This window comes from Papaver somniferum, chromosome 7 (assembly GCF_003573695.1).
Source record: "Papaver somniferum cultivar HN1 chromosome 7, ASM357369v1, whole genome shotgun sequence".
Lineage (NCBI taxonomy): Eukaryota > Viridiplantae > Streptophyta > Magnoliopsida > Ranunculales > Papaveraceae > Papaver > Papaver somniferum.
In genome coordinates, this window is record NC_039364.1 from 234,833,763 (window position 1) to 234,905,851 (window position 72,089).

The following is a 72,089-nucleotide window of genomic DNA, read 5'->3' on the forward strand; positions in this document are numbered from 1 at the left end:
GAATTTAGTGAAAACGTTCAACAAGTGGTGATTCTTCTATCGCTTCCTTTTCACTAACTTCTTCCATTTTGGCTTTCTAATTTGAAGAATTTTGATTTTTTTTTTCTTTCTTTCCTCCTCTCCTACGCACTCTCTCACTCTAACACTCCATCTCTCAACTAAAACTGATCATGAAGTGCAAGAGCGTAAATACTGGATCATATGCCGGACCAGTTGTACAGTGTGGGGTCGCTTGTCCCCGGGGTTCTCGTTACATACTGCTCGATTCAATATTTGGGAGAGAATACAACTCCCATCAAAGGGACAATTCAATATTTAGAAATTTAAGATCAATGAAAGAAAAAGGTAACAAAAAAATGCCAAAGACCTTCCAACTACTCTCGTTTCCAGCTTCAATATTAAGGAACTTCAGATCAAAGTAAAAAAAAAAAAAAAAAAAAGTAAAAGAACAAAGAACAGAGCTTCAAGTGCTGTCCTTCCCATTTTATACAACCATTATCGAACCAGACGTGTAGATGGATGGATGGTTAGAACCATTCTCGTAACCAGACGAAAAGGCTTCATTTTCGTTATGCTATTCTCAATAGTGTTAGAAAGTTTAACTAGGATATAGGATGGATGGATGGTTAGGAGAAAAAGTAGTTCCAATGTCAGGTAGAAAACAATACAGTTATGCTATTTTAGAACCAGATGAGGACGACGAGGGTGTTCAGAAGGTATCTTGTCCTCCCAAACAATTCCATTCACATTAAAAGAAACAAATTGGAAGAAGATTGAAAATCAAAAACGATTATGAAGAGAAGCATTGATGTTAAATCAGATTTAAGGTTTCATTTCTAACAACCGGAAACAAAGGGTTTCTGGCAGGACGAGAATTCATTCTGATTTGCGGCGTTTGGATCAGGATGTTATCTTCTTCATCATCATCAGGTATGAATATTCCTGTGGACAATAATTCTTCATCATTATCAGCGACAAAAGTAGCCAACAATTCTGATGTTTTATCACAAATTCTATTATGTCTACCTGTAAAATCTCTATTGATCTTCAAATCTGTATCCAAAAAATGGTTATTTTTAATATCTGACCCATATTTCGCTAAGAATCATTCTTGTCGGAAGACCAGCTTTAAAATCACTGGGTTGTTCATACAGAAATTAAGAAGTCCTTCAGTTCCTCCTGATGAACCAGAATTTGAATTTCCTTTTATCTTCCTTAACAATGATGATGCTATTACCGGTGGCGGAGGAGTCCCCCTAAAAACCCTAGATTTTGTGGAAGTGCCTCCGCGAAATTCGGAAGGTCCTATTCATGAAAGTAACTTAAGAATAGAACATTCTTGTAATGGTCTATTATGTTGCACTAGGATAACATCTCAGACGTCCAAGGAGCCGCGTATCGTAATCCGCCACATTTACATTTACAATCCAACCACAAAACGATACAAAGCTCTTCCTCGGTCCCCCTTTAGAGATGTCGTCAAATATTATTGGAATGCAGTTAAAAGTGTATCTTTAGCTTTTGATCCAATCAAGTCTCCAGATCACTATCAGGTTATCTGCATCTGGATAGATATAGGGAAATTTTATGAACATGATGTTTATTATATCGAAATATACTCCTCTAAAACAAACTCATGGAGGTTATCTGCGGAGAGTCCTTTTTCAGCACGTCGTCTCAGTTCCTCTAGGGCGCCAGGTGCGTTATGGAACTGTTTCCTTGGGCCAGGTGTGTTTTGGAATGGTTGTTTGCATTGGATCTCGCAATTCTCGATCATGGAAGATGAAGCGTCACTGTATTTTGATATCGAACAAGATTTAGTAAAGCCGCTGCCGTTACCAGCTGTATGTAATGATAATATGTGGTATATTAAATATCTTGGAGAGTGTAGAAATCATTTGTATCTTGTAGGGGCTCTTGGATCATGTCCTGATAATTACAGCATCTTCGAAATGGAGAAAGATTACAGTGGGTGGAATCTTATATACAAGGTCGACCTAGAAAGAATTATAAATGCATACCACCTAGAGTCGGTGACGAATTATAACAATACCATCGATTATTGTGTGTTGGTAATGTTTCTTGGGGAAGCCGAAGAGAAATCATCAAAAAAATTGATGTTGTTGATAAATGCTACTCAACTTATATCCTATGATCTGAAAGAGATGAGCTATAGGGAGATCTATTATTTCGATCCAAAAACTCTCACCATGACTGCAAACTCAGGCTCACGGGGTCATGTTCATCAGTACATAGAGTCGCTTGCCTGTGTTTGAATATTTTCATGGCCTCTCTCACTTGTTACACTTAACTAAAGTTAATCTTCAACTTAATAATGTCATGTTCACCCCTTGTTTTGTGTCATGCAATCAGTTCTGAAAATATATCCATTTATGTTGTTTACTATCCTTATTGGCTTGCATTACTGCTTTACTATGCACGGGACTCCCAGATAAAAAAATTTAAGTTGATTTTTTTCCAAGTCAAGTAATAATGCATAGACTTGGCAAAATGAATAATGGACACAGGTAATAGCAAGTAATTTTTTTATGGTGCTTACTACTTCAAAGTTCAAATGCCTCTTTTGATAACATATTTTGTATAACACTGTTATTATTTGGTTAACTTTTATTCTCACAATTTATTATTGTCTCTATAATTTCTTTGTTCGTACAATTTCATAACTGTGTCGTTAGTTGTTACATTAGTTTAAAAAATGTTCGACTTCCATCATATATCTGTAGCATACGTTAGAAATGATATCAGTTAAATCTTGAGTATTTTCTTCTAGTTGTCCAACTTTTGGTTCAAAATCATCAACAACCTAAAAACCCCAGGCCATTTCTGACACCACGTCGGGAGTTGCAGTAACCTCCTTTCTCATTGGCCGGTGAACGAAACCCTTTTTTCCGATTGGGTGAAAAGCAACTTATACCCCTAAATTTCATGTCCGTTAATTTTTAAAAGAATTGGCTCGATCTGACGCTCCAAATCAAATGACAACTTAGCAGATTCTTTAAAAATCCCCAAAAAAAAAAAAGGAAATCTTTAAGAAAAAAAAAATCCTGGATTTCCATATTTAAAAAAAATAATGCAGTATCCAAAGAATTAAGAATAAGATCTAACGACTTCTAAAAATATAATGAAGTGTCAAAGAACCGAGAATAAAAATCTGACGACTTCTAAAAATTCTATTCATACTATGGTAACTTTGCATGTCTATTCAATGGAAACAAATTAATGCTGAGTTCGTGAGTATCTAGAAAACCAAGAATAAAATCTAAAAACTCCCAAAAATTCTCTTCAAACTATGATATTATTGCATGTCTATCAAATGGATATGGAAACAAATTCTATCGTTGGCAGTTAATGATATGTTTACATACAAATTGCACTTCTATTGAATGGAAACAAAAGAGGAAATTGCGTGGAGTTTTAGGGTAGAGAGGTGTATATAAGCTACGCAGAGTTCACGGATATTCACGCTCAAACACAGTATTGAGCAGTCATTCTTTCTTCTTTTTTAGCTAATTGATTTTAGGCTACTTATACAACCAGTTGTTGATTTTGAATAAATTGATTCCGGGTATTAATCGTTTGTGGTTTCGTTGTTTTTAATTTTTTATATTCTTTTTTAGGGTTAGACTATCTATATTAGGATATACTAATACATCCGGTTGTGATTTCGATTAAATTGATACCGGGTGAATAAGCAACGATTTTAATGCTTATTCAAATCTGCAGGGACATTTTACACACCATTCATCGATCTTGAACCAGGCAAGACAACTAACAAAGTTGTGAAATTTTATCATCCCACAGCTCGTAATTAGCTTCATTGAACGAGTATATTCTCCCCGACTTCGGTATTTGAATGTTCTTGTGCGTAAGTACAAACTCGCCGTACATTGGGTCCAATGTGAACGCGAAAACTCGATTCCCGATTGAGAGCACAAAGACCACCATGGTTGAATACATGCAGTAACCGGCTGCCAAAAGAGTGCTGCCAGGTTGACACGCACTCACCACACATCTCTGCTCCTTTTTTCCCAGCTTCAGATCAGACTGATCAGCGTCATCATCGTCATCGTCGTCATAATCAACAAGGCACGGCTCTTGATCATCAGGACTGTAAATTCCGAATATGGATCCAGTAGTTAAACCGGTGTCAATGATGGAGGAACCATCGATTGGGTCAAATACAACAGTGTAGTTACCGGAATAAGTTTCTTCGATCGCAATCGGGACATCTTCTTCCTCAGAGGCTATAATACCCGTACGTCCAGTGGATCTCAGAACACCTGGTTGGCAATGAAGTCAAGCTTTCGCTGGTCATCACCTTGGATGTTGATAAATCCCTGAGAACCGGTGAGGTTGGAGAGTGTAGCTCTCTGAAGCAGGGAAGTGATTTGTTTGCAAGCAAGGGAAATGCTGGAGAGGACAATGGCAAGCTCGGAATCGATGTTTCCTTGTCATTCTTGATACAACAACCAGGTAGTCAGGGTTTCAATCTCGAATGCATTACTAGTAGTTCCCTTTCTGTCCACCTGCTGCTTGTCGTTGACCTATCCCTGATTCACCGATGCTGCTACACAGCCACACTGGTATCTTCTAGTCCTTTTGTTGACGTAATGGAAAGACTTAGTAATGCCGCTGCTAGAAAAGAAACCGTCCTGCGGCTGCCGAAGAATCTGTGAAGATGATGCTGTTGGAGTTGCTCCAGTGCTCATTATCATCATCATTATCTTTCTGTTGGTTTATTTCAAAGAATTTTAAGGCTGGTGGTGAAGATAGATAATGGTAGGTCCTCTTCTTATCCTCTGTTGTCTTTAACTTTACTGAATGAATGGACACAGTTGATCCCGCTTATGATTAGTAAAATCAATGCACAAATATACCGGTTTGTGATTTGCCTATAAGATTAACACAAATGCAGGATATTTCTGGATTTATCTCTGGAAATGTGTGGATCTGTTGGGTAACGGATCATAGTATATTATTAATTTTGATACCAATTACAAAACAAAACATGTCATACATGCGAAAATGGGAGAACAGAAAAAAAAAAAAAAGAAAAAAAGAAATCTCGAAAATGAATTTTCTAATGAACATATCATTTTCTTGAATTCGTCACTAAAACTGATAAATTATGATGCCGTCAGCGATGATTCTATCATGTCTATGATCATTCAGCAGCCAAGTACTTCTCCAATTTATCCACCTCGTCCACGCTTCCAATGTACAGAGGAACACGCTGATGAATCTGCAAGAAACATGTAGGCGTAATTCGGTGAAAACGAAATAAAAAGTAATTCATGAACACATGGAGGTAGAATTACATGTCTCAGTAGTATGGATGCACTCACCTCTGTTGGTTGGATATCAAGAACTCTCTGGTGGCCGTCAGAACCTTTACCTCCAGCTTGTTCAGCCAAGTAGCTCATAGGAGCACACTTGTACAAGAGCCTGAGCTTCCCATTCTTGCTCATACTATCTCTTGGGTAACCGTATATCCCTCCGTAAAGCAATGTCCTATGGAAATCACCTACAAGACTACCAATGTAACGTGCTGAATATGGCTTTGGATCCGGGATTTTGAGATCATCAATGTACTTCTTCAGCTTGTCGTCCCACATTTGGTAGTTGCCTTCGTTGAAATAGTAGATCTTTCTTGATTTGGGGATCTGCACTTTCTCTTGAGTCAACACAAACTCACCATACATGGAATCCAACGTGAAGGAGTAGACACCTTTCCCGACGGACAACACAAAAATCACGGAGATCGAGTACATGCAGTATCCTGCGGCCAACAGGTTGGTCCCTGGTTGGCATACGCTCACTATGCACTTTTGCTTCTCTTGGTCCAACTGCATTGTTTGGATATACAGAACTTTTGGTTAGCTATGAAAACTAGGAATGTCAGATTTCTAAAAGAACGTGTTTGCATATACGTACAGCGGATACATCATCTCCAAAATCAGCAAGACATTCGTCGTTAGGATGGTAGATACCAAAGATGGATCCAGTTGATACAGCAGCGTCGATGTTGGATGAGCCGTCTAGGGGATCAAATACGACAATGTAGTTCCCAGAGTAACTCTCTTCCACTGCAACAGGTACATCTTCTTCCTCTGAAGCTATAATCCCTGTTCTTCCACTTGATCTCAAGCAGCTTGAGAACACCTAAACCACATTCATGCATCTATGTAATAAATTATACATGCTACATGGCAATAAAAATGCTATGCCAATTAAGGAATTGGATTTCTAATGGTGTGGTAAAATTACTTGAGTGTTACCAAAACTAATTTATACAAAATTTCACAATGGATTCATTCAGTTTAGTAGATACCTCATTGGAGATAACTTCGAGCTTCTTCTGGTCTTCGCCTTGAATGTTAACGGCACCTTGACCTCCAATCTTGGCTGAAGTAGTGCATGACATTTAGCTTCCCAATCTGGAGACACAACAAACCTATCTAATCATGAAATAATAGGAGGATTTTGAAGATTAGACCATGTAAATATGCCTCCAGCCATTGGCAGATCTATAAAATTTTGTGTATCTAAAAAAATTCCTGAACTTTCTTCTATTAATTAATCTGCCTCCATCTCTATTTCTCTCTGAGTGAGTGAAAATTGCATTTTAGTCTCCATCTATGCACCAAGGCTTATGCATAATAGTTCTAATATCAGAAATTTGTTGCCGAAATTGAGCAAAATCTTAAGGATCAGAAGCACCATAAACAGATGTGCAAAGCCAAACAAAACCATCTTTGACATTTCAGAATCTAATAGTTAGAGAAAAAACACCCAATAAAGATTTCTCCATGATTAAATCCCCACCATTGCATAGAACAATTATGCCTCCATATCTTTCATTCGAAGGAAGAAAAGCATATTCACATTTGTTACTACCCCATAATGAATGCACTAACGAATCAGTGACACACTCCATTTTCGATTCTTGGATAGCACATAGAGAAACTTTCTTCTTCCTGATAGCATTTCTGACTGATTGAATCTTTGGATCATCGTGAAGACCTCTAACGTACCAAGTCATACTCTTAATATCCATTACATACCTTAGTAGTCCCCACTGCAGTTGAAGATTTGGAAATTCCTTCAGCTTCAATATTCAAATCTTCATCTGAATCAAATCACCTCCCCCCCCCCCCCCCCCCCCCCCCCATCCATCGAGATCTTCGTTAGCTTCTTATGATTGTTTTAACCGCAACAGAAGATCTTTATAAATCGATCTTGAAATTCGGTTATCATAATTAATCCTCAGTTGCTTATTGAAAGAGACATGAAAGTCTACCATATTATGAATTTCAAAATCCTGAGAAGCATTGGGGATTGAATTATCAACAGCTCTGGCTTCCCCCCATCCAGCCCATATATTGATCCGGTACTAAGTGGTATTGGTCTTGGGCAGGGCGAATTCGTATTTGAATTCACATGAAGATATCCTACCATCCAAAATGTTTAGAAAGACCAACAGTAATCCAATCTTATTCCAACAAATATGCGAATTAAGTAAAAAAAAAAAAAACTAAAAGAACAAAGAACAGAGCTTCAAGTGCTGTCCTTCCCATTTTATACAACCGTTATCGAACCAGACGTGTAGATGTAATATACCAGAATCCAAAAAAAAAAAGAGAGAGAGAGAGAGGAAGATGTAAACTGAATACAAACTCATTGAATCTAAAATTCTATGTATTTTTTTCAAAAAGGGAATTACTGATTCTCATATCAGAGACTGTCCCCTCCCTATATGGTTTGCTACAAATCAAATCAAACCATTATATCATTGTGGAATATGGATACTGCAAACAGCAGAAAAAGAAAAGAAAAAGACTATATTTCTCCACAAAATCTGTGTACCTGGGAGATATCACGGTTTAATATCTCTGCCTTGGTGTGAAAACAAAAACATGCACACTATCTCTACTTTGAGGCATCAAATTGTCCAAACTTGTGTTTTTCTTCGTGCAACTGCTTGATCACATCATCAAGCTCTGGAAATGCCGATACAAGAAGCATCTCAAGAAGGTTGTAAACTAACTGCTTTAAACAAACAGAAGACTGCACCAAAAACAGCCATAAAAAAAGACATAAGGAACTGTAAAATGATCTTAAAAGAATGAAAACAAGACTTAAGACACAGATTTGAGGTCTTTTTATAATGTTGTATATATAAGGGGTCCATGCCTCCATCTTAGAAATCAAATTTTCTGTGCTTATATGACAGTTACCTGAGAAAAGAAATATAGATCCTTCACAAAATTTTCGTACTCCTTGCGGCCAAAAAGACTTACTACAGTTGCTGGTGCTTTATCTGCAAAATGACGACAGATTGGAATAGGATTAATTGAAAAAAGAGAGGACAAAAGATGCTCGAAGACTGGAAATGAGTGTTATCATACTGAAACTCCAAAGAAATGACAATAACATAACCAAATATATGATTGTGTACAATTTGTTAAAAATGTAAACTTGATTTAGATTAATCAAAAATATTCTATAAGACTTAATTAGTAAGAAAATGTAAAAAAAAATGTGACAATGGAGGAATCTGGAACAAGTATTAGATTAGAGAAATCTAGAGTCAAAGTCAGCAACTAGATGTAAAAGAAATGTAAAAAAACGAGTGTTTTTTAGTGTAGGCCATACACTAGAGAGGTAGGGAAGGATCTAGACCTTATAGAAGTCGGTCAATCAATACCTATAAATAGGCATCAGTTGTACCCATTTAAGTTGTAAGTGGGACAAAACACCAAGTGAGGTATAGGTGTAAGATTGAGGGTCGACACTACAAGAAAACATGGCTTAAGCGACCAAAATCCCAGCGAGAGCCCATAATTTTAGTCACTTTAAGGGTTTAAGCATCCAAAATTGCAACTGCCATAAAGTTTGGCGGCTACAAACCTATGTCATCTAATATCTAGCCACGACTGAATGTGTTTGCTCGCTACATCACTCTTTCAAGTCATCTATAGCAGCTTGAAAAGTGCTCAGGTAGCTATTCACTTTGAGGCACCGACTCCTAGCAACTAAAAAATGAATCGGTTGGTACAACCTCTCTCTGAGCAACCAAGTTTAAGCGGCCACCACATGTTCAAAAGAGAAGTCAGTTTTCGAAGTAGGCATTTGAAACCGATAATGATCTCATTTTAGTTTCTTATTGGTTATATTAGTGTCATACGGATCATGGTTGTTATCTTAGTTTACTATTAGGGGTGCACAATGGCATGTCGGTATGGTTTTTAGGCAAAACCACTGACCAAACCGTATACACTCGGTTTTCGATTTCAAAACTACCACTGAACTGTTGATGGATCGATTGCGTTTGAAACCAATCCCAGTCCGCTCGGTCATTTTCTGGCTACTACTGTATTAACGGGTCCAAATAAGAAAAAACAAACAAACAAAAGAAACCAAAAAACTATCCTACAACATGAAATAGATCTCCGAGCTTTACCGAAACCTTGAAAATTTAAAATTATATCGATAATTCCTTCGGTCAAAAAATCTGTGGAACTTGGTCAATTATGCCGATTAACGCATCAGTTCTCATCTCGGTGAAAAATAAAAATCAACTTGGCCAAGGTGAAATTTTTGGTCTCGGATAAATTAAGTGAACTAAATGGATATCTGAGTTGACTTAATAGTCAACCATATAAACGCATGGAATCCAAGAAAAATCGAGTAACTATTGAATAAATTTGATTAATAACGGGTGAAATTCGTTTGAAATTAATAGGCAATAATACAACTATACCCATGGAATCCAAGGAAAATCGTGTGGAGCGAGCGATGTTGGATAAGGTTAATATATAACAGGTGAAATTGACTAAAGAATATGGACATTCGGCTAAAATTATCAATAACATGAGAAGCTGATGTAATACAAGAGAAAGTGGGTGAGGTCGACCGACATAAAGTAAAACTGACAGATAAAAAAAAAATTAAGTGTACTAAATGAAAATTCGATTTGATTTAATAGTTAACCATATAAACCCATTGACTCCAGGAGCAATCGAGTGATGTCGAGTGATATTAAATAAAATTGATTGATAACATGTGAAATTGACTATAGTCAATCGGCGCATACGGTTAAAATGATGAATAATTAGAAGAAAACCGATATATCTGATTGAAAATGAATGCGGCAACTAAATTTGGTAAGATTGACCGGTAACAAATAAAATTAAATGAAGTGGATGGAAATTTGATTTGAATGAATCGGTAACCTTATAATTAAACCAATGGGAATCTAAGAGAAATTGAGTGAGGCCGAGAGAGATTGGATAACATTAATATATAACGGATGAAAATTTTTTCCGACGACTTCGAAAAGAAAGTGGCTCCAAGGTCGAAACTTGGCCGGGAGTGGAATACTATAAGTCGAAACTATGTAAGAACGTACCAGTGTACAATATGCCAGAACATGATATTGCTTGAAGACTTCTTGACGATATGTATACACGGTATGCATAACCAACTGTTACCATTAGTATGCATGCCCTTTTTATCTGAGTTCGGGACTTACTGGCGATATATATACACGGTATGCATACTATTTTGATATGACTTCGCGAACTTTTAAGAACACGTACGCACACATGTATGCACACTTTTTGGATATGATTTCACAACTTCCAAAGGTACCCATACTCGGTATGCATACCTGGTTGAACTGACATAGTTTGGAAGCGTAAGTGCAAAGGCAAAAGTACATGAAGTACCTAAGGTTAAGCATACTTGTTGTGCAAACCTTGACCATGGCTCTAGTTCATTTTTGCTATATTTCTCACACACACTTCTAAGAAAAATTGCAAGTTCAAGCTTGTCTTGTTTAAACTCAGGAAATATATTCCGAAGGAATCTTATCTGTAAATGGATGAATTCATCGTTCGTACGAAGTAGATGCACTTATAGTAGTACACTCACGGCAAGGTTACGATCTCGGAGCCAACGTATGCGTACAATATGCCAGAACATGGTTTATTTAACGTTTCAGGGTAGATTCCGAAGGAATCTTACATGTGAATGGATGAATTCATCGTTCGTACGAAGTAGATGGACTTATAGTAGTCCACTCACGGCCAGGTTACGATCGTATGCGTACAATATGCCAGAACCTTGCCGAAGCTTCAAGGTTCACAGTTTGTATTCCGTTATACCACAATTTAAGTTCGAATCAATACTGAGCTTCATATTTATCGATTTAGATGATGTATCATTATAAGTTTGAAGTCAGAACCCTCCCAGAGCTTCTTGGCTCATAGTTTGTATGTTGTTATACCACATATGAAGTTTGAATCAAAACTGAACTTCATATTTATCGATTTCGATGATGTATCATGCTAAGTTTTAATTTAGAAACCCTCCCTGAGGTTCTTGGCTCATAGTTTGTATGTTGTTATACCACATTTGGAGTTCGAATCAACACTAAGCTTCATATTTATCGATTTCGATGATATATTATGCTAAGTTTGAAGTCATAAACCCTCCCATAGGTTCTTGGATCATAGTTTGTATGTTGTTATACCACATTTGGAGTTCGAATCAACACTGAGCTTCATATTTATCGATTTTGATGATGTATCCAACTAAGTTTGAGGTCTGAACCATCATGAATTTCGTGGTCCATCTCTAGTAATCTTATAACCTGAGTTTACCAGTGTGAACTAAACCTACTTCATGACCTATATGACTTGTAAAAATTACTTCATGACTAGTCGATATTCAAACCCGAAGCACAAAGAGAAAGCACAAAAACACAAAGAGAAAGCACAAAGAAACCCACCAATTATCGAATTCATTTTTCATTTTCCCGATTCATTCTTATACATTTTTTAGATTTTTTTATATCAGAATGTCGAAAACAATGTTCTAAATTTATTTATATTTTTTTGGATTTTTTTTCATGTTAAAGGTTGATAATTAAACCGAAAACATGAGTTCGTATTAACAAAAAAGAAACACAAATGCGTCTCAATCCGTATGAGCATCACAAATAAAATCTCAACCGTCAGATTCTTTTCTCAATCCGTATGGATGGATCCAACGAACTCCGTCCATCACTTTCATTCACCCACCAAACCCTCCCAACCACTCGAACTCTATCTGTTTTGCTCTATCTTCATCTTCTCTGCTCTTCGTCTCCTCCATAGATCCATGACCGGCGCCATTACTTGGGAAAATCTAATTCACTCAACGCATCTTTTACTCGTCATCGCCGTCTCCTCTCCCCCTCTTCACCTGCTTATTTGAAACTCATTTTCTCTCCTTATTCTCTCTTCTTCTTTCTTCTTTTTCGTTCTTCTTTTCTGCTCTTCTTCAGTTGAAAATCGAGAGGTCATATTGAGGTATGGCTTGAAGAAATTTATATCGTGAGGATGTATAAAAGAAGAAGGAGTTGGTGTTTCTGATAATTATGAAGAATAGGATTGAGTCCTGTTATGAATCGAGAACTAGGGTTTCCTCGGTGAATCCGTAATGGAGTTAGAAATTGAGAAATTAAAGTGGGTTTGGTGAACACAGTATGATGAGGAATATTTAGTGATTGATGTGTGAGTTTTAATGAAGATTAGAGAATCTAGGGTTTCTGTTCTTTCCCAATATAGATATTAGGGTTCTTGGATGTAATTGAATCAAGTGACTGAAACTGAAATTGAGGTTTTAGGGGAAAGATTAGAGATGGGAATGTTTGATTTGAAAACTTTGAGGTCGTGGTGGTGGTAGAGGCAGAGGAGTCAGCAAAGAAGGAGGTTGTGGTGGTGGTGGAATGAAAGGTGGTAGTAAAGTGATTGAGTACAGAGTCTAGAATCCTTTTAGATCAAAGCTTGCTGCTGCTGTACTTGGTGGTGTTGACAATTTTTGGATTTTAAGTATTATTTGTGTATAATGTTTGGGATTTCACTTTGTGTTTTTACTTTTTTTTTTCTCTGTCATTGTTTTAACATAATGGTGTTTGATTTTATCATCTCTACAAGGTAGTGAATTTTCTTTATGGTTTTGTACTTGTCCAGTTTAGCGGTAATATATTACATTTGTGATGCTAAGAAGCTCTGTGTAATTTTATCGTACTAGTATCACAATTCATCATATGCTTGATAATAATAAGAAGCATGTTTTCCTCCTATAGGAAGATGTTGGAACTTATGTCCAAGCTGGGATTTGCGGCTTACCGCTTTTCTGTTTCATGGTCTCGTATTTTCCCTGGTAATTCATCTGCTACCTTGTCGAATTTAAATGTTTCTTACTGTTGTTTTGTGAGAGTTGTGAAGTAAAAGAATATCACTCTCTTTTGTTTCTTCATTTATTTCAACCGTCAACTCTTTATGGAACTAAATTTAGGTCTCTTTCTGTTAGCGCAGATGGTTTGGGAACAAAGGTCAATGAGGAAGGAGTTGCCTACTACAACAATCTCATTAATGCTCTGCTTGATAAAGGTCCTTGTTTATTACTTGGCTGTCCCTTCCATTGATGATTAAACTGCTTAGTTGAATATCGTTTGTTCTGCAGGTTTGCAGCCATACTTGACATTATATCATTGGGATCTACCGAACCATCTTCAAGAGTCAGTGAGAGGATGGTTATCCGACAAAATTGTGTAAGTTTGATAATAAAATCTTATTTCTGGTTTGCATATCCCATTCTGTGTAGCTTATGAACTAATGAGTGGATGCCATACTTTATTTGGGAATCATGCAGAAAATGTTTTGCAATATATGCTGAGACTTGCTTTGCGAGTTTCGGGGACCGAGTAAAACATTGGATCACATTAAATGAACCTCTTCAAACTTCGGTAAATGGACATGATATCGGGATATTTTCTCCTGGAAGAAGTGAAAATTCTTCTACTGAACCATATCTGACTGCACATTATCAACTTCTGGCTCATGCAGCACCTGTTTCCATATACAAGAAAAAGTTTCAGGTGATTTCTTCGATCTGTGCTTTGATGCTTTTACATTTCCTGATAATTGTCTAAAATTTTAAATTTATTTATTTGTGTGGCTCTTATGAAAAATGAAACAAAAAAAAAAGAAAAACATTCTCTCATATACGGAAAGTTTGATAATTAATATACGGATAGACTTCCATTTTCTCTTATAGTAAGCTACAAACACGGACGATTTATGTGCAAATGATAAGAAAAAAAAACGGTTTGTTTACAATAGCAGTTAGATGCTCTGCAGTGCCGAAAAAATATGGTGAAAACAACCTCATCATTCAACTGACACGGGATTTATATTCTTTAATACATATGCTTATAAGAGTACTAAATAGTCTCAATGTACTGTTGCTATCGTCCCTATTAACAGTTCCCATCAATTTCACCATTTTTCATGTTCGTAATTTTGTATCTCTTGTAGGCTCAGCAGGGTGGTGAAATAGGAATAGTAGTTGATTGTGAATGGGCAGAGCCTTTTTCGGATAAGATGGAGGATAAAATTGCTGCTTCAAGGAGTCTTGATTTTCATTTTGGGTGGTATTTGGATCCAATATATTTTGGAGACTATCCTAAGACCATGCGTGAGAAACTTGGAGATCGGCTTCCAAAATTCTCAGATGAAGATAGAGAGTTGTTAAGGAACTCGGTAGACTTTCTGGGTATAAATCACTATACAACAAGATTAATTGCTCATGCGACAACAAGCCCTGGATATGGGCATCATTATCATGATCAACAAATGGAACAAATTGGTACAACACTTACTTAAAGGTTTATGTTTTTGAATTTTGTATAAGCTTATGATCAGTTCAATATCCTGGGGGTGAGGCTATTGGCGAGAAGGTACTGAATCTACTGATAATATCCAGCTAGTTTTCTCTCTAACACATGCATTCAGCTTTTATTTGAGTTTAATTCTGTTGAAAATGTCATTTATGCCAGGCTGCATAAAATGTCATTTATGCCATTATACCAGTTGTGATGGTAGCTGCTCTATATTTTCTTGATCACAGTATTGCTTCTCAAATAGCACAGCAGAAGGAATTCAATGGGTCTTCTATTGCAGGGGAAGATTTGTTGTTGATGTTCTGTTCATGGTACTTCTGGTGATGAAGAAATGGATGACATGATGGGTGATGGTTGTGTATGTTGTAGGCTTTTGGTTTGAGGTTATTGCACTGAATTGCTGAGAGCTTCGCACTGGTGGAATGGATGAATAAGTTGCATATAGAGACTCACAACAAGAGCAGATGATGGCGTGCTGAGAAGCTGAGGATTGTTGGTGCTGATTCTGCAGTAGCTAGGATTGTTGGGTATCCTTCTACTTTTGCAGCCTAAACTTTGACATCAAAACCATATCTAGAAAATATGGTATCATGTCGCAAAAGTATGAATCTGAATGAATCTGAGTGAGTTTCAGAAGAAGCATGATGTGGCCTTCAAAGCTTTAAGTATTTGGTAAGAAGAAGCATGATGTAGCCTTCAAACTTAAAGTATGTTGAAGAGTTTGTAATTTGTTTTTTTTTAAAGAAATGAGATTGTATTTTTATTTAATTTTTGTAAAATGAGATTGTAATTTTTCCTGATTAACAATTGATGTTTTAAATTGAATTTAATGATATTAAATTAAATTAATTTTGCTTTGCATTTAGTTTGTTGTGTATTTTCTTTTTGTTTAATTATGATTTCATTTTTTATTCAGCCGAGTCAAAATTGGTCGGAAGCCTTTAAATGAACCGGAACATTATGTGTAATGAGCAACTAATTTTTGACAAACTCAAAGGTTATAGCAACTAATTTCAGACAAGCTGAAAGTTTGCACCGACTAAAATCTTGTACATCCAATACCCTTGAGCAACTTATTATTGGTCAGTTAAGTTGCTCTAAACCTTTGTCAACGTAACATATTACTCGCTAAGATGGTTGAAATAAATTTAGGGCAACTCACTCTAGGATAATTGGAATAAACTGAAAGCAAGCATATTTGTTAATCGTTGATGGTAGTTGAAACATTCTTAGAGCGAGTGCCTAGCTGCTCTAGACCTATAGAGATCCCACCTTTTGCAACTCAAGAGCGAGAGCCAAATTAAGTCTCTCTAAGGGTTAGTGCGACTTAATATGGGCTTTTGCAACCAAAATTGCCCGGTTGCTTAATCCAGTTTTTCTTGTAGTTCGAGTCTTATAAACAAAAGTGAATTTGTATGGATCAGTGTTTGAGAGCAATAGAATTTTCATTTCCATAAACCACAATGAGTGTTTGTGAGCCTATTTTCAAATCTTAGCCAAACCCATTTAGCCATTAACCCCAAAACCATTTCCAACAAAGTGGTAGGTATCAGAGCCATAAGATCCTAATGGCTAGTGAAATGTTTCCTTTTCATGTCCCTAAACTCACTAAAGATAACTATGAAAATTGGAGCATCCAAACATACACAATGAGGATTCCATCCATAAGATCCTTCCTTCTTCGGTGAATCAAGTTCGCTACAAGGCAAGGTTAGTTGCAAAAGGTTATGCCCAAAGAGAAGGGATTGACTACAATGAGGTGTTCTCTCCGGTGGTAAAACACTCATCAATCCATATTTTGTTGTCCTTGGTAGCACAATATGATTTAGCAGCTAGATGTTAAGACAACGTTCTTACATGGGGATCTAGAAGAAGAGATCTATATGACTCAGCCGAGTGGGTTCAAGGTTGCTGGAAAAGAAGATTGTGTATGTAAACTGAAGAGATCATCGTACGGGCTAAAACAGTCTCCAAGACAATGGTACAAGCGATTTGACCAGTTTATGATAGGCCAAACATACACAAGAAGTTACTATGACCATTGTGTATACTTTAAGAAGATACGTGATGGGTCTTTCATATATTTTCTATTGTATGTCGATGATATGCTGATTGCATCGAATAACAAGAAAGAGATTGATAATTTGAAGAACAAGTTGTCATCTAAGTTTGAGATGAAAGATCTGGGAGAAGCTAAGAAGATTCTTGGCATGGAGATTCAACGTGACAAAGAGAAGGATAAAGTTTGTTTGTCTCAAAAGGCATATTTGAAGAAAGTGTTACAGAAGTTTGGTGTCTACGAAGGAATTAAATCTGTAAGTACTCCCCTTGATGCTCATTTTAAGTTGAATGCTCGTATGTCTCCCACTACTGAACAAGAGCAAAAGCATATGGCCCAAGTACCATATGCTGAAGCTGTTGGTAGCTTGATGTATACGATGGTATGTACAAGGCCGGATATTTCACATGCAGTTAGTATGGTCAGCCGATATATGCATCGTCCTGGTAAGGGACATTGGCATGCGGTGAAATGGATTTTGAGGTATCTTTATGGTACGGTTAATGTTGGCTTGGAGTTTCTGAAAGATAGAAGTAACAATCAGTTGTGTGTTGGGTGTGTGGATTCTGACTATGCTGGTGTTTTGGACAAAAGACGTTCAACTACAGGGTATGTATTTACCGTAGTAGGGGCACCAGTAAGCTGGAGATCAATCTTGCAGTCTACTGTGGCACTTTCAACTACGGAGGCGGAGTATATGGTAGTGACTGAAGCATTTAAGGAGGCTATATGGTTTTAAGGTTTGCTAGATGATTTAGGAGTTGTGCAAAACCAACTGCATGTGCATTGTGATAGTCTAAGTGCAATTTATTTGGCTAAGAATCAAGTGCATCATGCTAGAACCAAACATATAGATGTACGATTTCACTTTGTGAGCGAAATTCTTTAAGATGAAGACATTCTACTTGTGAAGATCAATACCAAAGACAATCCAGCTGATATGTTGACTAAAGTAGTATCTGGGATAAGGTTTCGACATTGTTTGAAATTGATCCACATCCTTCCAGTTTTGTGAAAGGCTCTTTTTGGGGTAAAGGTTCTTATGAACCTGGTGGAGGTCTTCTAGCAAGGCCATTTAAGAGAACTACGGTTGGGTTTGATTCCTATTGGGATACGTAGGCAGCTAAAGATGGTTCAATCGATGTTTGAAGATGGAGGTAATTTTGTCTATTGATCGTCTCATGCATGAATGCATGATCCGAGGTGGATAATTTTTGATGGGATGGTCAAGGACTAAGATTAGGAAATCTAGTTGGTTAAGGAAACCAAGTACTTGTGTCCTAAGTATAGAAGCTTAAGAGGTTTGTTATTAGAGCTAAGTTAGGAAACCTTATACTTCTAGGAAAGTATTCCTTGTTAAGGAATGTGTCTACTCCTATTGATGTGTATAAATAGCCATAGAGAGAACTAGAGAAAAACACACCAGAACTAAGTAGGAGTTCTCTTCTTCTCTTTTAAAGGCTTTGTATATTCCAACCTATATGGTGATATATAAAATTGCTTATTCCTTCCCGAGGATTAAACCTCGTTAAATACTTGTTCTTCTTTTTTATGTGATTGTGTTCTTGGCGATATTGAGATACCTCATATTAGTGCAAACCTAACACTTCCGCAGGCTTTGGCGCAACAGTCTGTTCATGAGCAGTATACGTGATGACGAACATGATTGAATTTGTTAAACTTCTACTCCATCATGCCTCTAATTAAGTCGGGGAGTTTCAAATAGGAAACAATGATGCAAGAACATTACAAACAATACTACAGAATCTCGAGACATAAGAATCTCCATATGAAAGGCATCTATTGCGCAGATTTAGAAGAAAATATCAATCTAGTTGAAACACAAAATAGGATAATGCTTTTATTTGGGCTGTAGGAAGGACTTCGCAAACCTACACTGGTATCAGGTCATCTTCCACACCAAATTAGCTGCAGTGCTTTCAACAATGTTGATCCAACGGGCACTCCTGATTCAAAAGTCACAATTGCATAACGGATTAAACTCTATTGATGGCAAAAATTCCATAAAAACTTCCTCCGGGATATTACGGTTCACATTTCTAGTCATCCCTTTTTCATTCATTTGCATCAAATATGGTTTCATCTTACACCAAGAAGTACAACTCACAAATCTAAGCTAGCGGCCAGGGCTAATGGACCTGACTTTACTTCCACCAAAATTCTCCATATGATTACTTGCAGGTAAAGATGACCTGTGATATAACCTATTTTATCTTCATGAGAAGGTACCTTGGTTACTATCAGGCATCAGCTTTGACGAAGATTGAAATTGCTGATCACCGCCGTAACGAAAAACAAATAAAACAGCTAACGCTGATGCAATTGCACCAAAATTCCCTGTCTACCTGCCTACAAATTTTGCGGAAGTTATTGATCATTCGTATTTTCCATTTTTTCATTAGAGTCAAACACCCCAGTAATGCACCGGGTCTTAGAAAATGAGATATCAGATGAAGATCATGATTATTATGAAAAAGATGCCTATAGATAGGAAAATCTTACCCATGCAAAGTTGGCGCACCTAATACCTGTCACAGAGAATAAGCTCACATCCTTCAAATGTATCAGTATTATCAGAAACGGCAACAGCTAGATAATTTCAAGCAGAAGTACAATTTTAGTTTTTTATTTACTACCTCACATATTAACCTTAAGAATGGATCAGCCAGGGCAGGGGTTCCAGGAGAATTCTGGGATAAATAGCGAGATCCAGAAAAAGACGCCAGAGATGAAGAAGCGGATGCCCCACTATGAGCTCTACCCCAGCTTTCCAATTCATAATCATCACTTGATTCCTCCACTCTAGCATCTTTCGATGCATTTAAGATATCCTTTCCATCTCCCAATAAGAAAGATGTTCTTTCAATCTCTTGCCAAGTCTGAACCTTATGGTTGCTCAGCCTAGATCTCTTCCTAGCCGAATGGCTTCTATTTACTTTCTTGAATACGAAGAATCATTTCCAGAGCAGTTTGTCGAGGAGTTAATCAATTAGAAATAGAACTGGTGGCAGTGGACATTAAATATCGAAGATTCATGCAAATACTTAAACAGATTTGTTGAAAAAATCATCATTTAGCTTGAAAAAAATCGGTGTCAAAAATAATGACTAGTTTAGTGATAGTATCTTGACTCACAATTTCCATGAAGCTTATGATCATTTACAACTTCGAAAGCCCACCAATGTTGTCAAAGATGCATTCATATTATGTATATGAATTGTGAACTTCTGTCAATTTTTCTGGCTCTCCCAATTCTGCATGGTACTTAAATCACCATTGAACCCGCTGTTGGTATCATCCGTGGATCAAGAAATAAGTGAAAACGGACCTTGCTAATAAGGTACCGTTATATTATTTTCAACCATCCATAAAGGTAGCATCCATCAAGCCCCAACAAAACAATTTCACTCGCATAGGCCATTGTTACCGCCTGAAAACACCAACAACAAAACTCGCAGAAGCCATTATTAATTCACATCACATGACCTAAGCATTTGCATGATTCCCGTTGAACTGAGTCTCACTTGCTGACAAATGTTGAAAATTTAAATCACAAATTCAGTTTATTATACCTCCCATTTTCGATCACAATTTTTCACATCAAGACATAACCATCACCAACCGTCTTTTTCACAATGTTAGAGGCAGATCTGCGCTTTCCAACGACAGCTTCAAAAAAGCAAAAATACAGTTTACATCATTCGTGGATACATTTTTTTATTTAAAAACAACTTAATAATGCACCATCTGCATCACCTGTATAATATGTAGTATCATTCTTCCTCCTAGAAACATCACCCAAAGACAGGAATTCAAAAACTTTTGTTGGAAATGTTTTTGGGTCATCATTAAGCTTTTCTGTCTTTGCAAGCCTATTCAGCCACATAACATACTCAAAAGAAACAATACGGTAACCAGCTGTTGGTTTGCGACACTAAATCTTCGAATATAATTACACACATCCTTCCTTAATCTTTCCCAGGACAACTGCACGTGATCCTAGATAGAACTTCTAGGTTAAAGGATTAACTACTAGGATTAACTAAAGAGAAGAGAGACAAGATTAAACAAGACTGTTTTTAATTGATTTCAATATATAGAATATACAAAGACTGAATGCATATATATGCATAACTAACTTGAGGGCTAAGATACAATCTTTCCCAAATAAAGACAATTCCCTAATATACAGAGATTTTCAAATATACAAGTTGTGTTATCTTGAGAGTTAAGTCACGTTGTGTTAACACCCTCCCGCAAGCGTAACGGGTTATCTTGAACCGTAAGCTTGAACCTTAAAAGAGAAAACCGATCACTAGAAAGTGGTTTGGTGAATATGTCCGCAATTTGATCTTTAGAAGATATAAAACGGACATCAAGAAGCTTGGAAGCTACTTGATCACGAACAAAGTGGTAATCAATTTCTATATGTTTCGTCCGAGCATGAAATATAGGATTAACTGTGAGATAAGTTGCACCAAGATTATCACACCATAATATGGGAGGAGAGCGTGTGGATATACGAAGCTCAGAAATAAGTGACTGAATCCACATTATTTCGGCAGTAGCAATAGCAAGTCCTCGATATTTAGCTTCAGTACTAGAACGAGAAACAGTCTTTTGCTTACGAGCACTCCAAGAAATAATGTTACCACCCAAATAAACACAATATCCACTTGTAGAACGACGATCATCAAGAGAACCAGCCCAATCAGAATCAGTATATGCACTGAAAGATAATTGTAAAGAAGGGGATGGCTTAAGAAGTATACCAAACGTACTTGTATGCTTTAGATAACGAAGAATACGTTTAACTAACCCCCAGTGAAACTCTGTAGGAGCATGCATAAATTGACAAACCTTATTGACAGCAAATGCAAGATCCGGACGAGTAAAAGTTAAATATTGCAAAGCTCCAACAATGCTACGATATTCAGTAGCATCTGTTAATAAAGTGCTACGATCAGAGGAAACATCACCGGAAGTACTTAGCGGAGTAGTAATTGGTTTAACGCCATCCATTTTTACTCGAATAAGAAGATCTTGAGCATAACGATGTTGCGAGAGAAAGAGCCCCGAAGAAGTACGAATTGCCTCAAATCCCAAGAAAATAGGATAATTGACCAAGATCTTTAATTGCAAATTCTTGCTGTAAACGAGAGAGAATAGAGGAAATACCTGTAGTACTAGAGCCAGTGACAATAATATCATCCACATACACCAACAAATAGATCACACCATGAGTCCCAGTATGAATAAACAAGGACGAATCACACTTGGAAGTAACAAAACCAATTTGCAACAAAAAATTGCTAAGTCTGTGATACCACGCACGAGGAGCCTGTTTAAGTCCATAAAGAGAACGATGTAATTTGCAAACATGTGTAGGAAAACGAGAATCAACATAACCAGGAGGTTGTTTCATGTAGACTTCCTCTTGAAGTTCTCCATGAAGAAAAGCATTCTGCACATCAAGTTGATGAATGGGCCAATTGGAGGATAAAGCCAATGTAAGAATAATACGAATAGTGCATGGTTTAACAACCGGACTAAACGTTTCAGAGTAATCAATTCCTTCTTGTTGATTGTATCCTTTGGCAACTAAGCGAGACTTACGACGTGCAATGGTACCATCTGGATTACGCTTGATTCGAAAAACCCACTTACAACCAATAACATTCATAGAAGGATGATACGGGACTAAGGACCAAGTACCATTTCGAAGTAATGCATTGACCTCATCGTCGGATGATGTACGCCAGTCAGGGTCCTTATGAGCTTGAGAAATGCAGGATGGTTCAAGAACTGAATCACAGATGAGAGCATATCGTGAATTTGGTTTGAAAATACCATCTCGATCTCTTGTAGTCATCGGGTGTGTAACAGGGGAAGCATCTGTTGAAGTTACAGATTGAGCAGCAGAAGAAGACGGCAACGAAGCAGGAACAGAAGACAATGAACTGACAGAATCAGGTGTTGGCGACAGCGGAAGAACATCAGCAGGTGATGGCTGAGAATGAGAGACAGAAACCGGCAGCGAATGATTGGAGAATGATGCTGGCGGCTGAGAAGTAACAGCAGGTGACGGCTGATGATTAGAGACAGAATTTGACGGCTGATGATTGGAGACAGAGTTTGGCGGCTGATGATTGGAGACAGGGTTTGGCGGCTGATGATTGGAGATAGAGGTTGACGGCTGATGATTGGAGTCTGGCAGCTGATGATTGAAAACTGGCGGCTGATGATTGAATTTTGGCGGCTGATGATTGGAGGCTGGCGGCTGATGATTGGAGACTGGAGGCTGATGATTAATAGGCACTAATGACGGCACAAAATTATGAAGATCAGAGAAGGGAAGATTTACCTGTGAAGGAGTCGACGACGGCGAAGGTGACGACGCAGATGCAAAGGGAAAGGTAGTCTCATCAAAAACAACATGTCGACTGATGTATATTCGACCCGTAGGAATATGAAGACACTTATAACCCTTATGCGAGGGGCTATAGCCAATGAAAACACATGGAGAAGACAAAGCATCCATCTTATGAGACCTATACGGACGCAAGTGAGGATAACATAGACAGCCAAATATACGAAGAGAAGTGTAATCAGGTGAAATACCAAAAAGAGCTTCATATGGAGAAGAATTATTAACGGAAGTCGAAGGGACACGATTCATCAAATAACAGGCAGTGTAAAAGGAGTCATACCAATATGAAGACGGCACAGAGGCCATGTTAAGAATAGTAAGTCCAGTTTCACGAATATGACGATGACGACGTTCAACCAAACCATTTTGTTCAGAAGTATGTGGACATGAAAAACAATGAAAAATTCCAAGTTCTTGAAGATGTGGAGTTAATTTGCGATATTCCGCAGCATTATCAGATTGAAATATTTTTATCTTTCGACCAAAAAGATTTTCAACATGCTTTTGAAATAAGAAAAAGATAGAGAAGACATCAGATTTTTGAGACATAGGAAACATCCAAGTAAAACGACTATACGCATCAATGAATATAATATAATATTTATATCCTTCATTAGATAAAATATGAGAGGGTCCCCATACATCGGAGAGAATTAAATCTAATGGATTCAAATAAACTGTTGTACTGGATTGAAAAGGTAATTTATGACTTCTATGCTCATGACAAAAGGAACAAAAGCTGATAGTTTGATTTGAAACTGGAAGAGAAAACTGAGAAATAACTTTGCGAACTGTGCGCATCATTGGATGACCCATTCTAGCATGCCAGGCTTGTAAACTAGCACGTTCTCCTATGTAGGCCTGAGGAACTGGAGATGAAACATCAAGTTGATAGAGACCACCCTTCCTAATGCCGCGAAGAAGAACCTTCCCGGTACATCGATCCTTCACAAGACAAAAGTTCGGTTGAAATTCAAATAAGACATTGTTATCAGTAGTGAAACGAGAAACAAATAAGAGATTATGAGAGATTTTGGGTGTAAAGAGGACATTACGAAGCTGCAACTTACGGTTGGGAGTCCCTAAAATTGAGGAACCAACATTAGAAATTGGTATAGAAGAACCATTACCCATCTGAATTTGATCAGGACCAGTATACTCAGTAGGAAATTGAAGACGAGAGAAATCATTGGTAATGTGATCTGTAGCACCACTATCAGGCGTCCAAGAAGGTGATGATGAAAACCCAGGTCCATAGGAAGCATAAGCCCGAGGTGCAGAGGATGGTGGTTGACGCCTAGGTGGTCGGAAACTCTTGTCATAACGGTTCCAGCAGTCTTGGGCCTCATGATTTTTACGCCCACAAAGTTGACAACGAGGAGAAGAAGAATCAGAGATTATAGGCCCACGTTGATTGTCAGGTGAAGCAGGCCCACGTTGATTCTGAAAACGAGTAGGCTGAGATGAACCAGGCCCATGGTGACTTTGATTTATGTTGTTACCAGTAGAGCGAGAAGAAGATGACTGAGAGTTGGGTGCTGAAGATGATCCAGATGATGAAAAGGAATGATACGAAGATTGTCGATTCTGGGCAGCGAGATTAGCAACTGGTTGAGAGTTGGAAAGCTTTGTCTGTTGATCAATACGTAGTTCAAATGTCAGGAGAAAAGTGAGAAAATATTCAACAGACAACGAGCTCATCGTGGTGGTTAATGATGTGACAATAGCATCATAGGTACTGTCCAAGCCAGCTAACAGACAATGACGAAACTCTTTGTCTGTGACAGTGGTATCTGCTGCTGCCAAGCTATCCACAAGATCACGAGCACGGTCTATGTATTGACGCATAGTTTGAGAACCTTTCCGTAATGCTCGCAGTTCACAGTGAAGATGATGAACTTGAGCATCAGATTTAGAGCCATAAAGAGATTCCAGAGATGACCAGATTTCTTTGGACGTTGTTAATCGATGGACATGACGAAAAGTAGCTGGGGTAAGAGAAGAAAATAGACAACTAACTAGGAGTTTATCCTGTTTTCTCCAGGAAAGATAGGCAGGGTTTGGGAGATCAGCAGTAAGCGTTTCTGGAGGGCATGGAGTTGCACCAGTGACATAACCATCCAAGTCATGTCCCTGAAGGTAAGGAAGAAACTGAGCACGCCACAAGGAGTAATTGGTATCGTCTAGCTTTACGGTGATCATGTGATGTGGCTGAGAGAACTGAAAAGAAGACATCGTAGAGGACTGCAGGGAAGACATGGTAGAATTGATTATAGCAGAAGCTGAAGAAGAGGCTGTAGAAGATGTGGTTGATGATTCTGTCATGACTGAAATAGGATCGACTAACCTAATGATACCAAGATAGAACTTCTAGGTTAAAGGATTAACTACTAGGATTAACTAAAAAGAAGAGAGACAAGATTAAACAAGACTGTTTTTAATTGATTTCAATATATAGAATATACAAAGACTCAATGCATATATATGCATAACTAACTTGAGGGTTAAGATACAATCTTTCCCAAATAAAGACAATTCCCTAATATACAGAGATTTCCAAATATACAAGTTGTGTTATCTTGAGAGTTAAATCACGTTGTGTTAACAATCCTTTCCCACCTTAGCATGAATCTGATTTCCCTGTAATGGATATAATTACATTTAAAAATTAAAGCAGCCCAGCAGCTAGTCAGTATACATACATCAGAGGGCATTAGATACTCACCACATGATCCATAAGATAATCTCAAGACCCCATACTTTCCCAATATTTTGTTGGAAAACGATTAATAAAAAAATAATTTTTTAAAGTTTTAATAAAAAATTATAATTTATTGTTTTATTTTGTGAATGAAACTTTTTAGTCCCACATCGTGGAGTTTCCAATTTTTAGTAGTTTTAAGAAACTATATAAACCTTTTAGTCCCACATCGGGGAGTTTTTCTTCTTAAGTTGTATTTGTCAATTATATAAAGAAATTCACTACTTTTGTAAAATCTATGTGAAAGGGGTTGCTCTATATTTTAGAGGGACCCCTAAGGGAAAATATTTTATAGCGGATTTTAAGCATTCGCGATTTTCCTTAACGGTTTTTTCGGAGTTGCCAAGCTCAAGTTGAGCATCTACTACATATGCTAGTAGTAGGTGTATTAGGGTGTTTTATCCTGGAGATATCCGTCCTGTGAGGGCTATAGCATCACTCTTGAGTATAGCCGGGCGCTAATGTCTTAAGGACAACGTGTTGAACACGTGACTCACTCTATTTTCCAAAGTTTTGCCTTGTTGCTGTTGCGGAGATACGGGGAGCTTGTTCGTTTCGTCAAAGCAATCACTTCCATTATAAAGGAGCTAAGTATCAATAACTTTTGCTTATTTGATTTTTCTTTGTTTTTGATTATTGCACCCAACAATCTTAAGACATTAGCGTTTGTAATAATCGAAAACGATCGATTGGTTTGTGAATCATGGATGTTAATTGTGGAGTGAAAAAACAAAAACGAATTTCTGGCCAGCTGTAGAATTTCAATTTTATCTTTTAATCTAGAAGTAATTTCGATGAACCCTTTTGACACAACGTAGTAGACATCCTTATAGTTACCCGCGTAAAATTTCAGAATATTTGGAGTTGTAAAAGTATTTTTTTGATATTTTACAAAACAGAAAAACGTTTCTGAAAAATTCTGACGAGCAGAAAATTGTTGTTAACTAAATTAATTTTTGTGGGGTAACCATGAGTTTTTTGAAACGCTGATTCAAACGAAGTTTGTATATAGATGTTATCTTCAAAACTCATATTTTACTTTCTGATTTGGAATTGTGATTTGTGAATAAAGGTGTCATCTCCAAGGGACATGGCTAATAGCCGCATGTGGTTGGAAACAAATCTTCCAAAGATGGCAAAGGTGAGAACATCGAACGCAACTCTAAGCATGGTCTTCATGATAAAGGTATATCTCGTAAACCTGAATCCGGAATTACTTTAGTTAAGGGTGAGTGTTATGTTTGTAAAATTCTGGCCACGCGGCAGTAAATTGTAGACAACATAAAAACCTTAATAAGTAGAAAGTTAATGCTAATTTAGTTGAAACAAACTAGAACGAGTTTGGTGGCATGATGTCGGAAGTTATTTTAATAACCAATGTGAGAGACCAGTAGGTGGACTCTGGAGCCACCAAGAATGTTTGTTGAAACAGAGACCTGTTCACCTCCTATCATAGGATAGGGGATGTCGAGAAACTCTTATTGAGTAACTCATATGCAATAGAGGTTGCATAAAAGGAAAAGGTCGAGCAGAAGCTCATATCTGTAATATTCTCACATTGAATGAAGTTTTCATGTTCCGAGCATATGCGAAAATCTTGTATCTTGTTCTGTTGTAGATGGAAAAATATTTAAGATCTTAATTGAATCTGGAAAACTTGTTGTAACTAGGCAGTGATTTTTTAAGCAAGAGTTATAGGACTTTGGGTCTATATAAGCTTAACGGAAAAACTGATGATGTGAACGTAGTTGATTCTTGTGATATCTTTGTGTGATTGATTGTTTTACGTGGTAGACTTGGAACCGTAAACTTATAAGTCAATGCTTAACTGGCTAGCATAGGCTTCGTACCCAAATTTAGTTTGGATTTTGAACACAAAAGTGAAATCTGTGAAGAATCAAAATATGCTATAAAATCTTTTAGCACAAATGTTCAGAGTAATTCTAAGCCTTTAGAATTAATTCAGTTAGGCCTAGTTGACATGAGTTCAACCCAAAACCACTGTGGTAAAAGATGGTTATAACTTCCGTAGATGATTGTACGAGGTACTATCTTGTATACTTGCTTAGGATAAGGATGACGCCTTAGAAGCCTTAAGATGTATAAACTTGAAGTTGGAAACCAATTAGAAGCCTTGAACATAACAACCGTATCCTTAAGGAGATGATAATTTCCATGTTGATTAGTTCAGGATTACCTGCGGCCTTGTGGGGGGAGGCAGTCCTCTTAACTAGTATATCCTGAATAAAGTACCCTTTTAAGAATCAGATGAAACTCCATATGGTTTATGGAACGGTAGATGACCTTCTTATGAATGTGTCAAAGTGTGGGGGCGTTTGACTAAGATTGTAATTCCTCTTCCTAAAAGAACTAGATTGAAACCAAAAATGTTGATTGTGTTTTCGTATAGGGTATATTGAGTATACTTCTACAAATAGATTTTTGGTTGTGTGTTCTGATTTTTTCTGACATTGGTGTGAATATTATTACGGAATCTAGGGATGCTGAGTTCTTTGAACATGTTTATTCTAAACCTGTACCTCATTAGAGATGTGTTGTTGATCCCCTAGATTTATCTTCAAATAGTCAGAACTTATTTTAAAGGAAGATGAAGTTGATGTTGAGCCTAAGAGAAGTAAAATAATTAGACTTGAGACTTCTTATGAAACCGACTTCATAACATGCCTAGCTTAGTCTGAGCCACAGACTTGTAAAGAAGCCTTAATATCTACTGAAACCCCATTCTGGTAAGAAGCTTCATTTAGTGAAATGGACTCAGTCCGTTGGAACCAGACTTGGGAGCTTGCTAGTTTACCTCCAGGTTGTAAGACCATGGGATGTAAATGAGTCTTTAAGAGGAAACGATAGGTAGATGAAACTGTGGAAAAATATTAAGCTAAGTTGGTAGCTAAAGGCTATAAACTAAAAGAAGGTGTAGATTTCCTTGATTCTAATTCAATTGTGACGGAAATTACTTCCGTTGAGATACTAATTGTTATTGCTGCCATAAAGAACGTAGAGATACATCAGATGGATGTTAAGACAGCTTTTTCTAAAACCGTGAATTAGGTAAAGAAATTTACATAGATCAACCTGAAGACTTTGTAGTGAAAGGTTGTGAATACAAAGTTTGTAATTTGAAAAATCTTTGTATGGTTTTCAAATAAGCACGTAAACAGTGACATGGAAAATTTAATCATGTGATAATGGATAGTGGATTTAAATTAATGAATCTGACAAGTATGTCTACAAGTAACTTGTTAAGGATGTCTGTGTAATTGTATGCTTGTATGTTGATGATATGCTTGATACAAACATAGATGTGATCAATTCCACTAAAAACATGCACTGAATGAGAACATTGACTTGAAAGACTTGGGCCCTTTTGATGTAATCTTAGGGATGAGGATTAGAAGATAATCAAACATTTATAAGTCTTAGTCGTTCTCATTATGTTGAGTTGTGCTTAAGAGATACAATCAGTCTGATTGTAAACCTGCTTGTACTTCGTACGATTATTCTTGTAGTCTCAAGAAAAATAAGGGTAGTGGAGTATCTTAACTTGAATACTCAAAAGTTATAGGATGTCTGATGAATTTAATGAACTGTAAGAGTCCAGACATTGCCTATATTGTGAGTAAGTTAAGTGGATATAATTGTAGTCCAGAGCAAGAGAATTCAGATGCACTGAGTAGAGTATTATGGTACCTAAAATACTCTTTTGATTTATGAAAGGTATCTTGTTGTCCTTGGGACTTTATGATGCAAACTGGATAGTTGACTCAGAGGAGTCTAAGTCTACGAGTGGATATGGTTTCACTCTAACATGTGGGTTTGTTGTTGGAAGATTTCCAAACAAACATATCGCTCAATTCATTATGGAATCTGAGAGTATTGCGTTAGATAAAGCATGAGAGGGGGCCGAGTGCCTAAGATGATTTTTAGAAGACATTCCTCTTTGGCATAGGCCTGTGCCAGCTATATCTATACATTGTGTTAGCCAAGCTATAATAGTTAAAGCTAAGAAATAACTAATCTCAATCGGCGTTATTTCCATTGATTGGATAAAGTCCAAGGAGAATATCGCGCAATCTTTGACGAAAGGTTTGTACAAAGAGATAGTTAAAAATGCATCGAGGGGGTTGGGGCTTAAGCTCATATATTAAACTTGCCATGAAGGATACTCAACCTTGCTGACTGGAGATCCCATGATCAAGGTTTCGAATGAGACAACTAATTTGTGGTGGGTAAAGGTAAACACTATCAGAGATTTTCATTCTCTGTCCCTTCCCTATGGTGTAGACGTGATAGTGTGACTGCATGTGGAGGATGACTTTTTAATAAGTCTTAATGAGTTCTATAGTTTCAATTTAAGATTGAAGTGGGGTGTAGCAGTAACACTCTTTATGGAAACTCACCTATCTGAATGAGGAAGTGGGTCGCTTCCTGTGAGAATATGAGCTGATTCTCTAGAGCATTCTGAGAAACAGGATACGTCCAGGGCCAAAACGGACAAAACGGCACGAGCTTGGCAGCAATCTTGGAGATATCACCCGTGGTTGTTATCACGAATTACATCAAATGCTAGCAGTTCAAGACATAGTTCACTGTCTCTAGCAAGTAATTCTGGTAATATCTCACTAAGCAAAGGTTCAAGACCTCATGGACACCTCTGCCTAAAATGGTATTTCCTGCGTTTTTTATGTGATTTTCATTTTGATGGTTTTGGTATTACTGGAACTTAGGACCTAAAGGTCACTAAGGGTTCACTAGTTCATGCTTTTTCACTTTGGTGAAAGATACCTATAGTCTCACCATGTGAGAATTAAAGATGAAAGCTCTCAATACTATTATGATTTATGCAATCCATAGTATGACCCTGGGGTCAACACACTTTTGTGTGAGGGAGAGGACGTAGAAATGACTAGTATGATTTCAACACTTGCACGATCAGTCTGTTTGGATCGTGAGGTTGGGATGTTTATTTACCAAGATCTATCTGTGTTTTCATGTTTTATTGAGTTTTCATTCATGTGGGGGATTGTTGGAAAACGATTAATAAAAAATAATTTTTTAAAGTTTTAATAAAAAATTATAATTTATTGTTTTATTTTGTGAATGAAACTTTTTAGTCCCACATCGTGGAGTTTCCAATTTTTAGTAGTTTTAAGAAACTATATAAACCTTTTAGTCCCACATCGGGGAGTTTTTTCTTCTTAAGTTGTATTTGTCAATTATATAAAGAAATTCACTACTTTTGTAAAATCTATGGGAAAGGGGTTGCTCTATATTTTAGAGGGACCCCTAAGGGAAAATATTTTATAGCGGTTTTTAAGCATTCGCGATTTTCCTTAACGGTTTTTTCGGAGTTGCCAAGCTCAAGTTGAGCATCTACTACATATGCTAGTAGTAGGTGTATTAGGGTGTTTTATCCTGGAGATATCCGTCCTGTGAGGGCTATAGCATCACTCTTGAGTATAGCCGGGCGCTAATGTCTTAAGGACAGCGTGTTGAACACGTGACTCACTCTATTTTCCAAAGTTTTGCCTTGTTGCTGTTGCGGAGATACGGGGAGCTTGTTCGTTTCGTCAAAGCAATCACTTCCATTATAAAGGAACTAAGTATCAATAACTTTTGCTTATTTGATTTTTCTTTGTTTTTGATTATTGCACCCAACATATTTTTGTTTTCGAGTTTCCACATCTTTTAACACCAAACTTTCACAACTTTGTTAGTTGTCTTGCCTGGTTCAAGATCGATGAATGGTGTGTAAAATGTCCCTGCAGATTTGAATAACCATTAAAATCGTTGCTTATTCACCCGGTATCAATTTAATCCAAATCACAACTGGATGTATTAGTATATCCTAATATCGATAGTCTAACCCTAAAAAAGAATACAAAAAAATTAAAACACAACGAAACCACAAACGATTAATACCCGGAATCAATTTATTCAAAATCAACAACTGGTTGTATAAGTAGCCTAAAATGAATTAGCTAAAAAAGAAGAAAGAATGACTGCTCAATACTGTGTTTGAGCGTGAATATCCATGAACTCTGCGTAGCTTATATTCACCTATCTACCCTAAAACTCCACGCAATTTCCTCTTTTGTTTCCATTCAATAGAAGTGCAATTTGTATGTAAACATATCATTAACTGCCAATGATAGAATTTGTTTCCATATCCATTTGATAGACATGCAATAATATCATAGTTTGAAGAGAATTTTGGAAGTTTTTAGATTTTATTCTTGGTTTTCTGGATACTCACGTAAACTCGGCATTAATTTGTTTCCATTGAATAGACATGCAAAGTTACCATAGTTTGAATAGGATTTTTAGAAGTCGTCAGATTTTTATTCTCGGTTCTTTGACACTTCATTATATTTTTTGAAGTCGTTAGATCTTATTCTTAATTCTTTGGATACTGCATTATTTTTTTTAAATATGGAAATCCAGGATTTTTTTTCTTAAAGATTTCCTTTTTTTTTTTTTGTATATAGAATTTCACGGATTTTTTTTTCGTTTTTTTCGACAACCAATCCGAAGGACCAGATTCTATTATAATTATGTAAACGCGGTGTAAGAATCTGCTAAGTTGTCATTTGATTTGGAGCGTCAGATCGAGCCAATTCTATTAAAAATTAACGGACATGAAATTTAGGGGTATAAGTTGCTTTTCAGGCAATCGGGAGCAAGGGTTTTGTTCACCGGCCAATGAGAAAGGAGGTTATTACAACTCCTGAGGTGGTGTCAGAAATGGCCTGGGGTTTTTAGATTGTTGATGATTTTGAACCAAAAGTTGGACAAGTAGAAGAAAATACTCAAGATTTAACTAATATCATTTCTAACGTATGCTACAGATATATGATGGAAGTCGAACATTTTTTAAACTAATGTAACAACTAACGACACAGTTATGAAATTGTACGAACAAAGAAATTATAGAGGCAATAATAAATTGTGAGAATAAAAGTTAACCAAATAATAACAGTGTTATACAAAATATGTTATCAAAAGAGGCATTTGAACTTTGATGTAGTAAGCACCATAAAAAAATTACTTGCTATTACCTGTGTCCATTATTCATTTTGCCAAGTCTATGCATTATTACTTGACTTGGAAAAAAATCAACTTAAATTTTTTTATCTGGGAGTCCCGTGCATAGTAAAGCAGTAATGCAAGCCAATAAGGATAGTAAACAACATAAATGGATATATTTTCAGAACTGATTGCATGACACAAAACAAGGGCTGAACATGACATTATTAAGTTGAAGATTAACTTTAGTTAAGTGTAACAAGTGAGAGAGGCCATGAAAATATTCAAACACAGGCAAGCGACTCTATGTACTGATGAACATGACCCCGTGAGCCTGAGTTTGCAGTCATGGTGAGAGTTTTTGGATCGAAATAATAGATCTCCCTATAGCTCATCTCTTTCAGATCATAGGATATAAGTTGAGTAGCATTTATCAACAACATCAATTTTTTTGATGATTTCTCTTCGGCTTCCCCAAGAAACATTACCAACACACAATAATCGATGGTATTGTTATAATTCGTCACCGACTCTAGGTGGTATGCATTTATAATTCTTTCTAGGTCGACCTTGTATATAAGATTCCACCCACTGTAATCTTTCTCCATTTCGAAGATGCTGTAATTATCAGGACATGATCCAAGAGCCCCTACAAGATACAAATGATTTCTACACTCTCCAAGATATTTAATATACCACATATTATCATTACATACAGCTGGCAACGGCAGCGGCTTTACTAAATCTTGTTCGATATCAAAATACAGTGACGCTTCATCTTCCATGATCGAGAATTGCGAGATCCAATGCAAACAACCATTCCAAAACACACCTGGCCCAAGGAAACAGTTCCATAACGCACCTGGCGCCCTAGAGGAACTGAGACGACGTGCTGAAAAAGGACTCCCCGCAGATAACCTCCATGAGTTTGTTTTAGAGGAGTATATTTCGATATAATAAACATCATGTTCATAAAATTTCCCTATATCTATCCAGATGCAGATAACCTGATAGTGATCTGGAGACTTGATTGGATCAAAAGCTAAAGATACACTTTTAACTGCATTCCAATAATATTTGACGACATCTCTAAAGGGGGACCGAGGAAGAGCTTTGTATCGTTTTGTGGTTGGATTGTAAATGTAAATGTGGCGGATTACGATACGCGGCTCCTTGGACGTCTGAGATGTTATCCTAGTGCAACATAATAGACCATTACAAGAATGTTCTATTCTTAAGTTACTTTCATGAATAGGACCTTCCGAATTTCGCGGAGGCACTTCCACAAAATCTAGGGTTTATAGGGGGACTCCTCCGCCACCGGTAATAGCATCATCATTGTTAAGGAAGATAAAAGGAAATTCAAATTCTGGTTCATCAGGAGGAACTGAAGGACGTCTTAATTTCTGTATGAACAACCCAGTGATTTTAAAGCTGGTCTTCCGACAAGAATGATTCTTAGCGAAATATGGGTCAGATATTAAAAATAACCATTTTTTGGATACAGATTTGAAGATCAATAGAGATTTTACAGGTAGACATAATAGAATTTGTGATAAAACATCAGAATTGTTGGCTACTTTTGTCGCTGATAATGATGAAGAATTATTGTCCACAGGAATATTCATACCTGATGATGATGAAGAAGATAACATCCTGATCCAAACGCCGCAAATCAGAATGAATTCTCGTCCTGCCAGAAACCCTTTGTTTCCGGTTGTTAGAAATGAAACCTTAAATCAATTTAAATCTGATTTAACTACTATGTTTAGAAAAAAAACATCAATGCTTCTTTTCGTCTCTTCATAATCGTTTTTGATTTTCAATCTTCTTCCAATTTGTTTCTTTTAATGTGAATGGACTTGTTTGGGAGTAGAAGATACCTTCTGAACACCCTCGTCGTCCTCATCTGGTTCTAAAATAGCATAACTGTATTGTTTTCTGCCTGACATTGGAGCTACTTTTTCTCCTAACCATCCTATATCCTAGTTAATGCTTCTGAACACTAGTCGTCCTCATTTGAGAAAATACTGTTGAGCCGATCAATTTAAACTAAATAGAGATATGTGTTTAAAATAAACCCCTCTATGTACCCAGTGTTCTCCCAGCATATTGTCCCAGAGAAATTTATTGGGTGAAATAAATTCATGCACTGCGCGGATAGGCCTAAAACTCTACAGATAGGATGTTTAGTATTAGGAAATAATATAGGAAACTATAATTAGGAGATATAATTTAGCTTAGTTTGATTTATATTAGGAATTTGATATCTTGAGAATCAAGTCTTGTGTCTTGAGAACCAAGTCTTGTGATTGTATAAATAGTTTGAAGAATCCATGAAAAAGATATACCGAATTATTATCAATGTAGTCTATTACTTCTGCGCGTTTATGTTCCCCTCTCTCTTGCTCGATCCTTAACATGGTATCAGAGCTTTTGTGTCGGCCTTCAACTTGTCATTCTGGACCTTCCTCAATTTGAACACTTCCCTGCACCTTGATGGATGCACATGCTCTATTCTCACGTGAATCCTCTTCTTAAAAATATTTCCACGAACCTGCTTGTTGATTTCAACGCCGATGGCACGTTTGGTAACATTCCACACAATACCAGTACGACCATGATAAAACTTATGAGGCATACCCTTATGAATAGCACCATTCACTTTAATATCAACATAATCACCTTAAATATTATTATTATTTTTTTACATAAACCCTAAACCGAAAACTCTCTAACTTTCTCTCGCTCTCCTCTCTCCCTCTCACCTCGCTCTGATACCATGTTAAGGATCGAGCAAGAGAAAGGAGAGCATAAACGCGCACCAGTTGAAAATTGTTACATATGAAGAGAAGCGTGACTGAAGGATGTCACAGTTGTTACAGAAGCGCACCAGAAGAAAGGGTCACAGTTGTGACAGTGGGTGTGACGAAAGATTTGTAACAATAACAAGTGTGAGAGGTTCTGTTAAAGGTGTTGCCTAAAATGAATTAGCTAAAAAAGAAGAAAGAATGACTGCTCAATACTGTGTTTGGGCGTGAATATCCATGAACTCTGCGTAGCTTATATACACCTCTCTACCCTAAAACTCCACGCAATTTCCTCTTTTGTTTCCATTCAATAGAAGTGAATTTGTATGTAAACATATCATTAACTGCCAATGATAGAGTTGTTTCCATATCCATTTGATAGACATGCAATAATATCATAGTTTGAAGAGAATTTTTGGAAGTTTTTAGATTTTATTCTTGGTTTTCTGGATACTCACGTAAACTCAGCATTAATTTGTTTCCATTGAATAGACATGCAAAGTTACCATAGTTTGAATAGGATTTTTAGAAGTCGTCAGATTTTTATTCTCGGTGCTTTGACACTTCATTATATTTTTAGAAGTCGTTAGATCTTATTCTTAATTCTTTGGATACTGCATTATTTTTCTTTAAATATGGAAATCCAGGATTTTTTTTCTTAAAGATTTCCTTTTTTTTGTATATAGAATTTCACGGTTTTTTTTTTCGTTTTTTTCGACAACCAATCCGAAGGTCCAGATTCTATTATGATAATGTAAACGCGGTGTAAGAATCTGCTAAGCTGTCATTCGATTTGGAGCGTCAGATCGAGCCAATTCTATTAAAAATTAACGGACATGAAATTTAGGGGTATAAGTTGCTTTTCAGCCAATCGGGAGCAAGGGTTTCGTTCTGAGAAAGGAGGTTACTGCAACTGCCGACGTGGTGTCAGAAATGGCCTGGGGTTTTTAGGTTGTTGATGATTTTGATGTTTTTGAACCAAAAGTTGGACAACTAGAAGAAAATACTCAAGATTTAACTGATATCATTTCTAACGTATGCTACAGATATATGATGGAAGTCGAACATTTTTTAAACTAATGTAACAACTAACGACACAGTTATGAAATTGTACGAACAAAGAAATTATAGAGGAAATAATAAATTGTGAGAATAAAAGTTAACCAAATAATAACAGTGTGATACAAAATATGTTAGCAAAAGAGGCATTTGAACTTTGAAGTAGTAACCACCATAAAAAATTACTTGCTATTACCTGTTTCCATTATTCATTTTGCCAAGTCTATGCATTATTACTAGACTTGGAAAAAAATCAACTTAAATTTTTTTATCTGGGAACAAAACGATATAGACCCGTGCATAGTAAAGCAGTAATGCAAGCCAATAACGACAGTAAACAACATAAATGGATATATTTTCAGAACTGATTGCATGACACAAAACTAGGGTTGAACATGACATTATTAAGTTGAAGATTTACTTTAGTTAAGTGTAACAAGTGAGAGAGGCCATGAAAATATTCAAACACAGGCAAGCGACTCTATGTACTGATGAACATAACCCCGTGAGCCTGAGTTTGCAGTCATGGTGAGAGTTTTTGGATCGAAATAATAGATCTCCCTACAGCTCATCTCTTTCAGATCATAAGATATAAGTTGAGTAGCATTTATCAACAACATCAATTTTGTTGATGATTTCTCTTCGGCTTCACCAAGAAACATTACCCACACACAATAATCGATGGTATTGTTATAATTCGTCACCGACTCTAGGTGGTATGCATTTATAATTCTTTCTAGGTCGACCTTGTATATAAGATTCCACCAATGTAATCTTACTGGTGCCCCTACTACGGTAAATACATACCCTGTAGTTGAACGTCTTTTGTCCAAAACACCAGCATAGTCAGAACCCACACACCCAACACACAACTGATTGTTACTTCTATCCTTCAGAAACTCCAAGCCAACATTAACCGTACCATAAAGATACCTTAAAATCCATTTCACCGCATGCCAATGTCCCTTACCAGGACGATGCATATATCGGCTGACCATACTAACTGCATGTGAAATATCCGGCCTTGTACATACCATCGTATACAGCAAGCTACCAACAGCTTCAGCATATGGGACTTGGGCCATATGCTTTTGCTCTTGTTCAGTAGTGGGAGACATACGAGCATTCAACTTAAAATGAGCAGCAAGGGGAGTACTTACAGATTTAGTTCCTTCGTAGACACCAAACTTCTGTAACACTTTCTTCAAATATGCCTTTTGAGACAAACAAACTTTATCCTTCTCTTTGTCACGTTGAATCTCCATGCCAAGAATCTTCGTAGCTTCTCCAAGATCTTTCATCTCAAACTTAGATGACGACTTGTTCTTCAAATTATCAATCTCTTTCTTGTTATTCGATGCAATCAGCATATCATCGACATACAATAGCAAATATATGAAAGACCCATCACGTATCTTCTTAAAGTATACACAATGGTCATAGTAACTTCTTGTGTATGTTTGGCCTATCATAAACTGGTCAAATCGCTTGTACCATTGTCTTGGAGACTGTTTTAGCCCGTACGATGATCTCTTCAGTTTACATACACAATCTTCTTTTCCAGCAACCTTGAACCCACTCGGCTGAGTCATATAGATCTCTTCTTCTAGATCCTCATGTAAGAACGTTGTCTTAACATCTAGCTGCTAAATCATATTGTGCTACCAAGGACAACAAAATACGGATTGATGAGTGTTTTACCACCGGAGAGAACACCTCATTGTAGTCAATCCCTTCTCTTTGGGCATAACCTTTTGCAACTAACCTTTCCTTGTAGCGAACTTGATTCACCGAAGAAGGAAGGATCTTATGGCTGGAATCCTCATTGTGTATGTTTGGATGCTCCAATTTTCATAGTTATCTTTAGTGAGTTTAGGGACATGAAAAAGAAACATTTCACTAGCTATCAGTCCAACTATAGACAATTTCACCACCACTGGTAATGCTTGTTTCATGTGGGCTTTGTAACCATTCACCAGATCATCTAAAGTGTGCAAAATATAGAGCATCTACGCCAAGGTTTGAATAACGGGTCACGGCTCAGGTCACGGTCACTGGGTGTAAAAGTTATAATGTGTTTTGACGGGTGTGAATACGTTTCAGGCAAAAAAACATGTTATTTAAGAATATAACACGTTTTTATATATTATTTTAAAATAACGAGGGTTGTGACGGCGAAATAGAAAATAAAAAAAGTTTATAATCTGAGATTCCTATCTAACAGTTATAACGGGTCTAATAACGCTGTTACAACGTTTTTTAAATATTGTTATTTTATTCTTTTATTTTCAAAGTTTTTTTTGTAATTTTTTATTCCTTAACTTAGAAAATAAATAATTATGAAAAAATATTCTTATATTCTTTTTCCTCAAAAAACGGTTATAACTGGTGTGAAAACGGGAAAAATGGACTAAAAAACTCGTGTTAAAATGTTATTTAGAAGGAAAAAACGAAAAATTCAATTTTAGAAAAACAGTTATAACATGTGTTAAAACGGAAAAATAGTCCTAAAAAACTGTCGGTATTTCCTATTTATCGGTGTTATAATGTGTTTTGACCTATATTCTCTCTGCAAAAACACGAGACACGGGGAGTTCAAAGCCTAAAGATGTTTAAGGTCGATACTTTAAGAACACGCCGACCGTTGTTTGTTTTGTAAGCGCCGGCATGGTATTAGGATGAATAACCAGCCGAATTTTCATAACATCCATGGCGACTGTTAGACAATAACCAGGCCCGACAAGGTGTATTAACAAACCATGCCGGATTACATATAGCCGACATTGTCTTATACTTGTACCATGCCGACTTTAGGTCACAGAAACTTGATTTTCATTAGTTATAGCCGACATCTTTCTTGAATAAGACCCTACCGGCTGTTTTTTGGTCGGCTTGGTGAATCGTTATTACCATGCCGGCTACGTATTGGTCGGCAATGTATATATTCTCTACCTTGCCGGCTGTATTACCAGATTCAGGTTTCATTGTTTAGAATTTTCATATCTCTTATTTGTGTATTGTTTAGGTTCCCAGAGCCAAAAGTAGAAGATACCCCTTGTCTTGTTAACAATGCAGAAGAGTTATTACAATTTATTGACGCAATTTATCTCAATTTAGAAGACCCTAAAGATGAAACTGAAAAGAATTGCGCTGTAAGAAAGTTGCTTATGAGGGGTAAGGAAGATCCTGAAGAATTTTTAAGGTTTATGGATAGTCCTAGCAATCCCCTCAACTATCAAGAATGCACATAATCAGAGGAGGAAGAAGAAGAGGTTGATCCAAGGACTTTTTTCAGGGCATGTGACTTTTCTGGAGTGAACCTCTATTACAATGAGGACGGTGACTACATAGGTCCAGATAAGGGAAAAGCAAAAGCTGATGCTGCTGAAAAGATAGTGATGGTGAAGAAGCTAGTGATGTGGAGGAAGATAACAACAACAAGAAGGATCCATGAAATTCTTAAACTTTATTATGTTTCACTTGGTTTAGAAACTTAGATTGTAGTTTGAAATATTACCTTATTTTTGAACTGTTAGGTTTTGGTTTTAGACTTGTTAAACTTATATTAATTTTCAGTTCCAGTTGCTTTAGAACTTATTCTTTTTTGTGCAGTTGTAGATAGTATTAGAGTTGTAGTAAGTCGGCATGGTTTGTAAGCTCGACCTTGCCGGCCATACCAGGCTTTATATGCCACAATGCTGTCAGGGAGCGGTGGTCGACATGGTTTGAAATCTAGACCTTGCCGACGTAAATGTTAATTGCACTTTTTAGGTACAAAGTACAAGGCATTGAATGCTCAACGGCTATAAATTTCAAAATCAAGATATTAGGTGTGTTGTTATTATAAAAGCATTCTCAACTTCATCTTCAACCTTGCATAAAGAATGGAAGTTTCAAGTGCAACACAACCAAATATTTGTAGTCTTTGTACACTGAGTGATCATTTTGCAAACGATTGTCCCTTTGAAGGAAGCAAATGCACTATTGAAGGTTGTAAGGGATTCTTATTTCTCATGAAAGCTGCAATAGGAGGTGTATATCAGTCGTATGTTTCAAAATGCACTTGTTGTGGGTTTTTCTATTGGATAGATGAGCGTCTAGCTCCGTATGAAGATGAAGTTGCTAAAATCAACCTTCTACCATGCACAGATCCATGTTGCGACGGTAAGATGAAGCTAATTACCTCTCCTAAGAAATTGTATACCGGAAAAAAAATACTATCTATGTCCCGAATGTGTTAGGGTTAAGTTTTTAATGTTTGTATGCTTTAATTAAGGTTTGTATGCTCTAATTAAGTAAGGTGTTTATCTGATGTATAGTCGGCATTGTACTAAACTAAAAGCTTGTCGACAGATTAATAGTCGACACTTATCTGTTTACAAACCATGCCGGTTACACAATCGACGGCAGGGTATACTAAAAAACACTGCCAACTATAATAGAAGAGAACATCCAAGAACAACTTCTTTTTTCTTTTCTGGTCGGCATGGTTATCCTCATAAAGAATGCCGGCGGATGTATGATCAGCAGGGTTATCCTAATCCACCGTGCCGGCTATAATAGAAGATAACATCCAGTAACAACTTTTTTTGAGGGAGTTCTTAGCCGGCATGGTTATCATCATAATTAAACCATCCGACCAAATAAAAGCAGGCAACCTGGCAAAACCAAGACCTTGCCGACTGTCCCAGGCAGTTTTTCATGTCCTGTCATGCAGTGCCGCCGGCAATTTGACGAAAGAAAACTATGCCGACCGTATGGTCTTGTAACAAATACAATTCCGACCCCTTTTCTTTCCAACAAATTCCACACTTGCTTGACTCTCAAGAAGTGGAGTGATATTTGGATTCAAATTTGAAATCGTTGGTGTAGTTGTTTCTTTCCGCGGACGACCTCTTTTATTTTTAGCGGGCTCCTCCTTGTATTGCGCCTCGGTATAAACATGTCCGAATGGATCGCACTTTGTACTCAAATGCTTTTTAATTTGTTCCCTTTCGCTTTGATCGCACTTTGTACTCAAATACTCTTTAATTTGATTTCATTCGGATTGATCGCATTTTGTACTCAAATACTCTTTAATTTGTTCTCTTTCTTCCGCCCTCGTCTTTGTGGTAGGTGGTCTACCCGTTGGATCTTGTTTCACCGGTTCTTGAAGTTCTTCCATAAAAGGGTAAACAATCGGCATCAACTTGTGATTCATAGTTTGTTTGTCCAACCTATTCAACTTGGTGTACTTTTCAAGGATTATTCTCCCAAGTTCCATGTCGCCAAACTCTTCACCGGGATCTTCTCTTGGAACCGGTTTGAAAGATAATTTCTTCGAATAAGGATCGATATCATCAGGAGGAATGAGAGTTTTATACCTACCAAGCATATGATGACATGGAAGTCCGATAACCTTCATTGTGAAAGATGCTCCACTAGAAATATCCTTGTTATTGCTTCGACTCATATTCCCCAAAAAGTGGATCCCGCTCTAATAGCTCCGAATAAATTAAATACATGCATTAAGATACGGAGGCTTCTTATTCCACAACAACGAAAGCACTTTTTCACTCTTTCATATACTAGGGGATTTCACTTGGAAAATAAAATGTTCCTTATCCTACACTTACAAGGATACTTTTAAAACAAAGCGAGATGTTTAACCATAAAACGTATTACCTAATGCGAGACGATTCTATGTATACCAACAAGCAAACAATCATCCTCCTTAAACTTATTCAACTTACGGAAGCTACTTTCTTGGAATTGCTTTTTTATCTTGTCGATATCATTATTAGTGTACTCATGGATAACATGTTGCACCATCACAATCCCATTTTGACTTGTGAAAAGTAAACCTTTTAGTCTCCCATGAGCTTGCTCTACCATACTTGTGGATTCAAGTTTGAAATGTTTATAGTCGTAAGTAAAAGCATACACAAACCTCTCTTTGTGTGGCCTCAACCATTGTTTCTTGCAATATTCCACTACTTTGGGGTAATTAGTCCCCCAATCATCCTCGAACTCCTTCATGTTTATCTCATATCTTGCAACACTCATCGACCAAACCACGTTATACCACGTTTTCATGAATAACCCAAACTTAATCTCACCTTCTTTCCATTCTTCGTCTTCTTTCTCATTCTCCTTATCTCACTCCTCTTTAGTTACTTTGCTAAGATGTTCATCTTCCTCTTTTTCACGCTTAGTTCCTTTCTTTCCTTTCGGTTTTTAGATATGACTTCTACAATTCTTTCTAAGATTGCATTGTATATGCCAAGTGCAAAGGAAATTTTGTGCATTGGGAAAGAATATCCTCACGGCGCTCATTATTGCTTGCTCATTGTCGGTGACTATAACTCCGGGAGTCTGATAAACACATTTTTGTGTCTAATTTGTCTCGATTCTATATATTGGCAGTGCCCATTTTTGTACTTATTATGGTGTTTTATGGTGTGTAGGTATTTTTGGCCAATAAACATTTATAGAAAAATCGGCTCGAAAAGTTGACAAAGGCACCCAAAAGAAGCAATTTTGGCACCCACACTTTGGATAAGGGCCACTTAGGGCATTCCAAGTCAGTTGATAAAGGCGCATGTACTATGGATAGAGGCACCCCCTTATTCCAAATTCAAAATCAGAAAAAGCCGGGAAACTGGCATCAGCGAGGAGCAGTTTTTGTGTGAGAATTTGAGCGATTTTTGAGGAGATTCAATGCTGTAAATCGATTGGGATGAACTTACCAGGCAATAACAAGCCCAGTACAATCGATTGGACCCAACCAATTGGGATGGAATGGCCGGGAGAAGCAATCAAAGTCCCAACAGGACACGATTGTTCTGTTTAGAGTTCAAAGATTTGTGAGAGATTTGTGGAAGAATTTATGTTGAAGTAAACTGTATTTAGTCGAGTTCAAGACCTAGGAAGAGTTTGGTGGCTATTTTATAGCTAACAACACGCATAGAGCATCAATAGATGAGATTATTGTTTCAACTGCACGAGTTAGGAGGAGTTTAGAGCCGAAACAAAGAAGTTACAAAGAATCTGGTTGTTGTTGCTGCTGCTGCTCGAGGAGGAAGAAGAAGACGAAGAACAGACGCTTCTGAAGCGTCGTTCTTCAACAGTGCTTACAGCGAGAAGTAGGTGTCGTTCTTCTACTGCAGCTCATTTGTGTCGATTATAAGCTGCACATACCATTGTAACAGTGACGTTGTAACATTTATACAGCGTTGCAAACTTCTTTTTACACCATTTTCATCAATAAAAACACATTATTAAGCCATGGATACATCTTATGATTATGTTTTTTGTATGAGGAGCTAAATCCCATTAGCCAAGAGGACGGAGGAAGCCATTGTTCCACATTAATTGGTATAATTCTATTTTAATTATTTATTTGCAATATTTTTATATGATTATTTGCATAGAATTAATATTGGAAAACTGATTTTTATTGAATAATTGTGATTCGTTTTGATGGATCATGCTTAGTTTAAGACTTTTGATGTTTCATGCTTGGTGTTTACAATTATTACTTCAAAAATCTACAAAAGTCATAATATTAGAATCACTCTAAAAGAAAAATTGCATGAATATTAATTAGAGTTTATCAATTAATGGGTCAATGGTGGAATCCAAGTCTTGGTGCTTTTCTCTAAAGATTTGAACAACTTTACTTATTTGTCTGTTTAATTTTAAATCTAAAATTGTTTTCTTCACAAGTCTTAAAAGAACCTTTTTACCACTATTATTACAACTCTTGAAAATACACCAGAGTCTCGTCTTTGTGGTAGAGAAGCTTCAAAGTTTTCAATGCCCAAATATAGCTATCATCCTTCTCACGATCCATAAAACACCATGCCACCGTGAACGATTGCTTATCCGAGGTTTGTCCAACAATGTTCAGCAAGGCATGTTGTACCTATTCGTTTTATAAGCACAATCCATGAAAAAAACTTAGTAAAATAAAGGCGCCAATTGAATCATATCGGGATGTGCAAAAAGAATACGATCCACCTTCCTCTCAGATGACTCAGGGTGTCTCACCGTGTAGTTGTATTTGTGTATTAACCATTGTGATTCTTCCATCACCTTTCTTCCATCCATTCAATTCTTTTAATAGTTGCCTTGGCCGCATAAATTGTAGACAATGAAGAAAGGTGATGAGTGCCAAATATTGTATATATTTATCCCTTTTTGTTGGCATTTTAACTCATCTTTTATGCATTAATTCTACATTTTATCCCATATTCTGTATTTTCATTGTTTTCAAGAATAAATATTTTTATTAATTAATTTTGCATTTTTAGGTAATAAATAAAGTTCGGATGAGTCGCGGAGCGAAAAGAGCGGAAAAGTAGTGAAAAGCCGGGAGAAATCACGCAAGGAAGCCGCAAAGAATGGAGCGCACGTCCAAAAAGCTGGAAATGGGCTCAAGAAGAAGAAAGTTGTTCTTAAAGAAGAAGTGGGCTCAAGGTTTTCCAAGCCCAAACTCATTTCCCAAACCCATATTCTATACCCAAAAGCCTAAAACCCAAATCCATACCCGCTTGCGTCTTCAGCCGTCAGATCAGTTCTCAGAAGCATCCGACGGTCGCTCCCTTGCTGTGCATCGAAGTTTGATATCTCCGCCTAACACTACAACACCTAACTCCATCTGGCGTCGTTGATTTTGTTGTATTATAATCCAGCGGTCGCTACAAGCTTCACTTCATCTCACCGTCCGATTGATCTTTCATCTCCCTATCCCACGGCTCAGCGTCGCAGATCATCAAACTCGATACACTCGCCTCACACCCAAGTGCCGAACACCCTAGACCTCAAACAAACGCACCCTTCCCCTTTCTCCATCGAACCCATCTCCTCCATCACCCCCCTCTGCAGAACCACCATACTCCGTACCACCACCATGTCCGTCTCCATCATCACCACCTCACCCCAAATCACTCCACTATTTTCTCCCCGACTCTACTCTACCTAAGCCCATCATCACCATCACGTACCATCTCTTTAGCATCACTAATTTCTCCAATTTCTCATCTCTCTGCTCACTGAAACCCTAGGTGAGAAATTGGGGATATAAGTGATGATTAAAGCAACAATTGAAGCATGAGAGGAACGAGAAGAAGCAGGAGAAGAGTGGGTCGACGAGATGGAGCGAGTATCTCATCAACAGTAGGTAAATCAATTTCACCAAACCCTAGTTCTACTGATTTTGGGGGAAAATTGGGGGAAAACCCTAAATGTGTAATTGGGTATAAATTGGTGTCATATGAAGTGTGTAGAGGAGACTTTTTACCTCTCTGGACTAGCCAGTAGAGAATTGGAGAAAATTTTTATTGAACTTCAAATTTCAATACTTATCAGTGAACAGTAGAGTATTGCTTATGTGTTTTGTTATCTCAAATGATGCTAATTGTGCTTGAATGTTTACATATGTTGAATGTGATTGTTTTAAACATGGTTAGCATGAGCTAATCAACTTCAGGCCAAGGCTCAGTGAAGCCTTGTGCACTGTCAAGTGTAATTGAGCTAGGATAGTTCTTCCCTGCTGTGTTTAGATTGTGCAAATGAGAGATGTCAATGTTCACAGAGCCTGTGATTGGCTGTACTGTCAAAAGACAGCCAATGCTAGGGGTAGACTAATGAGCAAGTTGGTGTTCTTTCATTTCTAGTTGTATGCTTAGGAATGAACATAACCTAGACCATGTCACTTGATTAGGACACAAGGTGGATCATAAGCCTTGGCTTACCACCACTTCTCTTTCAGTCAATCTTAATTTCAGTCACTTTAATTTCAGTCCTGTATGCTTGTATTTCAGTTACTTTTCTTGCCTTTCGTTTTCTTGCATTTTGTAGCTATTGTGCACTGAAGTCAGTGCACTGAACTCAACCTGCCCTTGGCTTCCAAGCCTTGGTTATTTGCTGCTTCTTTTAGCTGTTTCTTTGCTGCTTTACTTTCCAAGCCTTGGTTCATATCAGTTACATGTTGCTCACTGCCATAGTGCATTGCCACTCTTATTAGTCTAGGAAAACTTCTCATATGCTCCTCTCCCTGTGGACAAACCCCTACTCACTCTTATATTATAAATCTTGACCTTGTATACTTGCAAGCTTTTGTGTGCTTTGCATTTCACACCAAGTTTTTGGCGCCGCTGCCGGGGAGCTGGCTGCCATATTTTTGAAGTTTTCAGAGTCTGCTGCTGTTGTTGGCCCTGCCAAGTTGCTGCTGTTGCTGTTGCTTGCTGCCAACTGAAGCTGCCTAGCTGCTGCTGCAACTGCAAGTGTTGCTCTGCTGCTGCCAACTGCTGAGCTGCTGCCAAGCTTGCTGCTGCTGCTGCTCTGCTGGTGCTGTTGCTGCCAAGCTGTTGCTGTTGCCAAGTTGCTGCCAACTGCTGCCAACTGCTGCTGCTGGGCCGTGCAACTTCTCTGAACTGGGCTTGAACCAACTGAGCTGGGCTCAGTAACCTTAACTGTTCTTGGGCTTGCAACTTCAGCTGGGCTCCGTTGCTGCTGCTGCTGGGCCTGCTACACTTGCTGCTGCTGGGCTTGGACGTGAGCTGCTAGGACGATCCTAAAGCCCAACTGGGCCTTGCAACTAAAAGGGGACTAAAAGCCTATTTTTGGGCTTCCCTCCAAAAACAAGTAAGCCTAACCCATGAGTTAACCCACTTGGGCCTCATTTAAATTCAAATTTGGGCTTGTAATAATTTATAATTATTTATTTGGGATTGTAATAATTTTTATTTTCTTTTTCTTTTTTTTATATTTGGGATTGTAATAATTTTTTATTTTTTTTTTGTTTTTCTTTTTTTTCTTTTATTTTTCTTTTTCTTTTATGGGCTTGTTTTAATTATTATTATTGTTTTTATTTTCTTTTATGAGTTGTGATAATTTATGCTAGGTTTAGTTCAAAATTTTTTTCCAAAGCCCAAAATTTTAAACCAAAAACAAAATCCCTTCTTTAAACCAAAACCCATTCAAAACCAAATCTTCATAACCCTTGGGCCAAATTGTTTCCGATTGCTCTGTCTGACCAACATGTTAGTTAAGGTACCTACTAGGACATGATTGTGACCTACAGAGACCAGACAAACAGACTTGTTAGAATTAACCCAGACGAACCTATCGAAATTCTAAGTTCTGAGGGAGACAGTCCAGATCAACCAGAAACAATGGGAGAACCACGTACCCTCAAGGATTATATGTACCCAACTAGAGCCAGTCAACCTTCTTGTATTTTGCTGCCCGAGGCTAATGGCCATTATGAGCTGAAATCAGCACAATACAGATGCTTCCTATTTTTAGAGGTGTTGAGAATGAAAACCCGTACCACCACGTGAGAGAATTCGAGGAAATTTGTGGAACTCTGCGTTTCACTCAAATGACCGACGAAACCCTGAAGTTAAGGCTTTTTCCTTTCTCCCTGAAAGATAAGGCAAAGGCCTGGCTCTATGCTTTACAGCCTCAATCCATCATGACATGGGATGACCTCATAAAGGAGTTTTTCAAAAAGTTTTTCCCGAACCACAAGACTGCGACAATTCGTCAAAGTCTGAATAGCTTTGTGCAATTAGAAGGTGAGACCTTAGCTAGATACCTGGAGAGATTCAATGAATTATTGCTCCAATGTCCCCATCATGGTTTTGAAAAATGGAGACTTGTGCAAATTTTGTATGAAGGTCTAGATGTGTCCACCCGAACAACGGTTGAGTCGATGTGTAATGGTCTATTCGTAGATAAAACTGCTGACGCGTCTTGGGACTTCTTGATTGAAGTAGCTGAAAAGACGCAACAGTGGGAATCCATCCGTGAAACCAGAAAGACTACATCCGAAGCAAAGGCTTTTAGGATTGAAGCGGATTTTGAGGGTAGAGCAAACATGGCATCAATAGTTAGGAGATTAGAAGAGTTAGAACTACATAAAAATTCAAAACCTTCCACCACTACTCTCCGAGAACATGTCGCTTCATCTGTTTGTGCTGCTTGTAACGACCCCAACCATCAATTCCAAAATTGTCCAGATTTGCTTGCAGTCCAGGAGTCTAGGCTTGAACAGGCACATGCCATGTTTCAAAACCAGAGCATAACCCTTATTCACAGACCTACAATCCAGGATGGAGAAACCACCCTAACTTTTCATGGTCAAAAGGACCCACTCAAGGAGGACCATCTCAACTATCAATCAGAGCTATCAAAATCAGAGCTATCAAACAATCAGGGATATCAGAACAATCAAGGTTATCAACACCCGAGAAACCCTCAACAACAATCAAACTCTCAACAACAATCATATCCTCAACACAATACCGACAAGAGATTATCCACCTAGAGGAAATGTTCCAGAGTTTGATGCAAAGTCAGAAAAATCTAGATCAAAAGATGGATCAAATATGTGAGAGAGAAAAGGGTAAACTTCCGAGCCAACCCCAACAAAATCCAAAGAGGATATTTCAAACAGGCACAACATCCTGCACTGAAACCTCACCTGATCAAATCCATGCCATTACCACCCTCCGAAGTGGTAAAGTCATCGAGAACAACGTGGCGAACCTAATGAATCTGATACAAATTCCACGTGTCTCCACAACCCCAGAAAACCAAAGAATCTGAGCAAGTTGGAAAATCTGACAATTCTACTGCTGTGAATGTCCCTTTGCCAACTCATCTTCCTGTTGCTCCATTTCCTCAAAGATTGATCTATCAACAGAAAAGTACCCATTACAATGAGATGTTAGATCTGTTCAAGAGAGTCAACATCAACATTCCTTTTCTTGAAGCAATCAAGCAAATCCCTGCTTATGCCAAATTCCTCAAAGACTTGTGTACTCAAAAGCGCAAGCTCAATGTGCAAAAACGTGCTTTCTTAGCTGAGCAGGTGAGTTCCATCATTCTGAACAAAACTCCACCCAAGTTTAGGGATCCAGGATGTCCAACAATTTCTTGCACTATAGGAGAACACACGGTCAATAAAGCGTTATTAGACCTAGGTGCAAGTGTTAACCTACTGCCATATTCTGTTTATGAGCAGTTAGGTCTTGGGGAGTTGAAACCAACATCTATCACTCTACAACTGGCAGACCGATCTGTCAAGATTCCTCGTGGAGTGGTCGAAGATGTTTTGATCAAGGTTGACAAATTCTATTTTCCCGTAGACTTCATTGTCTTAGACACTCAACCTGTACAAAACCCAGACTGTCACATTCCTGTCATCTTAGGACGTCCTTTCTTGGCTACGTCCAACGCGATCATCAATGTCGGAATGGAGTGTTAAAACTGTCTTTTGGTAACATGACGGTAGAATTGAATGTGTTCGATATTAGTCAACAACCTGTGAATCTTGATGATGATGTGCATGAAGTTAATATGATTGAAGGATTAATGCAAGATTCGTTGACTAACATTCTATCCGTCGACCCCTTTCAAGCATGTATGGAGAACTTTAACCCTGATTCCTATGATGATGCATACTGTAGTGACGTCCTATCTCTGCTCGAATCTGTACCTCAAATGGACGTCACTGAAAGGAAATATGAAGTGGAACCACCCTACTCTCTGATTCCAAGCTTATTCCATCCATTGTTGAGCCACCCAAGCTTGAATTGAAAACATTGCCTAGTACGTTGAAGTACGCATTCCTAGGTTCTTCTGATACTTTACCTGTCATTATTTCATCATGTTTAGACACGGAACAGGAAAGTAAGCTTTTAGAAGTACTTAAGGAACACAAAGAGGCCTTAGGATGGACCATCTCAGATCTCAAAGGAATTAGTCCCACCATTTGCATGCACCACATTAACCTTGAAGAGAATGCCAAACCATCGAGGGAAATGCAAAGGAGACTTAATCCTAACATGAGAGATGTAGTCAAAGGAGAGATCCTGAAACTACTTGATGCGGGTATCATATACCCAATTCCCGATAGCAAATGGGTTAGTCCCATTCAAGTTGTGCCTAAGAAGTCAGGCATTACTGTTGTTCAGAACGACAAGAATGAATTAGTCCCTACTCGTACAACCACAGGATGGCGAGTATGCATCGACTACAGGAAGTTGAACACAGTAACAAGGAAGGATCACTTCCCGCTCCCTTTCATTGACCAAATGCTAGAACGTGTGTCTGGACACAGTCACTACTGTTTTCTAGATGGCTTTTCCGGTTATAACCAAATTCACATTGCTCCGGAAGATCAGGAAAAAACTACATTCACGTGTCCATTTGGGACGTTTGCTTATAGACGTATGCCCTTCGGGTTGTGTAATGCACCTGCTACTTTTCAGCGTTGCATGATGAGCATTTTTTCTGACATGATAGATAGTTTTCTCGAGATCTTTATGGATGATTTCTCTGTTTTTGGTTCCTCGTTTGACGAATGTTTGAAGCATCTTGCCCTCGTGATATCCAGATGTAAAGAAAAGAACCTTGTTCTAAATTGGGAAAAATGCCATTTTATGGTGAATTCAGGAATAGTTCTAGGACACATCATCTCAGAAAAGGAATTGAAGTGGATAAAGCTAAAGTTGACCTCATTCAACATCTACCACAACCTTGCTCTGTGAAGGAGATCAGATCATTTCTAGGTCATGCTGGTTTTTACCGGCGATTCATCAAAGATTTCAGCAAAATCTCCAGACCTCTGTGCAGTCTTCTCTCCAAAGATGTTGCCTTCAATTTCGATGCCGTGTGAAGGCATGGGAGGAATTAAAAACCCTTCTCACCACCGCTCCTATAGTCCGACCACCCGATTGGAAGCTTCCGTTCGAACTTATGTGTGATGCCTCTGATTATGCTGTTGGTGCTGTTTTAGGACAGCGAGTTGATAGACTACCATATGTGATATACTATGCTAGCAAAACCCTTAATGATGCCCAACTCAATTATTCAACTACCGAGAAGGAATTGCTTGCCGTCGTTTTCGCATTAGACAAGTTTAGATCTTATCTGATAGGGTCTAAGATCATCATATACACAGACCATGCGGCTTTGAAGTATCTTCTTTCCAAGAAGGATGCTAAAGCTCGCCTTATTCGATGGATACTCTTATTACAGGAATTCGATCTCGAAATCCGTGATAAGAAAGGTTGTGAGAATGTGGTTGCTGATCATTTGTCTAGATTAACTTTAGAGTCTATTGATGAATTGTGCTGATTAGAGAATCATTCCCAGATGAACAGCTGATGTCTATCTCAGACCTTCCTTGGTTTGCTGATATTGTTAACTACCTCGCTACAGGTAGGATGCCCTCACGTTGGTCGAGACAAGACCGCTCTAAATTCCTGGCTGAAGTCAAACATTTCCTTTGGGATGACCCATATTTGTTTAAGTACTGTCCAGACCAAATCATTAGGAGATGTGTCCCCAACACTGAACAGAAAGATGTGATATCTTTCTGTCATGACCAAGCATGTGGAGGCCATTTCAGTGCCAAGAAAACCGCTGCAAAGATCTTGCAGTGTGGATTCTATTGGCCATCATTGTTCAAGGATTGCCATGATTATTGTGTTGCTTGTGAACGCTGTCAAAAGCTAGGAAGCATTTCGAGGAGAAACATGATGCCATTGAACCCCATTTTGATTGTGGAGATTTTTGATGTTTGGGGGATAGACTTCATGGGTCCATTTCCCATGTCTGACAGCAAGTTGTACATCCTAGTCGCAGTTGATTACGTTTCTAAGTGGGTAGAAGCCATAGCAACCAGAACAAATGACCACAAGGTGGTACTTTCATTTCTAAAGGAGAACATATTTTCACGTTTTGGTACCCCTAGAGCTATCATCAGTGACGGCGGTTCACATTTTCGTAACAAGTACTTTGAGTCTTTAGTACGCAAGTATGGCATAACTCACAAGGTTGCTACTCCGTACCACCCTCAGACTAGTGGACAAGTGGAAGTGTCTAATAGGGAAATTAAGCACATTCTGGAGAAGACGGTCAACCCGTCCAGGAAAGATTGGTCATTGAGATTGAATGATGCTTTGTGGGCCTATAGAACAGCTTATAAGACACCAATTGGCATGTCCCCCTATCGTCTAGTGTATGGAAAGCCGTGCCATCTACCTGTGGAATTAGAACATCGTGCCTACTGGGCAATCAAAGAGCTGAACTTCTCTCTGGACGAAGCTGGAATTCAACGGAAACTTCAACTCAACGAGTTGGAAGAATTGAGAAATGAGGCTTATGACAGTGCCAAGCTGTACAAGCAAAAGATGAAGATATTTCATGATAAGCGTATTCTGCGCAAATCCTTCACTCCTGGTCAGAAAGTCTTGCTGTATGACTCCCGATTACATCTTTTTCCAGGAAAACTGCGTTCCAGATGGAAGGGTCCGTACCTAGTACGCACAGTTTTTCCTCATGGAGCTGTAGAGCTGGAGGATGTCTCCAACAAGAACGTTTTCAAAGTCAACGGGCAGAGATTAAAGCCATTCCTTGAGCCATTTCCACCCGACATTGAAACAACCAACCTGGAGGACCCAGTCTATGTGGACTAAACTGGTCCACTCTTTCCCTAAATAACCAAAGTTTTCCAAATGTTTCCCTAAAAACCAAAATTTTTCGTTTTCCCATCAAAACCAAAATTTTCTTTTCCCAACAAAACCAAATTTTTTCCAAAAAGTCCAATCCCATTAAAAACCAAATTTTCTTGTAGATAATGTGTTAGTTAAATTTCCTTTTGTATATTTTGTGCTCATCCATTGTGACTCTAATATGATGGATTTTTGCCTTGAATAACGGAGTTTTAATCGAGCTCCACCGTACAATCGGGTATTCTCTCTCCTTTTACTCTACTCAGCATGTTCCTCTTCATATATTGTTTTATAATTCTTTCCATATTTTGAAACATTGAGGACAATGTTTAGTTTAGGTTTGGGGGTATAGAGTAGATACCATGATAATTTGCTATAATTGAAAACAAAACTCCATCTTTTTGAAAAAAATTGAAAAATTCCAAAAAAAATTGAAAAATCAAAAATTCAAAAAAATGAAAAAATGAAAAAATCATAAAAATGGAGCTCATTTACCTTGAAATGTTGACTCTTGTGCAAATATGTATTTTTATTAGGAGTCTTAGTCTAGATATTTAGGCACCCTGATTCTAGCACAATTCACATAGTGATAAGAAATTTGCACGCGCACGATCTACCAATACATGTATGGTCTCGATCTTCAAGGTGTTTGATAGGAAGTTACGATTGCCAATCACTTTAGAATACTGAACGAAACTTGACTAGCTTGTTCTTTGGTTGGTTGGGATAGAAGGTGGAGGTTACATTAAGAAAGACAACCATCGAATTTAACTGGGTGCATCAAAAAGGGCTACCTCTTGCAAAGTGTCATGTAATTTTTGTTTCCTTTTGTATTTGTATCAAAAGTGTTTACTCTTAAAAAAAAAAAAAAAAAAAAAAAAAAAAAAAAAAAAAAAAAAAAAAAAAAAAAAAAAAAAAAAAAAAAAAAAAAAAAAAAAAAAAAAAAAAAAAAAAAAAAAAAAAAAAAAAAAAAAAAAAAAAAATCAAGTATTTATCAATTCCATCATCTCTTGTTCCAAAAATAAAAAGAGAATAGTCAATGTAAATAAGAGTCATGTAAATAGTCATCTTTTGTGTTTTTGTGTTGTAAGCAAGGAGGGTGTATGCCATTGATGTACAACGCGAGTAATTGTGAAATACCTCCAACTCATTCACAATTCTCGTAAAGTCCGGACAGCTAGCTAGATTTCGACCTCAGTTCTTAGCCTGAGAAACTATCTCTTGGTGATTAGTAGTCATAACTTCAGATCTTTCTTTACACATGTGTAGATACACTTTACACTCTTATCACATGTCTTTTTTTTGTTATCAGTGCTAGGATTGTGCCTTTGATAGCTAGATTGACATCTCCATTTTGCTGTGAGCTAAACTGACTTGCACATGTCACGTTTGATGGAATCTGAGCTTATATTTTGACCTAGAACTTTGTAGGTATGTTCTAAGCAAACCTTCACGAGACTTAACTCGTCCACTAGGGACACTTAGTGGTTTAAAAGGCTTAGTGCATACGCTAAATGCATTCGAGAAACCAGCGACAGTGGTATAGTTAGGATTTCCTTAGTTTTGTTTTACTTGAGGACAAGTAAAATTCAGGTTTGGGGGTATTTGATGAGTGCCAAATATTGTATATATTTATCCCTTTTTGTTGGCATTTAACTCATCTTTTATGCATTAATTCTACATTTTATCCCATATTCTGTATTTTCATTGTTTTCGAGAATAAATATTTTTATTAATTAATTTTTGCATTTTTAGGTAATAAATAAAGATTGGATGAGTTGCGGAGCAAAAAGAGGAGAAAAGTAGTGAAAAGCCGGGAGAAATCACGCAAGGAAGCCGCAAAGAATGGAGCGCACGTCCAAAAAGCTGGAAATGGGCTCAAGAAGAAGAAAGTTGTTCTTAAAGAAGAAGTGGGCTCAAGGTTTTCCAAGCCCAAACTCATTTCCCAAACCCATATTCTATACCCAAAAGCCTAAAACCCAAATCCATACCCGCTTGCGTCTTCAGCCGTCAGATCAGTTCTCAGAAGCATCCGACGGTCGCTCCCTTGCTGTGCATCGAAGTTTGATATCTCCGCCTAACACTACAACACCTAACTCCATCTGGCGTCGTTGATTTTGTTGTATTATATAATCCAGCGGTCGCTACAAGCTTCACTTCATCTCACCGTCCGATTGATCTTTCATCTCCCTATCCCACGGCTCAGCGTCGCAAATCATCAAACTCGATACACTCGCCTCACACCCTAGCGACCGGGCACCTACACCCCAAACAAACGCACCCTTCCCCATTCTGTCGAACCCATCTCCTCCATCAACCCCCTCTGCAGAACCACCTTCTTCACCTGCCGCACCACCATCATCACCACCTCTCCCTGACGCCCCCAAATCACTCCACTAATTTCTCCCCAACTCTATTCTACCTAAACCCATCACGTACCATCTCTTTAATCATCATTTACAACCTCAATTTCTCATCTCTCTGCCTGAAACCCTAGGTGAGAAATTGGTGATATAAATGATGATTAAAGCATCAATTGGAGCTCGAGAGGAACGAGAAGAAGCAGGAGAAGATTGGGTCGACGAGATGGAGCGAGTATCTCATCAACAGTAGGTAAATCAATTTCACCAAACCCTAGTTCTACTGATTTTGGGGGAAAATTGGGGGAAAACCCACATATGTGTAATGGGTATAAATTGATGTCATATGAAGTGTGTAGAGGAGACTATTGACCTCTCTGGACTAGCCAGTAGAGAATTTGCTAAAATTTTATGAACTTCAAATTTCAGTGTTTTTCTCAGTTAACAGTTGCAAGTTGCTTATGTGTTGAGTTATCTGATATGTTGCTAGTTATGTATGAATTATCTCATTTAGTGTATGCTTGTTGTCACTTCATGGTTAGCATGAGCTAATCATCTTCAGGCCAAGGCTCAGTGAAGCCTTGTGCACTGTCAAGTGTGAATGAGCTAGTTGGTTACTTCCTGTTGCTGTGTTGTGAATGTGTATTTGAGAGAGGCCAATGCTCATAGAGCCTGTGATTGGCTGTACTGTCAAAAGACAGCCAATGCTAGGGGTAGACTAGTGAGCAAGTTGGTGTTCTTCCATTTCTAGTGTATGCTTAGGATTGAACATAACCTAGACCATGTCACTTGATTAGGACACAAGGTGGATCATAAGCCTTGGCTTACCACCACTTCTCTTTCAGTCAATCTTAATTTCAGTCACTTTTAATTTCAGTCCTGTATGCTTGTATTTCAGTTACTTTTCTTGCCTTTCGTTTTCTTGCATTTTGTAGCTATTGTGCACTGAAGTCAGTGCACTGAACTCAACCTGCCCTTGGCTTCCAAGCCTTGGTTATTTGCTGCTTCTTTTAGCTGTTTCTTTGCTGCTTTACTTTCCAAGCCTTGGTTCATATCAGTTACATGTTTAGCTCACTGCCATAGTGCATTGCCACTCTTATTAGTCTAGGAAAACTTCTCATATGCTCCTCTCCCTGTGGACAAACCCCTACTCACTCTTATATTATAAATCTTGACCTTGTATACTTGCAAGCTTTTGTGTGTCTTTGCATTTCACACCAAAAGGTTACGCGGGTCATCCCTCTTGAACTTACTAAGGAGCTTAATTGGTTTAATTCCCTAATTTGTTCTTACTTGTTCGAACTCGTGTGGTTTCAACTTGGAAACTTGACAATGCCCAACAAGAGTTTCCGGATCTTTATGGTTATGCCAACCAACATCAACTCTAGTCATTCTCCACATTTTATCGGTGTCTTTGTTCCTCCCAAAAATAATTTTGAATGGGAATCCACACTTCTTTGACTTCGTCTTGTACACCCTAGTCGTCTTCTTATCATACACATAACCGTTTCTCTTGTGACTTTCGTCCGGCGATCCATAACACTCGCATACCATTTCAAAACGCGTAGATTTTTGTTGGGTGTTTTTCACTAGAACGCACATCTTCTATATTGCTTTCTCAACAATCCAATTGACCGCTTCGTCTTTTTCCTTCCATTCCATCATTAGCATAATGTGTGGAAGTATCGGGACCCCTAATTTTCTAAGCTTGAGGCTGATCCGTCATCGGTACCAATGCAACAATCTATAAAATATCAAAAGTTAGTTGATATGTATTATCAAGGTCGGCAAGGTCGACATATAAAACCCTACCGACCACAACCAGCCGGCACGTAAGAAAAATTTAACTTTGCCGACCAGACTAGAGCCGACAAGGTTCGAAAACTTGAAAATGTCGGCTTAAGCATTTTCAAGTCACGACTCCTGTGTTGTAAAACTGAAAGTCGACATGGTTTAAAGTTTCTACTCTGCCGACAGGAATACTGCTCATGAAAAGTCGGCACGTTGTTCAATTACAAACCACACCAGCGTGATCGGTCGGCATGATCAACAAGCGTCGACCCTGGGAAGCAAAAGAGAAAAAAGAAACAAAATCGATCATTTGCATGGAAAAATCACAATCTTCACCACGTAGGCTGTCTACATGATTACTTGCATCTCAATTCTCTTCTTCTTGGTCATTGGATTCTTCGTTTGGGTCAGTACATTCATCACTTCCATACCCATCATGAGTTTGAGGAAAATAAAAGTGAGGGTCATGCATGCTATCCATTTGATCATGGTCTGGTAGATCATCATACAGGTACTCATCTGTAGGAGGAAAGTTAGAAGACTCCCCCACTTCAAAATCAGGGTTTGAATCACTCATATCACAAATTTCTCAAAAACCCTAACTTCCCCCCCCCCCCAACCCCACACACACACAAGAAAAAAACTTCATCTACTACTTCATTCTACTTCTCTCTCTAAATTATTTCTTAAACCCAACTTATAAATCAAATAATCTAATTAATTTAACTAATCTAATCATTTTAATTAAATAAGTGCTAATCATTGTGGGGGCATTTTAGTCATTTAGAAAAAACAAGGTTAAGAGGTGGTTTGATTTTACTTCATAATGAACACATTTTGTCCTATTGGGTATACTCAATCAAGTCTGGATGAATGTCTCATTTTAGAATTGTCCCGAAAATCTTTCAATGTAATTAGGCGGCTATCCCCTATGTCATTGGAATTGGTGCTTTTTGCACATCCCTGGAGCTTTCAAAGTACTACCCCTATGTCATTGGAATTGGGCAACAAGCTCCATGGGTAGTACTTTCAAAGGGCTACTAGTACCACCTACTGCTTATTATCACGGTCAAATGCTCTAAAGTCCAAGTGGCCCTTTGAAAGTATAGAGTACATGGTAGCCAGAGATAGTGTACGTAGCAACAGGTGATTAGACCTCTATCATCTGATGGAAAAATGTTTCCCAAAAAAAAAAAATCTGATGGAAAATGACTTTTCATCGATAGAACAATTTTGCTAGATGCACCCAAAAATACACCAACAGAGAGAAAGCCTCTGCATACCCACCAACACCATTGCATCATTCATGTGCACACAAATGCGGTATCTGGCAGCAGCTTAGATTTTATTATGCTACAACTTCAACTGATTTCCAGCGTTTTAACATTCAGCACTTGTATCACTTAGTACCCTTGCAGAAAAGGTAGTGACACCAAAATCCATTGAAAACACAACACCGGCACTCCTTTGCTTATTCATGTAACAGTTATTTTCATACTAGGCACGAGTGAAATCCAACGAAACAATAATATGAACAGATTCAAGAATTGAATCCTTTTCATTTCCAACAAACACAAAGACCTAACTAAGATAAAAATTGAGCAAATGGAAAAAGGTAAAGAATAACAAGCCACACTCGCAATCAAATGCAGACTCAACAAAGAAGACTTACCAATTCCAATCTCAAAACCTCTTCCCATTTTCAAAATTGAGACGCAAAGCAAACATAAACAAAAACCACCAAAATGACGGTCGCATTCGCATACACGGCAACCCAAGAAGAATAATCAGATCCTAGTTAGGCCTTGAAAGTCCTTTATAAAAGGGGAAAAAGATCACATCTATATGTTCCATATGCAGCATGCTCCTAGGGGTTGGTTAAGTAATGATGCAACTATCCAACTCACAGCATGCTCCGAGGGGTTGGAACTAAGAAAAACGATAAAAAAAATTGGGCAGATTGGAACTGACATTCTGAAGTAAATGCCAGAAAATGAAGCTCAGTTTATAAGGATACCAAGACTTAGTGATCCCTATGCAATACCTACAAGACAAGGTTTAATTTTGTGTAACACATGAAGGTTTCTCGTCTTGTTTTTTAGGCATATCGCCACTTTGAGTTACCTTGATATATAGAAAGCCTTGATCAGAAATATAAGTTTCTATAACCACATCAAGGAAATGAATTATCACATCTGCGATTTTAATTGGTAGAGTAAGAATATTTCTAACAGCAAGACTCAGATACATCCACAGTAATCAAAGACTTTGGTGACATCTATGGCACTGGAATAGCTAGGAAAAAGGTCAATGCTGTAACAAATCTATGTAGACTAGCTGTTCCTACGTTACATAAATAGACCATTCTCCGCTAACAACAAGTTTATACATAACAAACCTTCTGACAGAACTCCAATAAAGTATTTTAAAATCCTCAGAATTGGGATGCCTGTAGTTTTTTTTTTTCATTTCCTCCAAAACTTGTCATGAATCAACTGAGAGTTTTTTCACAATGTTTGGACAATGATCACCTCCAAAAAGCTTAGAAGCTACAGATACTATGCAGAAATATTCTCCAATGCATTTCTGAGATAAGTTTAAGTGTTGCAGAGAAGAGTATGTTTTTGTGCACTAGTATATAGGCCTAAAAGTTGCTTAAGTTGCTTCAGATGGGAATGAGTTTTCATGTACTTAATGGAAAACGATATAAATGTAAAACGTAAGAACATCATAAGCAAAGGAGTTTTAATATGTACCTTTTCAAAAGCATCGTACGCCCTTCTCTAAAGCTTCTGCGATCCTTCTCGAGTTTCAAAGATGGCAAACTTTATAAAATCTTCCCTAGGGCACATCTTACATGAGCTTTAGGTCTCATCGAATTGAAGTGTAACATTGGCACAAACACTTCCAATAGTTTTCTCGATAAAAGATGTACTGATTGGATGACCGCCCCATTCTTCAAAAACATTAGCAGCAGTGACTATTTACAGAGTAGCTAGTGTTGGCTACTGATTAGCTTAAATCCAGAATTTACGAAAAAAAATTAGCTTAAATTCAAAAAAGAAAAAAAAAAACTCCCACAAAGTTGAATAGATGATATAAAAACAGATTAAAAGTAATCGATATATATATATACTATACACTAACACAATGTCAATAACATTTAGGTTCACAGAAAGGTTACTTGCTATCCAAATTTCAAATGAAAGTGACAATCCATAGAATGGTATGAAAATAACTGCAGAAACTCAGCGGTGATTACCAGTTTAGAAGTATGTATGCATGGACCTCATCCTCCACCAATCCAGGGCTTGCTATCTCCTCAACTTCAATTGACTCCATTATCTTTATCTTCTTCCCCTAGTTCTTTCAAAGAAACAAAGGTGTTCTTGTGAGCAAATACTTCACAAAACCTTTCCTTCAAATGCACAAGCCTTTTCGAGGTTGAAGTTTTTGTGTCATAAATGCTGAGATACCGGTCAAAATTGTAAAGTTAAAACACAGTCACTCTTTGTAGCAAAAAAAAAGTAGTCTTTCATCAACCGTAAAATTTTTACTCCAACCCAATGACAGATGTTCATCTCCCTCTTTTATGTCATGATTGTCTTTCTTCTTTTCAAAAAGCCATATTTCTAAACATTCAGCTCCTTCGATATACACACCAAAAAACAAAACTCCACCGACGACCCCTATTCTATTACGAGACCATTTACCGTCTGGTGGCAACGAGGTAGAGAATGATTCTCATATAACTTTTCTTCAGCCAAATCGAAGGTCACAATCATTTCTGATTCATTGTCCTTTCGGTGAAGAGCTTCGTTGGCAACGACAGCATTGGACCAACGATATACTTTGATTTTAGTACTGAATTCTCCAAGGTTTCTCCACCCATGGCCACTGCCTAAGGTGTACACATAAACTTGTACAAACTGCTGGTTGTTCGACATATATATTTGTACAACTTTGTACTCATTTGTGGAAGAAACATAACCAAATCCAATCAACCAAACAACATACTGAGTAACAAAACTACGATCTTTCTTCTTAATATCCGGAAGCACAACATACTACGATCTTTCCTCTTAATATCCGGAAGCACAACATACTCTTTTGTGATTGGGTTACAAATACAAACAGATCTATTTATGTCATTCGTGTAAGGTGAGCATGTTGAAAGAAATACCAAACCATTAGACGAACCAAGAAGAACACCGCTACCCTTAAAAGGAGACGTTATATTAACCCTTTTAAATTTGAATTTGGAGAGGGGAATTATAAATGCATATGTTGACCGGAAAAAAAGAAACGCTATGTTGACCGAAAAATTGTTACTTATGTTGACCGATTTTTTTCCCCCTCGTACTATAACTTTTAAGTGATCAAGTGTATATGACAAAAAGAAGTTTTAGGATGGCATTGGTTTCTTTTTCTTGCTTCAGTAGTGGTTCTAATTGTTGAAGACCCTTTTGCATGTATGGAATTCTTAGACCCTTTAGATCGCATGGTATGACCATGGTTGTGCAGACACGACGAACGTGTTTGGCAGAACTCATTCTGAGATCTAACTCTGCTAAGTGCTATATAAAGTTTATTAGGTCCGCGCATGCATGCTTTAAAAGAAAGAAAAAAAAAACGTTTAGTGTGATGAACAACTCGTAAACTATAAAAGCCACAAAAAATGTTACACAACCACTTGCTGTAACGTTACACAAATCAATCAAACCACAAAAATTCACTACTAACGCCTAGTAATGTAGCTCTACTATGTGCTATCTAACGAACACACATATTACTACAAAAATATTTAATAAAAACACCGTCTTTTTGTTAAAGGTATTGCAGTGTTTAAATAGATAATATCACCTTGCTAAATAAATCTATTATGACACATCCTGTGACTATGATCACAACCGGGCAAAGGCAGTTTACTCTCCCAGTGATTTCAAGGAAATATAGTTTTTGAAGTGTATAGTGGATTTCCCATAACCAGGCAAAGGAAAGCCAATGTCTGCTAGTTCTTTTGAAGTTGAGGTTTTTGGGTCATAGCGAATGACGGCATTGCTCCTCTATGGTCAAGGGTTGGTACCTACTTATCCGTTCCATTGTTACTGTTCATCCTTTAATCCAAATCGGTGAGATGCTCCTTCAATCCAAATCGGTGAAGAGTAATTATCATAAGTTCCTTTTCTATTTTCCGACAACCATATGCTCGAGCTATGGTGCGTCGTTGCCTGTAAAAAACACAGTTGTCCTCCCAAAACCACCATTTTAACAGGTCCCCGTTCTGAACGGGAACGAGGTGGTGGATGGAGCATGTATAATTTCTCATCTGTTAAATCGAAGAAGCTATATCAGGACCTGTACTACTTTTCCAGTAAAGTGCTCCGTCCACAAAGATACCTTGTTGTTCTGAATAATAAAACTGGTTGGTTATGATTTCTTCCCTATATCTCCACCCTCTGCCGTCTCCGAGTGTGTTTACGTGTATTTTCCCCCGAAAGATTGCACCCTTGCTGGGATCTACTTGGTAGCTGATTCGAACAACCTTGTACTCGTTACTCGATTGAAGATAACCAAATCCGTAAAGATTAAAACCATAACCAGCATCTTTGTAGTCTTTGTTATTTGGGACGAGACCAGGAAGTTGCATACATTCTTGAGTGATCGGATTACAGATGTAGACATGACCACATAGATATTCATCGATTTTTTTTGTTAAACAAACCAAATCGTTACATGAACCAACTATGATGATATTCTCCTTGTCAAAGTAACCAACGCTGCCGAGGTCAAATAACTCCTCTTTAGGTTTCTGGAAAACTTGTTCATCATTCTTCTCGAAATCATACTCAACATGGTATAGAGATGATTTATCCATGACAATAAAACTGGTAAGGTTCATATCCGGGCTTGTAAGTTTAAGGCGATCTCTTATAGATGCAGAGCTAGATATTAGATTACACCAGAGTTTGCACACACACTTACATGTAAAGATATATTTCACTGGCGTTTTCAGAATTACCTCTTCTTGAATCTCTTCCGGGAGGATTGATATTATTGACATAGCTGCTGCTACCGTTTAGGGTTTGTGTACTCTTTTTTTTATTATTTTTTTTTTAATTTTACAAAGAATAAAAAAGTCTATATAAAAGATTTTCTGTACATATAGAATTCTCTCCCTCTCCCTCTCTCTCCCTGTATATATATAGAACTGTGTATTCCTCCTTTAGTTATTTTCTACACAAAATAAGAATTTTGGTTTTCTTGAGGACTCAATAATGGACGGGAGATGAGTGTACTGCAACGAGTTGTGGTGGAACGTGTAGCGTAAGCAGTTATTAAAGGTCCCACAGAATGCAGAAGGAACTATTCTCTATGGGGGATTTCAATACTGCTAACCTGGTATATATATATTGATATTCAATCTTCCAATTTAGCTTGAGCAAAGTTTTTTTTTTTTTGAATAGAAAGGAATTTTATTAAGAGGAGAAAGAGGAGTTACAAAAATTCCACCAGGAGTGGAAGTTTAAAACAAAACTACACAAAGATTGAAAGCCAATTGTTGTGGATTGTGTTCGCAAAGTTTAAATGAACACGTCTGCCTGCTGCTGCTGCCCAAGATAAAACCAATGAACGCACTTCTAAACCCAAGTCATCATCTGTTTTAAACGTATGTTTCTGCTGAAAAATTCGATTGTTGCGCTCAGTCCATAAAGTTTGCACCACTGCCGCAGGGATCAATTCCCAGATGAAGTTTCCTATTGCACTGAAGTGACCATGGTACCATTCTTGTGCCAGGGAATTGAAATTTCTTGGAATTACCCAAGACCAGCAATCAGTTGGCATCACCATCGACCAGACACTGTGCACAACTTTACAGTGCAGGAAAATATGCTCTTGCGATTCCATATCATCTCCACAAAGAGCACAAGAATTGTAAATATCAACCCCTTTCAACTGCAGCATGTCTATGGTGTTCAACTTGTCATGCAACAGACACCAAAGGAGGAAATTGATCTTGGGCGGAATGTATTTCTTCCAAATGAATTGATGACCGAAATTATCAACACCTGAATTTTCAATAAGCTTAGTATATAGGATTTTAACTGTGAATATTCCATCATTATGCAAAGACCAACGCCTAGTATCAGGAAGGTTGTCTAGAACTGGTGGAGAGCTTCCAATGACAGACAGCTTGAGCAAAGTTAGTCGTATATATCCGCCAATCAGAAAACATTAATCTGAGTACCTAAATAAATTTAATTAACAAATCTCCTCTTTTGATTCTCAAATTTTCTCACAAAAAAGAAAATAAACAAGAACAACAGATATCTTGAATGTTCAAACACACCCAAAAGTCCTCTAGAATTTTATCAATCTAAAATATCGTGCTTTCTTTTAAGTAATTTATCCTTATAATGATAGAGGAATTGAACACGAGGACCAAGCGCAAAGGGTGAAATGAGTACAGGTAGTGTCGGTGAAATTGTGTAGGTTAACAACTACAATGCTACACATTAAACCTGGAATATGTATGAATTGGATCCTCTGGTTTTCTTGGTTCATGCTGTTTTACAAGTCTATAGCCGTAGTTATGTCATCTAGTTTATAGCAATTTTCCGTCATGAAGTTAATTTATAAGTAGGGCAGCTATATTAATTTGAAGAAACAGATAGATGAAACATGGACACATTAGTCTCGAATATATGCAGACAATCCCTCCCGTACATTGTTGCCTTGTATAACTTTTACAGTTTCCAGGATGTAATTTTTGAAGAGAATACCCTTTTGCATGTATGGAATTCCTAGACGCTTTAGATCCCATGGTTGTGGAGACACCGCAAACAAGTTTTAGGATGGCATACGTTTAGCAAGTGTGATAAGACCCAATTTGATTCAAGGTTTAAATCCTAGTTTCAGCAACCATACCTTTTGTTCACATCAAATTGGCATCGCGTCGACTATCAATTTCCAGTGCGAAAACTTCACCTAGTCATATTTCTGCGACCGTCAGTTCACATAAGGTCATTACCTACAATCTACAGATTTTCTGTATTATCTTACCAGGCTAGAAATCCCCATTAGCATTTACCTAACATTATAAGTGTAGGAATGAAATATCAATCATGCTAAAGAAAGAAAGAAGATTTAATACGAGCGAAGATTATCGCTCAGAACAAAACCAAGATGACATACCAGATGATGTCAGCAGAGTCACGAGTAAAGTGTGAAGATCAATGCGAAGTTGGTAGAGTCTGCGAATATAATTAATGTACATGTGCGATAGTGTCGCACAATGATTATGAAAATAACGGATCTCTTAGCTGTCATCCACTATGTAATACCCTGTATAAAGGATAGAGTGTCCATGTAACAGGGAGAGATCTTTTAGAGAGTATTAGAAAAGAAATTAGGAGAGAGAAAGTTTGTTTGGAGAGCAAGTCTAGGTTTTCTTATTATCTTGTAATCTTATTATCTTCTGATTGTTCTTTAGATCTTGATGAATAAAGAGATGATTTACATGGAGATTGATTGATTGTTGTTAAATCCATACATTGGTGTGGTTGTAGGAGTGTGATATACCATGTTGGTGAATCCGTTTAGAAATTCAATCTCAGAAAGTTAGACCTAAAATTTTCAATTAATACAGCGAAATTTTTTTCCTTAAATCTTTTAATCCTATAAAGTAATTTTTCCTTTGCTAATTCGAGAAAGCTGTGATGGTGAGAATTGAATCTGTTGTTAAACAAACGTCAGCGAGAAGGAGTAGAAGAATTGCTGAGAGAAGAAGAGGTGAAATTCTAGAGCAATTATACATGGAATAAAGGAAAAAACAAACAAATGAAGTTCCAATTGGACCTCAACATGTAGTAGAGCAGAACAATGCTAATTGATGATGATAGAATAAGCATGCATACTTCGTAAACTGATTCTACTGAAGAAGAGGACCAAAGAATTGTAGAGGTAGGAATGATAGAAGGAGGTGAAGGTAATATGACAATTGAGGAGCGGAGGCAAAGGTTGGTCGCAGAAAGGCGTAGAAAAGATGAAATACGTGCGAATCTAATACGGCAGAATAATGATCTGAGAGAAAAGAATCTTAGATTGAAAGATCAGAGATCAAGAAGTGCAACGCGTACAAGATCAAGGTCAAGAACTAGTAGGAGTTCATCAATACAAAGTCAATCTAATCAAAGACATGCAAGGAGGGAACAAAATTTTGGTAATATTGATGAAAAGTTACAAGTACATGGTTACTTGCAAGATCAACGCGAAGAGAGACGCATGGATAAGGAGCTAGAGTACGACAGATACGAGCAACCACGCAAACATAATCGCATAGATGAAAATCGAAGGAATAACAGGCGTCAACATACAAACGAACATCATCGCACGCATCGTGAAGAAAGTAATGAAGAGAATGATCCAGAACAAGGTAGATTGATATTACATGGCAGAGAAATACCAAGAAATCAATATGAACAAGAGGAGGAATCCGAACGTGAAAGAGCTTAATACCAAGCTGCAAAGAAGCCTAAGAAAGGTGATGAGCTTAATCCGTTTAATGCAGACCGCACGGCCAAGAAGATGTTGAAAAAGATCAAGTTGAACACCTTGTTTGATGAGTTCTCAGGGACTAGAGATAAAGTTCTTGGAGGAAAGTTGGTGATGACGGAAGAGAAGCTTACACACCATGTGACTTCTTATTTGTTATACCAACTGGAAACCATTTTCTTCCCTGACACTTCTGGTGCTGGGGTAAACGCCCATTGCCTCCAGCTATTGGACCCACTTGGTGAGGTGAACAACTACTGTTGGGGCATTGTCGTTCTTCATTTGTTCAAGCGGAGCTTAGAAAAGCTTCGAGGCTAAAGAGTCTCTACTTTTGAGGATTATACACCCTTGTTCAGGTACGCCGTTAAGTTTTCCATAATTGAATTAATGTGTATTGTTACTAATCATAATTGTATCTTTTCTTGGTTTTTATCATAGGTTTGGGTGTACGACCACTTCCCTTCACTGAAATTGTCTCATTCTCATGATCCTTGGCCTTATGGGAAGCCTACAACTGGAAAATATGAATTTTTGAACTCACAGGACAAGAAGAAGGAAGAGAAGGTGTTGAGGTTGAGGGAGAAATTAGATGATTTGACGCTTGAAGATGTGGTTTTCCATCCATACGTTTATGATGAAGATCAACAAGATATTGACGTTGAGTTATTGATTTCTCTAATGTCGCAGCTTACAACGGACCGTTGTTTCATCCTGGAGGTTATACAATGTATAATCCTCGGAGAGTATTGAGACAATTTTCTTGCATCCAAACTATCCCAGATGAGGACAAATTCAACTTCAAGGTGACGAAGTGGGGAACCAATAACACCGAAAAAAATTTGTTCCCAAATATGACCCAACTCCATCTGTGGACCATTGGAACAACAGGGCGCAGTGTATGGTTCCTAATGAAGATTTACCGGATATCACTGATGATCCAAATGCTTGTGAAGAGGGTTACATTGAATGGTATCAAAACTGGTCTCATCCAAGGGTAATAAACCATGTCCAACAAGCTCGTGCTGAGAAAGCGAAAGCGAAGATTGTTGAGAAAGAGGCTCAGAGAATTATGAAGAATACTCCTATATGTGGTGATGAGGCTTTGATGTTATGGAAGCGGCGGTAAGATATTTCTCTCGTCTTTTATTTCTAGTCAATTATTTATTCTTTTGATTGAAAATAGAAATAATAGTCGTTCATTTATGCTTTTGTTCTCTAAATAGAAAAATGCTAGTGCTAAAATGTTGAAGAAACTTATGGAAAAGATCAAGAGTGGAGACCCAAAACTAATGAACTGAAAGACCTCTACGGTGAACTGAGTCATGTTTTTGCACCCCCCACTGTTGATCCAATGTCGGCGAAGAGGACTCGCAAAGAAGGTGAAGGTACAAGTCAAATGGTTGAACAACAAAGCAGTGGAGAGGATACTCGTAGTGACGAGGGGATTTCTAGAGCTCCAAGACGCAAGAAGGGAAAAGTCTCTCGCAGTGGTCGTGGTAAATGAGTTGAAGACTATTTTATTTGGGATTTCGTAGTTAGTTATCAACTTATTATGGTGAAAAATACTTATGTTGACTTTTTAATGGCTGATTTAGTTGCCTTATGTTCTTATGTTTGGAAGACTTATGTTATGGTTCTCTTATGTTGTTGTTATAGTCATGGTTACATTAAAAATTTCAATATTTAATTTTGTTGAATTCCTGACCAGTAGTTCGGTTTGATAGCACTTTTGGAGTGTAACCGAACTGTGCGTTCGGTTACACTTCAAATGTCCATTGTAACCAAACTGAAATGTTGAACAAAAATGAAAACATGCCAAAACATCCAGGAGAAGGTTCGGTTAACTGCAGAAAAATGTCTTGTAACCGAACTCTAGTGTTCCAAAAAATATGGCATTGTTCGGTTACCCGCAGAAATTTACCAGGAATCGAACTCAAGCCTTGAACTTCTGATTTTTTTTAAAGCTTGAGTTCGGTTACCTACACAACTTAGCAAGTAACCGAACAAACAAAAGGAAGAAAGTTCGGTAACATGTAAATTTTATCGCAACAACCGAACTAGACACTTGAACTTCAGAATTTTTTTTGCTTGTTAGGTTCGGTTGGCTATGCTCTAAGTTCAAGTTTAAGAAACAATCGAACTTACTAATCTGAGTTCGGTTGGATCGCAGAAGCATGCAGTTTGCGAACCAACCGAACATAACGCTGCATGCCAGAACTTCCATTGATATAGAGTTTGGTAACCTGCATGTTTGGATCAAGTAACCGAACCACAGCTTCAAACAAGTTCGGTGACTTATTCATCCTCACAAGGTAACCGAACAACACCTTAAGATGAGTTCGGTTACTTTTCATCCTCACAAGGAAACTGAACTAAACCTTCAGATGAGTTCGGTTACTTGATCTTCATATATATTAAACGAACTGTTCAAAATCCAGTTCCAAATCTTACATTTTTGGGGAATTTTTACCAATTAAACATACATTATCTGAGAAATAAGCCAAATCCGGATCATTGTGAAGATTAACAAATATACTATGAGAGGATGGAGATGAAGAATCAGATTCATCACTTAAATGGGGTGAATTGGAATTTTTTTTTATTTTCCATGTTTTTCTCCTTCATCTTCTCTAACTTTAATCTCACAAAAATTATACTCATAATAAACCCATCTTTTAATTTAATCTCTCTAATTGTTTTTAACTAAATTATTTTACTAATCATAACATAAATTAATTAGGAGGGTAAATTAGGTATTAAATAAATATCTAGATAAGGGGTGACCTAGAATTACTTCCAATGAAGTCTTTACCCAAAATAGAACAATGGTCCCCAAAAAAAACCATGATCCCAAAAAATGGTTCTTTTTTAATTGTAATTTAAAGAATTGTCACACAATTTAATTGCAACAAAAAAAACGTGTTGTCGGTCTAAGAATAGTAGCTTAAAAAATGACACGTGTCCTCAATGATTCGTTGCTACATAATTGGTAATAATTATAAGTGTAACTGTATGCGTCGCAAAATACGTGTCATTCAGTCAACTGTTATAAACATGGAGTTACAACTAAAACCGTTAAAATAACTGCTGCAAATATGATTAGTAAAATTAGATCAACTGTCGGTTAATACAAATTAGGTCAACTGTGGCCATGGTAGAAGAAATTTTTGATAACGAGTCCAACTTTCCATAGTAGAAATCTATTTCCATACCTCCCGCCCGCACTATGGACAAAAGTAGGTGCCTCCATTGTACTAGACCGTTATTGGCAGGGTCCATATTAAGGGAGGTATGTAACACTGATAAGGTGTTACGGCTATTTTTTATGAACAACAAACAAAATCCCATATGTGACACTGATAAGGCTAAGTCCTATGGGAGAGATAATTAGCTGCTAAATTGGTCATCCATGTCAGCTTGCTCGACCTCCTAAGCCTTATGGGGTGGCGAATCTAGCAGAGAAAAGCCGAACCATTCAGCGTCCAACGCTGAACCGTGCAGCGTTTGCCAAACGCCGAACCATCCGGCGTTTGACTTGGTCAGCTGCTTTGACAGCGCCGAACCAAACGGCGTCCAGAAAATCGATAACCTCCACAGAACCTCGCCTCTTCCCCATTTTCACTTCCAACCTAAAATTCCATTTCTTCCCCAAAATTGTTCCGAAAATATCTTGATTTGTAGGAATTTTTTTTCAAATTCCTTCCGTGGGTTTGTTCTTCATCGAATTTGTGATCGATTGAAAGTAGTTTGGTGCGATTCCATCCACAAAATAATTCGAGGTATGAAATTTAAATTTTAGGTTAAATTTTTGTGATATTTGATTTTTGATGCAATTTCATTCAAATTGATGATTGATTATGAAGTATTAGATGTTGTAAATGATATGTGTATGAATTAAATTGATTATTTGTGATGAATTATTTTTTTTTGGGATTTAATTTGATTATGTGTGATGAAGAAAAAATGATTTTTTTTGATGAAAATGAATGAATTGGTATGAATAGATTTTAATTTGTATGAATTTGATGAAAATGAATGAATTTGGGGATTTCATTTTTTGATGAAAATGAATGAATTTGTATGAAAATGAATGAATTTGTATGAATTCGTAAGATGAATGGATTATATGATAATTTGTATGATTAAAATGAATGATAATGATGATTTAGTTTGTATGGATGAAAATGAATGATAATGATATTTTTTTTCATCTTTGTTATTGATTGTAGTACGAGTATGGATGAATTGATAGACCGGTTGGATATAGTTTCTTCAAAACATTGTGATAGACATGTGTGTCAAGATGTTATGAGAGAGTCTCGCAGTGTAAGCTTTAGAGGTAGTTTGAAAGATGTTGAAAAGTATTACCAAATTGTAGTGCAAGATAATCCGGTAGCAAAACAATTTTGTGATAATTGTGGCTTTTCCTCTGTTTTTGAGTTTGATTTCGCCAATGGGGATAGAGCCTTAGTTGAAGCCATAGCTGAGAGATGGTGGAAAAGTACCAGGAGCTTTCATTTTCGGGAGTTTGAGATTGGCCTCCTCCCTTTAGATTGGTACATGTTAACGGGAATTCCCACTGGTGACCCTTGTAAACGACCAGTAGTTATGCCGCAGTTGGGTAGTCATCTAACATAACTGCTTTGGATGATTTGTATTTTTCGGATATCAAAATTCATGGTCCGTGGGACTCTAAGACTAATACATTCTCCTTGGTGGTCTTGAAGAACTACATTGAAAGTAGAAGATGACAGGATAATAATGAATGTGCAGTGACATTGACACGAGCATTCTTTATGTGGTGTTTTGGTCATTTTCTTCTAACGAATTCTAGTGGGAAAGTAGATAAACGTTGGGTTTTGTTACTGGATGACTTGACTAGAGTTGGGGAGTATGATTGGGGTATAGCTTCGTTAGGTAATACCTATAAATA

At 37.5% G+C, this 72,089-nt stretch overlaps 3 protein-coding genes, 1 long non-coding RNA gene and 1 pseudogene across 5 annotated transcripts; 2 read left to right on the forward strand and 3 right to left on the reverse strand.

Moving 5' to 3' along the window:
• Positions 1-614: 614 nt before the first annotated feature.
• LOC113296144 (F-box protein At5g07610-like) lies at positions 615-2,276 on the forward strand. Its single transcript, XM_026544478.1, has 2 exons — positions 615-716; positions 1,155-2,276. The coding sequence occupies exons 1-2, from the start codon at positions 615-617 to the stop codon at positions 2,274-2,276; spliced, it is 1,224 nt and encodes a 407-aa protein (XP_026400263.1).
• Positions 2,277-3,747: 1,471 nt separating this feature from the next.
• On the reverse strand, positions 3,748-4,742 carry LOC113296145 (annotated as a pseudogene).
• A 237-nt stretch (positions 4,743-4,979) lies between these two features.
• LOC113296146 (fructose-1,6-bisphosphatase 1, chloroplastic-like) lies at positions 4,980-7,078 on the reverse strand. The gene is made up of 5 exons (XM_026544480.1): positions 6,814-7,078; positions 6,353-6,426; positions 5,956-6,183; positions 5,367-5,867; positions 4,980-5,263 (listed from the first exon to the last, which is right to left on the reverse strand). The coding sequence occupies exons 1-5, from the start codon at positions 7,076-7,078 to the stop codon at positions 5,186-5,188; spliced, it is 1,146 nt and encodes a 381-aa protein (XP_026400265.1). The 3' UTR covers positions 4,980-5,185.
• Positions 7,079-13,171: 6,093 nt separating this feature from the next.
• LOC113300424 lies at positions 13,172-13,597 on the forward strand. The gene is made up of 3 exons (XR_003335787.1): positions 13,172-13,233; positions 13,389-13,463; positions 13,537-13,597. It is a non-coding gene; the product is annotated as an uncharacterized LOC113300424 (long non-coding RNA).
• An 18,117-nt stretch (positions 13,598-31,714) lies between these two features.
• Positions 31,715-34,996, reverse strand: LOC113299892. Of its 2 annotated transcripts, none has more exons than XR_003335240.1 (2): positions 34,701-34,996; positions 31,715-31,806 (listed from the first exon to the last, which is right to left on the reverse strand). XR_003335240.1 is itself a non-coding variant. In XM_026548989.1 (2 exons), the coding sequence occupies exons 1-2, from the start codon at positions 34,723-34,725 to the stop codon at positions 33,355-33,357; spliced, it is 633 nt and encodes a 210-aa protein (XP_026404774.1). In that variant the 5' UTR covers positions 34,726-34,968; the 3' UTR covers positions 33,225-33,354. The 2 variants fall into 2 exon arrangements, 1 of the variants encoding a protein (XP_026404774.1); XM_026548989.1 differs by lacking the exon at positions 31,715-31,806 and adding an exon at positions 33,225-33,962 and having other exon boundaries at positions 34,701-34,968.
• Positions 34,997-72,089: the final 37,093 nt, after the last annotated feature.

Coding starts and splice junctions, on each gene's coding strand:
- LOC113299892 (XM_026548989.1), bottom strand. CDS start 34,725: ATGTTATCTTCTTCATCATCATCAG. Junction 33,963..34,700: donor ATCTTCTTCATCATCATCAG/GTATGAATATTC, acceptor GTCCTTTTTCAG/CACGTCGTCTCAGTTCCTCT.
- LOC113296146 (XM_026544480.1), bottom strand. CDS start 7,078: ATGGATATTAAGAGTATGACTTGGTACGTTAGAGGTCTTCACGATGAT. Junction 6,427..6,813: donor CATGGAGAAATCTTTATTGG/GTGTTTTTTCTC, acceptor GCACTACTTCAG/CCAAGATTGGAGGTCAAGGT. Junction 6,184..6,352: donor TCGAAGTTATCTCCAATGAG/GTATCTACTAAA, acceptor AATGTGGTTTAG/GTGTTCTCAAGCTGCTTGAG.
- LOC113296144 (XM_026544478.1), top strand. CDS start 615: ATGGATGGATGGTTAGGAGAAAAAGTAGTTCCAATGTCAGGTAGAAAA. Junction 717..1,154: donor ACGACGAGGGTGTTCAGAAG/GTATCTTGTCCT, acceptor TTGTTCATACAG/AAATTAAGAAGTCCTTCAGT.